Raw genomic sequence first — 72089 nt, 5'->3', positions numbered from 1 at the left:
CTGTTGCACAATAAGACATAGCACAAAATATGACAGCAAAAGCACTGCCTGATAAAAGGCAAGATATGGGAGGTAGATGAAAGAAGTGGTTCACACATGCAGGACTCAAAATCCACTTTAATCACAAATACCCAGCAAAGTACAAGGATGCCCTCAGGGTTATTTAAGACTGGTCACAATTGTTGTGAAACCATGTTTTAAATTAATTTTTTTTTTGAATTTACTGGCTACAAACCCTTAACTTTTTTTTTTATAAAAAGACTAAAGCCACATTCCAGTGACCTGGGATCATAGGCAAAGGTGGCTGCACATTTGCATCGCTGTACCTTCTGCATTCCAAAATGACTAAAATGTCAACAACCTGTCCACAAAGCTGCACCAGAAACAATTGCCTTGAAAGAGATGAATGGGGGGTCACAAAGCATCCAGGCAATTGCTTTATTAGGCATAATTACTTGGAGAATGGGACTCTGGTTTATAGAGGAACTCACAGCCATGATCTAATCAAGGTGACTGGAATATACTGGCCATGACCATATTTGGGTCACTAGACCATTGGACAGAGAAGTCATGTGACAAGCAACTGAGACGCTGAAGGAACAAGACCCTGGGTGGATTCCTTTTCTCTCCCTCACTCTCTCTCCATCCAACCTGCAAGTTGAACCGTGACTGCTGATTTTGACTATCCAGCTGCTGCAGACACGAGATTAAAAAAAAAACACTCAATCTAGCACTGCTGTCCCCAGAAGAACAGACAAATTGTCTGTCTACAGCTTTAAACCGCTTTGACTGGCAAAAGTAGCAGGACCAAATACAGCCTGAAGCCAGCTGAATCACCAACCTTGAAGAGCCTTATACCCCTTTAATTTTACTGGACTCAAAACTACTTTATTTGTCCTCACCACTTTGTGATCTATTTGTGTGCATGTGAACTTCAAGTGTGTGTGTGAAAGTCGGAAAGCTTAACTACATTAAAACACTATCCTGTTTTATTTGTTTTTAAATCTCCAGAGAACTTGTCTGATAGTGTCTTTTATGGTCATAGCACATAAACATTTAAACACTCATGGAATTGGCAAATATATATTTTCAAACAAACACCTGTTGCAGTCAAACGAGGAGAAAGAAAAGAGGGGAGCCGTTTGACCCGTCCTCACCTGATTATAACATAATCTAGAGAAGAGGGAAAGAAACACCTTAAACAATATATCTTTAATTGGAAACAGAAATAAATGTGTTGGAAAGGCAAGGATTCTGTTCACCACCAACAGCTAGAAATCATTCTTAGAATTGGAAAAAGCTCCCTCGCCCAATCCAAATCATCTGAAAAATTCAGTGTAAAGCATTGTATGGGAATTTAAAACAAAGACAAAATCCCTGATGGAAACAGATACAATAAGCATAAACATTGATCAAAAACAAGAGACACCCAGTGACTAACAAAATGACAATGGTTAGTACTAATCCCAGATTGCACTGTATAAAAGAATTGTTTAGGCCCCATTTAAAAGCAGCAACCATAGGTATTAATCCCAGGTGGTCCTGTACAAAAGGAGCTGTCAAGTCCTCACAATGAAATGGTTACCTGCAGCACATCCACAATGAAACCACTTCCATTCATCAACAAAGAATTCTAACACTCAGTGGAAAGTTAATAAAATATATGTGAATCAGGCAGTAAATGTAAACCCCATAAGAAGCCAAGTACTTGAAGTCATGAGCCAAAAGGCACCTTTAAATTGCATGAGTAATGCCAGGTTCTTGGGTCACAGCTAAAACTAGGCCTCCCTGGTTGCCAACCATACCAAGTTCTGGCAGCATTGGCGTGCAGTCAGTGTTGGGGCAAATACTATGGGCTGGATTTTGCCGTTAGCGAGAAGGGGACAGGGCCTGCTCGCCGACGTGAAAATGACGCGGGATGATGTCGGGCGGAACCCCCAACGTCATCCCGCCCCATTTAAATATTCAGGAAGGTGGGGGGACAGCGCGAACGGCTGTCCGCCCGCCAACCTGTCAATGGCCAATTGAGACCATTGACAGGGTAGTTAAAACAATTAAAGGCCCTGACCATCCAACCTTAAGGTTGGCGGGCAGGCCAGGAGCCCCGGCAGGCTTCTAAAAAAACATGCAACCTCATCCACCGGCGGGATGAGATTTCATGTAGGGTTTTAAAAAGTTTATTAAAGTTTCAGTGAACTTTATTAACATGTCCCATCTTGTGTGACATTGTCACATGAGGGGGACATGTTAAGGTTTTTATTATTTTTCTATTTTTAAAGTTTATACAACTGTCAGCGATCTCCCTGAGGCAGCACTTCGCCTCAGGGAGATGTGCGCTCTTTTGTGCGCATGCGCGAAGCATTCTCACATTTGGGGAATCCCACCCCCCGCTCGCACAGGGAGCGCACAGTGCTTCCTGGCGGACGTCACGCTGGGTGGGCCTTAATTGGCCTGCCCACTTAAAATGGCGGCGGGGCCCGCTTCTCCGGCGGGGATCAGCTCCCCACCCACCGGAGCTTGGGTCGGGCCCACCCACCCGACAGGCAGAAAATCCTACCCTATGACCTGTTCAATAGAAGAATGACTAAACTGTCCTGAAACATCCCTACTCTGTAGCCAAAAGCACAAACAACAACCAATATTTATATAGTGATTTTGACATAATCAAAACATCCAAAGGTGCTACACAGCGGCATCATAAAAGAAAAGTGAATACTGAGCCACATAAGGAGGAATTAGGGCAGATGGCCAAAAGCTTGATAAAATGGGTCGGTTTCAAGGGGTGCCTTAAAGGAGGAAATAGAGGTAGAGAGGTGGAAGGTGTAGGGAGGGAGCTCCAGTGCTTAGGGCCTTGAAAATTGAAGGCACAGCCAACCAATGGCAGGGTGATTAAAATCAAGGATGGTCAAGAGACCAGAATTAGATGAGGATAGTTACCTATGGGGCTGGATGAGATTACAGAGACAGGGTGGGACAAACCCATGGAGGGATTTGAAAACAGGGATGAGAGTTTTAAAAGCAATGCGTTACTTAACTGGGAGCCAATGTAAGTCAGCGAGCGCAGGAGTGATGGGTGAATGGCATTTGGTGCAAGTTAAAACATGAGCTGCAGAGTTTTCGATGATGTTAAGTTTTAAGACGGTAGAATGTGTAGGCTGGCCTGACTGATCAGAGGCAGGGGCGAAGATGCACAACGTTGTGGAGGTGGAATAGGTGGTTTTAGTGACAACACAGATATGTGTTTGAAAGCTTATCTCAAGGCCAAATGTGACACTAAGCATGCAAACAGCCTCTAAGTCTCAGATAGATGCCAAGGAGATGGATGGAATCGGTGGCAAGGGAAGAGAGTTTGTGGCAGAGATCGAAGACAAATCTTTGTTTCGTTCAATGCTCAATTAGAAGAAATTTCTGCTTATCCAATACTGGATGTCTCACAAGCAGCCTAACAATTTAGAGACAGTGAAGGGGTTGAGCGAGGCGACGGTGAGACACAGCTGGGTGTCATCAGCAGACATGTGGAAACTGATGGTGCATTTTCCATTCATATCCCCAGGGGGCAGGATATAGATCATAAATAGGAGATGACCAAAGTTAATACCTGGGGACTCCAGAGGTAACTGTGCAGGAATGGGAAAAGAAGCCATGAATTGTGATTCTCTAGCTATAATTAGACAGGTAAGATTGGAAGTAGTCAAGTGCAGTCTCACCCAGCTGGGCAACGGTAGAGAGGTGTAGGAGAAGGATGGTGTGTTCAATGATATAAAATGTGGCAGACAGGTCGAACAAATTGAAATTGATCTGAATTGTACAAAGTTGCTGTAATCCTAGCTCAAATGTTTGTGGCTAACCTGAGACATTAGCTGCCAGGCGAAAGAACGAAAACCTTGCATCTACAGAGCAACTTTCACAACAGGATATTCCAAAGGGTTTGTTACAGCCATTGAAATACTTTTGAAGTCTAGTCATTGTTTTAATTGTTGCATTACCGTCCTCTAACACAAACTTAGCAATCACACATTGATGAATAGTAACAAATGCTTGGGTTCTCCATTGATGAACAGCAGACTATATATAGGGTAACAGAAGAGCTTTACATACACATGCTATCAGGTATCAACACTGCTCCAATTGCCTTTCATCACTCCCTGTGGTGATGATGTATTCGGATAAAATACATAATCAGTGATATGCTAATCAGAGCACTGCACTGCATACATTAAAGCAATATCACAGGGCTAATGTCGGAAACACAGCAGTCCATTTGTGCACAGCAAGTTGCCAGAAACAGCAATGTTATAATGACTAGATAATCTTTTTGGTGATGCTAACTGGGAGATAAATATTGGCCAAAACACAAGGGATAACTTGCTTTCACTTCTTCAAAATGGATATTTTACATTTGTCTGCGAAAGTAGATGGGCCTCAGTTTAACATCTCATCCAAAATACAGCACCTCCAACAGATCAGGGCTACCTCAGTACTGCACTAGAGTATTAGGCTAGATTTTTGTGCTTAGGCCTCTCAGTAGGACATGAATCCACAACTTCTGTCCTCAGAGGGGAGAATGCTACCAGCTGATTCAGGGCTAAAGTGTTTTTTTAGAACTGAGGACTCAAGAGACAATCATTAAATGATTACAGAAGAACTTCCCTGATCCGTATGGTTACAGCCCAGTGAGGAATAAAATGGTGCTGGATCTCGTTCTGTGGAATGAAACTCGCCAAGTGGAGCCTGTTTCAGGAGAATATTTCGGAAATGCTGACGATAATATCATCAGGTTTCGGACAGTTATGGAAATGAACAAGGAATAATAAAAAAGGTGAAGAAACTCAATTGGAAGAAAGCTAATTTCCGTAAACTGAAAAGGAATCTGGACCAGGTGGATTGGAAAAAGAGGTTGGCAGGTAAAATAGTAAATGAGAATTGGGAGGCTTTCAAGTACGAGATAGTTCAGTTACTGACTAGACACATTTCTCTGATGGGTAAAAAAGGGCATCCAAAGCTAGAACTCACTGAATGACAAAAGTTAAAGGGAGCTAAATTTGATAGTGCTTGAAAATAGGTGCATGGATTGTAATGTGCGATTAACTCGTGTCTGATGATTGCAACATGGGCAATGCAGCAACCTCCTGCTGCCTGCTCATTTCATTGAATTCAGCATCCAGCCAATGCTGACTGCTCTGTTGATCGGCTGGATGCCTGAGCATGGGGCAAATATTGTGAGTGGCTAACAGCACTTAAAACTAACTGGCACCCCTTAAAGGCAAAGGTGCATTGTGGCTGCAGCAGGTGCTGGGAGCTGTGCAAGAATTGAATCTTGACCTGGGAAACCTTGAAGAATGGCACAACATGGGCAAGAGTGGCAAAAGGTTTGGACACTGTGTTCTCTTCAGGTGTATTTCAGATGGGAACGAGTGAGAGAATATAATACAGAACCAAAGGATTCTTGTACAGGTTAGTTGATGAGACCATTTTTGAAATCATTTTAAAGTAAGAACTTCATCAGTGCTTGAAAGTGGCCATGCGGAATTTTCCGTGTCTGCTGGTTTAAGGCATCATGGCGGGCGTGAACGGACAATATGGCGAGAAGGCCAAAAATCGGCTTCACAACGTTGGAAAAACAGTTTGCAATCATCCGCTCCGCCCCTAAATGGTGGGCGGTGTTTCCTGCTGCCGCATGTCGGGAACCTCATTGACAGACATCTGCATATAAATCAACCCCCCTCGCTGGATCATCCGAGCACGGCGGCTTGATTGCACGCTGACACGTTTCCCAACTGAACATAAGTGACATGCACTTGGCGAGCTGCACTTCACTTGGGACTTTGAGGTTTGTTTACCTACCTTGCTTCAGGCAGCACTCGCGGTCATCAGCACCAGGCTTCACGGGCAGCACCACATCACATTTAGGGGGGTCACAGGCAGGTCCCTACCTACCAGACCAGTAGTAAGTCGGGGGTGGCTTTTCTTTGTTTTTTATTCATTCATGGGATGTGGGCATCACTGACTAGGCCAGCATTGCCCTTAATTGCCCTTGTTCAGGGGTCAATCATTTTGGGTCTGAGGTCACATGTAGACCAAACCAGATAAGACCAGCAGGTTTCCTTCCCTAAAGGATGTTAGTGAACCCGATGGGTGTTTACAACAATTGGCCATGGTTCTGGGGGTCACCATTCAATTAATGGCTGTCTAAGGACAGCTTCGCATATGCCCACAACTTTTAGGCTGGCAGGGGAGGTCAAGGGTGAGGGAAGCCCAGCAGGTTAGCCTTGGCAGAAAATGGGGGTGCCGCCCTCATGGGTCCCCTTTCTCAATTGGGCCCCATCTCCAAGGCTTCACCCCAGATCTCCTTTTCCCCCCTCCCAGGCCTTTGCACCTTTGCAACCTGATCCCAACACCCACTTGCCTCCCAACCCGCAACCACCTCTCCTGACCCTACCTAGAAACCCCCAGACTTATCTGCATCCTGGGTTCCCAGCGCTTTGTTCTGTGAAATTCAGTGTAGTCCCAGCAATGGCCACCACTCCTGGTGGCGCAGCTAAAATTAGAGAGCTGCCAGCCAATAATATTTGTGAACAGTTCTCTGAGGTGGAACCTTCACCTCAGATTGGGGCAGGAGGCCGACCTCCAGTCAATTGGTGCTCCACAGAGTGTTAAACAGCTGTGGGGCAGCCATCAGGAGCTGGGGCACACTCCCTGCCAACATTTTCAGTGCCTGAGTGGGATGCCCCGCCATCCAAAAAATTCTGCCCCTGGAGCCTGTTTGTTTTTTTTATTCATTCACGAGATGTGGGCTTCGCTGGCTGGACCAGCATTTATTGCCTATCCCTAGTTGTCCTTGAGAAGGTGGTGGTGAGCTGCCTTCTTGAACCGCTGCAGTCCATGTGGCATAGGTATATCCACAATGCTGTTAGGAAGGGATTTCCAGGATTTTGACCCAACAACAGTGAAGGAACGGTGATATATTTCCAAGTCAGGATAGTGAGTGACTTGGAGGAGGACTTCCAGGTGGCGGTGTTCCCATCTATCTGCTGCCCTTCTCCTTCTAGATAGTAGTGGCCATGGGTTTGGAAGGTGCTGTCACAGGAGCTCTGGTGAATTCCTGCAGTGCATCTTGTAGATGGTACACACTGCTGCCGGTGTGCGTCGGTGGTGGAGGGAGTGAATGTTTGTGGATGTGGTGCCAATCAAGTGGGCTGCTTTGTCCTGGATGTTGTTGGAGCTGCACTCATCCAGGCAAGTGAAGAGTATTCCATCACACTCCTGGCTTGTGCCTTGTGGATGGTGGAATGGGTTTGGGGAGTCAGGAGGTGAGTTACTTGCTGCAGGATTCCTAGTCTCTGACCTGCTCTTGTAGTCACATTTATATGGCTAGTCCAGTTCAGTTTCTGGTCAATGGTAACCCTCAGGGTGTTGATAGTGGGGAATTCAGTGATGATAATGCCATTGAACATCAAGGGGTGATGGTTGAATTCTCTCTTGTTGGAGATGGTCATTGCCTGACACTTGTGTGGCGTTACTTGCCACTTGTCAGCCCAAGCCTGGATATTGCCCAGGCCTTGTGCATTTGGACATGGACTGCTTCAGTATCTGAGGAGTCGCGGATGGTGCTGGACATTGTGCAATCATCAGCAAACATCCCCACTCCTGACTTACTGATGGGAGGAAGGTCATTGATGAAGCAGCTGAAGCTGGTTGGGCTGAGGACACTATCCTGAGGAACTCCTGCAGTGAAGTCCTAGAGCTGAGATGAATGACCTCCAACAGCCACAACCATCTTCCTTTATGCTAGGTATGTCTCCAACCAGCTGAGAGTTTCCCCCCTGATTCCCATTGACTCCAGTTTTGATAGGGCTCCTTGATGCCACACTCGGTCAACCGCTGCCTTGATGTCAAGGGCAGTCACTCTCACCTCACCTCAGGAATTCAGCTCTTTTGTCCATGTTTTAACCAAGGCTGTAATGAGGTCAGGAGCTGAGTGGCCCTGGCAGAACCCAAATTGGGCGTTTCCCCCAATGGAGAAAAAATTACCCCAGGCAACATCTCCACTGCCAGTCGAAAGCTAGGGATCGCAGAGCATCTCGAGTTTGCTCATCACGGCCATCTGAATTGTCCCTTTATGAAAGCTTAGCAGCCTTGCCACAACTGAATTGAATGCATAAGTGTTAGTTTCAAATGAGACTGACATTGAAGGTGTTACCAATAGGAAGGAGTTTGTAATCGTCCATGATGGAGTGTGTCAGGAGATTCTGCAGTCCTAAGAAGCTGTGATCATCTTATAATTCGTGAGCAGTGTCACTTGACCCAGAAGGAGGGTTGCCTCTAAGTTAGGCCACGCATGTCTTTCGTTACAATGGTGCTTTACAACCTCTGGTTACAAATAAATCCACTGTCATTTTTCATATTATTCACTGATGATCAGCATGAAAATACATCAAAAATATGGGGCAGATGTAATTTAACAGATGAAAAGTTTGACATCAACTACTTGAAGTCAATGGAACAATTATGTCTGAATGCAAAGAATTTCTGATTTTATCTTTCATTCAACTGCTCAAATTACTTTATAATTGAAGCACTGAAGGTCTGTTTGGTTATTTCCAATATGTCTTCAAAGAGTCGGTGTCATTCTGACTGGTCTGTGCAGAATGGATGTCACAACCCCTTGACAAAAATTTTTTTTTAAAGAACATCTCAAAGCCTCGCTTATGAATGAAATCAAAGAACAGGAATTCAACAGCGAAAACTTTATTGAACATTTGTATTGTCACAAATATCAAGCTAGAATTCAGTGAAACAATTGAGTAAAACCTGCACATGTTTAATGCTAGCTCTGTAGCTACAGTAAGAGCCTCTGAATGGATATGGAGATGGCATTTCATTGAAAGAAATATTGATTTCCAAATATTTTGTTGGATAAACACACAAGTGATACGTGACTTAACCATACAGATCAGGAATTGTGGTTCCAGTTTTAATCCCTGGTTATGCAGAGTGGTGTGATCTTATGAACGGTAGCAATTGGTCTTTGTGAAACCGGTCTGAGATTAATTGTGGGAGGGGAGAGATAGGTGTGGTTTCCTTTTCCTATCTTAATCCATTAAAGCTGACCATACTTAAGAACGAGCAGCCTCTCTAGGATTTGTGGACATTAATGATGTCGGATTCAACTTGTTTGAGTGTCACGCTTGCACACATTTTGTGGGCCTACACATGAAAAATGAGCATTTGACTGAAGTACTGCAAGTGTCCAAGAGCACTGGAATGATACATAGCATGACTCATTTCCCCCTTTCATAGGAAAGGGGAGAAAGTTAAATAGGGAGCAAACCACACCCAAATTAAATATTTACCCTGAAAGTTCGACTCTGACCTCTTTTAGAATGTTGCCAACATACTTATCAAATTGCAAAGTTAAAGACACGGGTGGAATTTCCCCCTCCCGCCAGCGGTGAGTTTCGTGGTCAGCGGGAGCGGAAAATTCAGAGAGAGGCCAAAAGTTGGATTTCCGCCGGCGGGAAATCAGTTTGGAATCTTCCCCTCACCACTTTCCTGGCAGCCTGATGGCTGGCCAGGTTCCCCACCGATCCATGTCAGGAACGCCATTTGCATGCATTGCCATGTCGTGAATGCTCATTGAAAATGCTACTCACCGGAATCATGTTTCCCCTTCCCAATTTTGTGCCACACGAGCAGGAAATTAAGCTGGTCTTAATCACGGCCTAATACAAGCGCCATGCAGCCGCCCGCCCTCACTTCGCTAGTGAGTTCGAGGTGAGTGCAACATACAAAGCCTACCTGCAACAGCACTGCCCTGTTTTCAGGGAAATGCCAGTGATATGCCACACTGGTGGGGCTATAGGGTTCATCTGCTCACGATGGGTGACCCCATACTCTGGGAGTACAGCACTCAGCGTGTGCAGTGGGTCTCAGGCAGGGCTGCACCCGGAAACAGAGGCAGACATTGCAATCAGTGGGGGGTGGAGGGGCAGGTGGTGGGGTTTGAGAGGGAAGGATGACAGAGACATGAGGGTCAGTGGGGTATGGTGAGGTTGGAGGGGGTGGGGAAGGATGATGGAGACGTGGGGGTCAATGGGATATGGTGGCGCTAGAGAGGAGGAAGCTGGAGCCCAATATGGAAGACTGGAACCAAGACATAGAAGGGGGGTGGATGGGAATCAAAACGTATGAATGGGAAGGGATGCACGCAGACTCCAGAATAGGAGGGGGGTTGTGTTAGTGCGGCGCAAGCGGTTGGGTTGCACAGAGACTCTGGAGGGGGCAGGAAAGGAGGCAGTGTTGTGATCAATAATGAAGGAATGAGAGAGCTCATTGAAAGATAGTCATAGTCCCTGGTCTGGGGCCAAGAGGTCAGAGTGAGAGATTAAAGGCAGTCTTGGGGTTTTGTGTACCTCACAATCAGGGTGAGGGATTAAAGGCAGTCCTGGGGCTTTTGCAGGCTATGCTACAGGGCTATGCATGGCACGCAAATCGTAGTGCTGCTCCGGGGAGGGCCTGTGTGCCCTAATGGCACAGCTTGGTGTGCAGGGCATGTTCATTGTCTTACAGTCGGTGGCAAAGGCGTTGTCTGGCTCGGTAGTGGACTGGGGAAGCATCTGCAGCCTGTAACCAGGGAAAAGGTAATAAAGTGGTGGGGGGGGGCAGTGGGGTGGGGTGGGGGGGGTGCAGTGGTGTGGTACCCGATGGTCTCTGGGCAGGAGGGTGGGTGTTCTCCTCTGTATGTAGCTGCGCACACAGCCTCAGGGTGGGGAAGGGTGAGGTCCACATGGGGCATGGGGACATCAATCATGACAATGGGATCCATTGATACTGGGGGAGGCTGGAGAATAACCAAAAGGAGATCTACCTGCACATTGTGAGGTTCCAGGAAGATTGGAGGGACACAAACACTGATGGGGGAGGGTAGAAGCTGGTCTCAAAATAAAAATGTAGCACAACCATCTTGAAGGTCCAAAGTTCCTGCACAGTTTAAAATCAAAGCTGGAAAAGAATCGGCACGGGAGGGTTGTGAGGCAGTGTGGGAGGAGTGCTCAGCTCGACTGAGGGGACCTTTCAGGGGGCACCCTCAAACTGCCTCGAGTCACAACATTGGAAGAGAGTCAAAGCTGAGAGAAAAGAGGAGGACTTCCTTGAGAACGCATGAATGGAACCACTGCCTTTTGTTGCACTTTAACAAGAGACTACAGGAGTCATTGGCTTCACAATACAGTCACTCCATTTGAGCTTTAACAGAGTCAAATCAGAGGTATGTGACAATGGAAAATGCAGGCAACCATTGAGGAAGCACAGCTGCTGCATATTTGCGAGATCATCAATGAAAGCCTCTAAAGTGCTTTCTCCAATTGGCCTGGATAATTGGCCAAAGGGCATCCAGTCATTGCTGAAGCACAAGTTGAACTTAATCAGTATACCAGATCAGAAATCGCAGGAGCGCCTTTGGTAAGGTGGCACATTTCATGAATGCGTCCAAACCTCTTCCAACCTCTGTGGGATTGAGATGTCAAGTATCAAGGTTGGCATCTTGGTCACCTAACTCTGTGATTTTGCGCCTCAGCTACAAGACTGTATCAGTGAAAAGCTCATAGCGCAGACGCAGCTCTAGGGCATGACAGAGACTTTCTGTTTGTGAGTGGGAGATCAGCTATATTTGCCCCGTATTCATTAAGCTGTTGCATCTATCCATCCATGGGGAGAAGGAGGTTTGAATAATGGTGCCTGCTCTCAATGCAGCCTTTTTGGTGGCAGTGACCTGATTGAGAAGGAGCAGAATGGCCCCGTGCTGCCTAGTGCAGCTTCAAGAGGAGGCCTATCCCATGGAGGTGATTCGCATGACCAAGGGTCTATCGAAGGAGGCTTTCCTATCTCGAGGCAAGAGAAAGGCAATGCGTGCACGTCTGCACTTGTCAAGAGATGTAGTGGATCATATCTGCCACATTCTGCATGAGGATCTAACACCCCATGGACTGGGAGGACATCCTCTGCCAATACCCCTGAGGGTCACCACTGCGCTCAATTGTTTTTGTCTGCAGATTGTTCCAGGGATCCACAGGGGACCTATGCGGTATCTCACAGTCCTCAGCACGTACATGTATCAAAGAGGTGACAGATGCCCTCTAAATAAGGCTCATCATTATATGAAGTTCACACTCGATGAAGCTAGCCAGGCTGCTAGATTACTGAGGTTTGCAGCTATTTCAGGTTTCTATAGAGTGCAGGGTGCAATTGATTGCACACAAGGAGCTTTGAGGGCTCCATGGTGGCAGCCCCTGATGTTGGTTAACAAGAAACAGCTCCATGGTGTGCCATGCACGTTTGTGCCAGGTACCCTGGGATTTCCCAAGACCCATACATCCTGAGTCGCTCCCAGGTGCCTCACATTTTCTTCTTCAAAGCTGAAAAAGAGTCATACGGACTCGAAACATTAACTCTGTCTTTCTCTCTGCAGATGCTGTTAGACCCGCTGAGTTTTTCCAGTATTTTCTGTTTTTGATACCAATTGAAAATATAAGTTATGACAATTGTTTAAAGTTTCCCTCTGGCATTTTAAATAATTCAGCCTTTACAAACTGCTTTGTCATAACAACTATGTTATTATGAGAGTGTGAGATTGGAGTAAGCTGAAGATTGGCTTACCCTGGCGGATCGGATGAGATGATTCATCCTCTTCCTGCTTTGGATGGCATTTCTCAGTTGGGTGTCCAAAGAGCTGACCTCCCTTGCAACCGCGTCCCAGGCCAGCGAGGTGAGGCTGGTGGGCCTCCTGGAGCCATTCCTCAGGTAGAGGACACCCCGGTGCTGGTGAACTCTGGGGATGAAGGCCTCAAGGGTTTAATTGCTGAACCTGGGAGCAGTGTTTTTCTTCGGTGGTGCCATATCAAGCAGATCCCTGCGCAGAGCTGGCCTGCTGAGAGTAATGTGTGGGCTCAGGTGGTGTTTAAGGATGGCGCGCGGACCTTTGACCCCATTAGGTGATGGTGTGGTGGACGAATCAGTGCCCGCCCTGCCATGTGGTTCGGCGAGCTACTCGCCAATGCATAATTAATGAGCTTCTGAGCGTGAAATCGGGCATGATTTTCCATCCCCGCTGCCCAGCAGGGAAAGTACCAAGAAACCCACCCACCACTGCACTTAGTCTCCAAAATGGAATATCCCACCAAATATCTCATAAAATGTCAGCTTTCACTCTTGAGCTTATTCGTATTCATAACACATCACCAGTGTAATTTTTCTGGTATAAAATGGTAAAGCGAGTAAAATTGCTCAGTCACTGAAGATGGCTTTCGACAGAACCTGCATCTTCAAGCAGGACACCAAGAATCTTCCAAATCAAGTGGAACAGTCGTTCATATATTAAATATTGCATATGTTAATGACAGCACATTTTAAAAGCCTGTGGTTTGGAAAAGGAATTACTCCCCGATGCTCAGTGCATTCACAATTATTTTACAGAAGTTTGATTTCAGCTATTATCCACAAGACAATATGCTGACATTTATTAAATAAAACTTTTGACGCAGGAAGACTTTTTTTTCATCCAAAGAAAACTTTAATAATATATTATTTTCAATGTTGAAGCCGTGGGCATTTAACAATCTAAACCCTGTAAATGAAAGTTAAAGGACTTTACAACAGAGACCAAACCATTCATTAACTTAGAATAGTCTTGAGCAGAGAGGAACTAACTGGCTTGTGCATTTATCAGAAAGCTCTTATTAAATAGGAAAAAATATATAAACTTGGATAGACGTTTTTATTTGAGCTAACAATGGACAAGCTATTCATTAATCAGTGGTGCAGGCCAGCAACATTCACAAGTATCACTACACTCGTCTTGATATGTTAATATTGACGTACATTCTTTGAAGCAGTTAATAGAATTCTGATAATTTGACCAAAGACCAAAAGTAATGTTCCTTTCAATAAGTTTTACATTTTAACCTCCCAACAGGTGTGCAATAAAGGTGTCCAAATCATGTGCTCATTGACTTCACTTACAAATGGACTAAATTTGAAGTAAAGTTGTTTGACTGCCTTTGCAGTGCTTAATATCAGCCTTTTTGCTTTACCCCATAAAAAAGACCTTCATCAAAAATCATACACAAACAAAAATCTATTACTGTAAGGTGGTGAAACAAATCTGTCTTCCAGGTTTCATCTGTTGATTTTTTTTTTAAATCCAACACCAGTTGGTGTTTGCTTACATGAAGGGTTTTCAGATTTGAGCCAACACATCAATGTGATGAAAATACCATACTGCACTCATGGGTTTTACGGATTAAAGAGAACAATAAAATGGGAAATGCTAGACTGGTCAAGCAGCATCAAAACCTGGCACATACTGCAGATGATAAGGCCCAGAGATTAATTCCCTTGCCTTTTCCTTGACTCACACTCCATTTTAAGCTGTTCACCTTTGGCTCCTAGTAGCTTGGTCAGTCCCATTGGAAATAATTGCCAAAAGCCCGCCCTTAGTGGGTGGTTTTATTCACCATTAAGGTTGTCCATGATGATAAATAATTGTACAATTCCAGCCTAATTGGACCATGTCCAAATTTCTTCCTTTAGCGCAATGTAATTCAAAAGGTTTGGCTACCCTTAAAATTTTTTAGTATTGTAGCATGAGTACATTTCACTGAGAGAGATAAGCAATTGTCCCCATGAATGTTTTACTCGTAATAAGAGTTTACTCTGATACTGATATAGTGCAGGGCCTGCAATTGTACTCTATGAGCTAGAAATTCTTAGTAAGCCAAAGCCTTGTATTGAATAAATTTTCACCCATGTGAACAATTTCAGTGCAGCTTTATTTACAAGCATCTGGAGCACAATTTTTTAATGCACATGACTGATTTTTATGATCCCAGCTGTTGTTACTACTGGACAGTCCAGATCCCTGAGTGGTCCTGGCTTGATAGATCCTAACTTTTATATTTTGTTTAGAAACGTGGAGGGCAGCTACTTAACAGAGTACGCAGGTGTACTTCTAACAAAAGAATAAAACATTTATTAAACAAGAAAAAGAGAATTATATTACACTACTCCTTCATCTACAACCATACCTTTACAGATATATACAGATTCGTAAGAATAAAACAAGTCACAAGAAATCTATCTTATACTCTAATGTTCACAGTAATTGCACAGTCCATGTAAACCAATAGGTGACCTGTGGTCAGACACACCACACTCCAAGGTCAAGTGACAGATGCCACCCAAAGCAGATGCTATGGATCTCTCATCAATTCCCCCAGATACTCATCACACAGTGAGCCAATTGGTCTCACGGAAGCTCTGTCTTTCACACGGGGGTTTCCAATCTCCACTCTTGACAAACTCGCTTTGGAATCTTTTCCCAAGCAACACTTTCTCTTGGACATCTTCAACAAGGATCCACCTCCAGGCTTCAATCTCTCCCTCTGATGTTCCTATCCCCTGGATTTCCACGTGCATTCAAGCTTCGCCATCCACGCACTCTCAGAGACTCAGCCATGCTAATGGAACAACACAGCTTCACAGGCCTATAGAAAGGAGTCACCAACCTTTGACTGTCTCCTCAGATCTTCTGGCTTCTTGCAAGCCCATTCTGCCTTAATTCTGCTCCCTGCCGCTTTCTTTCTTTAATTCAGAGCCTTTCCTCTGCTCCTTAATTTAACTTCACTGAACAGGACCTTGTTCAGATTCCTGTTTTTTCCCTTTACTTAACTACCTTCCTGGGACTTTCTTTTGTTCCCACTCCCTGGTTCCTGGGACTTTCTTCTGTTCTTTTGGGAAATCTGCTCTCTGCAGTTCCCTCTCCTGTCCAGCTTCCTCACCCTGTGGTATCCACAGAGTAACTGAACTCAAACCGCTTTTCTGTTTTTCTCTGTCTCTTTGTATATATCCTGTTGCTAGGCAACAGCACAGTTTTTCCAGCTTCATTTTAACTTCCCTAGACCAGTAACACCATTTGAAACACAGATCTCCACTTCAAGGGTTGTAAAACCTCATTAAAATGCAGGTATACAAACACAACTTCTGATTTGCTGACTCCATTTCACAGAGAAAAACTCTAAATGAAACTAGACCCACATTTCACCTTTATAATTCACAAATAAAACATATAAATTAAACGTAAACTTAAAGCTAAAACTTAAACTTAAAGCTATGGCTTATTCCTAACACCCACCAGTACAATTATAACTTGCTTAAACTAACTCTAGTTCCTAACATGATGTTAATCCCATCCTCCTTAGGATGGCACTACAAGGAACCATTTAGGAATCCTGGCTACTGACATATTATCACTGGATTTTGTATTGAAAGGCAAAATAACTTTAGTAAAGCCTGTAAAACTGGTAACTATGACTTGTGAAAGGTTATTCTAACTGTATATAATAATCACCACAAATAACCAGAAGATGGTGTAAAATGAAAGGAAGTGGTTCTCTGCTGGAATGTCTTTTGTTAGATTTAGGAGCATGGCAAATTTCATTCACATTTTTGCAGAAAATGTCAAGGAAAACTGTAAGGAAGCTGCTACATATTTATAGTACAAACCCAGGATTCAGGTTTTCATTTCTATGAATAGAAAGAAATATATTGGTCTGAATTTTGCGGTCAACAGGGACAAAACAACACCTTATGTTCACTTTAATGACAACTGATCATGAAGTTTTCATGGACTTTTGAGCAGACACTTGCTATGATAGGGTATTTGGTGCCAAAATGGTGCCCTATATAGGACATGTGCAATCTTTGTGAACAGGGCAAGCAACAGCGAGGCTCTTTAACCAGTAGATTCAGATTGAAGAATCCTCACCAAGACACACAGTCTAAACCACGAAGTATAAATTAAATTCAAATTGCATACAGTAAGTGAAACAAAGATTGGAAAAGGCAATTGAAATTAAGAGAGAAAGATAAAAAAAGGACAGACAAGAAAGTATTTTAAAAATCTCCAACACTAATTAATTCTTGAAGGAATGAGACTGTACAAAGTTTTCAAGGCTATTTGGCAGTACTATCACATATCATACCTGTAAAAGCTTACTTACTCCTGAATGTCCTAGATGTTCCTGGTGTTTTTAGTGTGTCTCCAGTGTGTAAGCACCTCAACTTCACACCATTGTATATCTTTCAATATTAAGTTTATCAGCAAGGTGCTGCTACAGCACAGGATGTGGAACAACAGAGTAACTCATATCACAACTTAGAGACTTCCAGGTTTAATTGCACATCTGTGTACTCTGGAAAATGCTGTCCAATTTGCTCTGTAATGATCATTGCTGACAACCTTAACCTGTTATCAATAATGTAAAATCCTGGCTCTTGTGTCAGCTGCAATAATATTCTAAAAGTTGGGAAGAAATCAAAATATGCACAACGGGGAGCACTGGTACATAAACTAAACCATTAATGTGTGTCAGAACAACATTAATTATGGTTCAACACTGTAAGTCATTATTTCTTTAATTGTAGGAACTTCATGTACTAGACACATATTTTATTTACTTAGGAATCATTTGGGGAACATTTTGAAGAGGAAAATATCTACAATTAAATGATGACTCAAGGCCAGTTAGAAGCTGAAACTCAGCTTCAGCTTCTGCGATGTGGTGCTGAAACTGAAGTGAAATGATCTGCTTGCAGTATATGGTAGTGATATCAAGGCCTCTTTGTTCCAGCAGTACAGTGCATTAATCACAAAACAGCAGTCATAAACTTGCAGTCTAAGTACCCACACAATTTTGTACATTATGCACTGAAAAAATATTTATCAGCCAGCATCACTTTTCTGAAAGATCAACCTGATTTAAATTAAAATAGTGTGGGTTTTCTAACCCACTGTACTCAGATGTATTTCATTTTGAATGTGGGTGTTGGAAACTGTATGAAGTCTAATAATTTTTTGGGGGGGAAATTAGACCAATGCCATTGTAGGTGGGAGCTTTATGCAGGAAACCACTTCCTGATCCAGAGATCACACATGTTAAAGTGGTTGCACACACCATTCAGTTCGAAACCTTTTTTATTTCCCTCCAATTTTATACCCTTTCCCCTTCATAGTTCTACAAGAACTAGTAGTTTTCTGGACCTTAAGCAAGTGCCCATTTGTCATATTGTAGCCAGCCCTTCAGTAAGAACGTATTCAATTTAAAGGAAACTGATAGTTCAAGACATGGTACGGCAAAAGAAAGGACTGTTTTAAATGGACAATTTTCATAAATTGGCCAAATTTTGCCTCGCAGCATCCCACAGGACTTTGGAACTGGCTTAAAAAGAAATCCTTGAAATGAAACACAGACACATTGAACTGACATCTTGAATATACTAGTCAAGAGATGGCAGACACCATCAGACCTCACAATGATGTGCGTCTATCCAAGTTTTAAACAATTTGTTTCAATCATTTAACTTTTTGTGGCTAAACTTTAGGACTGTAAATAGTACTTACAAGCTAACGAGCTGTGGCTTTCAGTATAACTGAGTGTGCACCCTCCTTCCTTGGAAATGCTAATTGCAAAAACTGTTCTATTAGAGTAAAACTCAGTCACCAATCTGATGATGCTGATAAGCTAGAATCTTACCCATTGAAATACCTTCACATGTTAATGAACTATTCACAAACCCAGGATTCAAAATTGTTGCAATTGTATATTGGCTAGTCTAGCCACAAAATGATTACTAAGACGTTGGTATGTCCAAGCAATAACTGGTTTATTATTTACAACTGAACTTTGTGCAGCTACCCATGACTAGGTGTTACACTGCTGAAGCCATGAACATGTCCCTCTGGACTCCTGGTTATGTGTTCTCTTACATCATTATTATGGGAGGTGCTATTTACACAGTCCCACAAATTAACCCTTACAAAGCCTAACACTACATCTTCCCCAAATCTTTGTCCTTTCTGTTTTATATTCATATTTACATGCTACCCCATCTGCCCCCCAAGTCTTTGACATCACAGATTTAGTATGTCTGGAGGCTTCAAAACTCTCCTTGATCGTGTTTTTGTCATACTTGGAAGATCAGTAGTCTCTCTTTGAACTCCCTTTTCTTGAGAATTGTAGGATCTGGTTCTGTGTTAATTTCTGACTCAATGGGCTGAATTGTCCCAGATTTGCGCTAAGTACGGTAGTGGGCAGGAAAAAGAATGTTTTTCCCACTGTCCGCATTGGCGGCTTTTCACACTGTATTGTCCAAATCCCGCCTCATTAATCATGCATTCCTGAGGAGCACGCCATTTCAGGCTCTCATTCGCCCGCCACGCCATCACCTTGCTGCTTCCTCACGGCGGGTGCCATATTTAAAGTGCAGCCACACACACACCTCTCAGTGCGTCCAGCCCAGGACTGCTGCAAATAAGACATAGCCCTGAAAGGCAAGAAGACTGCAGCCCCCTGATTCAGTGTCGCTTCCCTGGAACATCTTTTGGATGCTGTGAAGGCCCGCTGTGATGTCATCTACCCACCCTGTGGCCACAGGAGGTCCAGTAATCTCACCACTCTGGCTTGGTAGGTGATAGCAGTGGTGGTCAGTGCCAATGCTGCACAGAAGAGGTTGGCCATCCGTGCCGCCAAGATAAGGCAACCATCTCATCACCCTAAACTCACACACTCAAGTCCATCACTCATCCACTGGCATCTCACTGCTAGCTCAAGGGACATCACCACTCATTCTCTCAAACACACCCTCACATCACCATCTGGCCTCACCTCCTCTGGAGACTGCCTCCTCAGCCCTCACCATTTTGAGGCCAGTCGCACAGATCAACATGTGCCCCCCACACACATCCTGGGATAACCCCCTTTACCCAGTACAGCTCTAGCCCTGCAGCCATTGAAAAGTCACCCTCCCCACTATGGCTGGCCTGGTAAGTAGAGACTTGCCCGCTGAAGTCGCAGCCCAGATCTTCATTGCAATTAGACAGCTTCAGGGGTTCATTTCTGAAGTCACCCTTGGATTTTTGCTGATTGACGTATTCCACTTTCCTGATAAGCTTTGCTACTTAAAAGAGAGGATACCTGATTCTGTAGAACATGCAATGTTTCCAATAACTGCTTTCCCTTATGCTGGAGTGCTGCCTATAACTTTCCCTTGGCTTTTAGTTTGATCCATCGCAGAAGGAAGAAACAGTTCGGACCAGTACTCTTATTTCCCAGTTTTTAAACTGGTGTTCCATTTTAAGGCCTACAAGACCAGTATCCTTATTTTCCAGTTTTTCCTATTTTTTTCGTTCTGGGCTCCTGGACCGTATAGCTGGTTTTCCATTGGCCGCAGGCAATGTGTTGGCAACCGTGGCATGTCTGATAAAAGTTATACTCGCTCCAGTATCCAGTTTAAAGTTGGTGATATCTCACCCAGGAAAAATTCCTTTCCTCTTCTGGCAGAAATACTTCAACTTCATTAATGGCCTTACACATAAAGGCTTTTCCTTTGAAACTTGTCAAGTTAGAGATTTTACTTCAGCACATCTTCCTGAAATGGCCAATTCACCTGCAGAGAAATCAATGTTGCAGGAGAGTGTTCGTGTGTGTTGGAGCTTTTGGCGCCACAACACTGGCAGAATTTTATGACGCCTTATATTTTCCCTCCAAATGGTACCTTAAGAATCCATGGTTTCTCTAGGATTCTAAGTGGCTTACCCAAAGTTTTAAATCTTCCTTCCTGTATTTGAAGCTTTCCTGCACTGTTCAGCCTCTCACCGAGACCTGCTGTGGTCACTGTCTTTCCCTGGGGGATATCTGAGCTAGACTTGCTATTTATTTCTTGAACTCTGCAAATCTGTTTAAAAACTTCTTTGCTTTAAGTTATTTCAATAAAATCTTCATTCCCTTCCTCTGGAGCATTGAGTATTTGCAGCCGCTATTTTCTTCATTTTGTGCTGCCTCGCAGTCGCCAGGTGTAATGGCGCCAACCCCGGACCCAGACTGTAGGGTTTACCGAAACCCGTCTTTGCTAGGGATCTGTATTTACCAGTAATGCCTGCCCAGTGCACCATTAAAATTGATTTCTTTTTTTACCCTTTTTAAGGGTTGCTTACCAGTTCCACGATCGTTGATTGGTTCTTCAACTCAAAGCCTATGATCGCTGGATTGGGATTTCCCTCACGGCCTACCATGTGCTACGGTGCAAGGCTGAATGACTTTAGAAGTTGATTTTTTGACTCCTCCTGCTGGAGGCTTTGTCTATGGAGCAGCATTGGAGTTCTTCAACTGTGCCTTACAGAGTTCTACAAATTTGGCATCGCCTTTACAGGTCTGACATTCAATCTTCTTTAAAGTTGAACTTTCAGTGTTTTGGGGTCCATCACTGCTGCCACCATGTTGTATGTGGGTTATATAGCTGCAGAATGATTACAAATATGTTGGTATGTTTTAACAATAACTAGTTGATTATATACAGTTAACCTGTGTACAGGTACCCGTAACTAGGTGTTATACTGCTGAAGCCACAAACATTCTCCCTCTGGACTCCCCGTCATGTGTTCTCTTACATCATCATTATGGGAGGTGCTATTCACACAGTCCCATGCATTAAGCCTTACAAACCCTAATACTACAGTTGCAAGATGTAAGAGTAAGTTACAATCAAATGTGGTATGGGCTTGTGGCAATCATTGTCTTGGGTGTGATTTTTGCAATATAAGAATCATGGGCTTAGGGATAGGAGCAGCAACTTGTAAGATTAACTGTAGGTGGATTTGTTCATCCCCACATATGGGAATGTACTCTTCTGAGTGATCAACAGAGTGAGTGCAGTTTGGAAGTTATGGGAACAGCCTTTGTATGTATTGATGTAACTTGAAGGGAGTTTGTAAGTTTTTGAGGATACTGATGTTTGTAAGTTACAAGTGGTGCAATAAACCGTTAAACTAAGCTGAAGGTGTTCTGAGTTGTGAGCTTTGACCATTTTCTCTACCCCAATGGGTTGAGGTCGGACTTTAGAGTTAAGAGTAGAACAGGGGAGGTGTGGGCTCACCTACCTACAATATGGGAGCTGGATGGTGAGTGTTGGCAGACTATTCATACATGGAGTTCATCCTGTCTACATATACACACTTCCAACAATGGAGATCTGTACTGTTGCTCTCTGGCCCAGGACAATGATTGACTTACAGGATCAACATAAAACACAATTCAAATACTATACCATTTGGATGATAATTCCTTTCTGCCAGCAGAGGAGATCTTAACAGGCACACATAAAAATTGTGATGACCTAATCCTACAAACCATAGCTCATTACAGGTCTCGTTTTTGCCCAAACCTTCTAAAGATCCATAAACGTGTTTTGCTTCCAAATGTTCTTATTTCCCCATCTCATCTGTCCATTGACTCCTTACTTAAGTATAGTTTTATCAACAATAGGCAAAGTCAATTTTGTTTTCAACATGGATATATCTTGTGAGATAATGTTGTAGAAATTCCTTCAGATATTTGTTACAAAAATGTCCAGTACAATTTTCCATAAGAAAACAATTAAATGCAACACTATAATGAAACAGTGGGCGGAATTTTCCATTTCTGAGACTAAGTGCGATGGCGGGAGATTTTGGCAGCACCCACCTCGCTGGCAGGAATGGCAGGAATTCATGCCCAATTCCACACTTGAAGCTCATTAATTATGCACAGGCAAGTATTGGATCAAATCACTTGGCGGGTCGGGAGCTGATTCATCTGCCCGCCATCAGCTGGCAGGGTCGAAGGTCAGGACGGCATATTTAAACGCCAGTTAAACATATAGTCTCACTTTCTCCAGCCCACCTGTCTCCAGGAGAGCATTACAGATGTCTTCCATGCACTAGAAGAAGGCCGTAAGCCTCAAGAAGAAGGCAAATGCCTTCACCCACCAGGCCCTCGAGGCCTTGATCAGAGGAGTGCAGGCCCACAGGCATGTCCTGTATCCCAGGGATGGACCCAGGAAGCACAGCAGCCTCACCTCTCCAGCCTGGGAGGTCATCACACAGGAGATCAGCATGGCTGGAAACCATGCCTGAAACACCATCCATTGCAGGAAGAGGATGAACGATTTCATCTGCTCCACCAGGGTAAGTCATCCTTCAACTCCCTCCAATAACAAACTCTCATCATGGCATCATGCACTCAAACAACTACTCTCTTCAGGGATCCCACACAATCATTAGTGGGGGACACATATCAACACTCATCCTCTCACGGAAACTTTGGCATCACCACCATCCCGTCTGTCATGTTGTTCACACTCCACCGACTGGTCCTTCTGGGGAGGGCTCACCACACACAGGAACATGTATCTCACCCAACCCCTGCTCCATCCCTTCTCATCACATGTCTTTCTCTTGTCTCCATACAGGACAAGCTGGCACACAACAGAAGGGAAAGAACACAGACTGGGGGAGGGACACTAACGTTATTGCCCTCACTGAGTTTGAGGAGGCTGCAGCCAAACTGGCTGGGAAGGACAGGAATCGCTCCTGTGGCAAAGGGGAGATCGGTTTGTCCCACCAACCTTGTATGGATCACAGCTCTATCACTTCATCACATCCTGACAATCACAGTGAGTCACATGCAGTCTTATATTGTTCATGCTCAACAACTGAAACTCTATTCTCTATTTTCTAGGCAGCAGCAAATCGAGGCCCACAAGGCAGCCCAGCCTAATTCCGAGTCCTCAGAACATGTCCGAAGAGTAAGCTCTGAAAGAACCATCACTGCGCTCACCCGCTCCCTCCACCATCTCAGGGGCACACGCCTCTGTGGGGCACAGCTATAGATTAGGCTCGGGGTCACTTTCTGGGGAACACCTCACTGGCACGTCCCCACAGCATTCGGAGGGAGGGATATTCCAGGCCTCCAGCACTCAGAGGGCTGCTGGAGAGCAGCCACCTGCTCACTCCAAGTCAGATGATGAGCCTCTGGAAGTGGCCACCTACTCAATGCTGGAAATGCAACAACTGGCAGCAGAACATCAGGCAGTGATTCAACAGTCACTCAGCAGACTAGAGTGAACGATGCAGGAGTCTGTCCGCGTTCTGTATGAGGTTATGGCTACAACATGCAAGCACCTCGAGGTCACCGTGGGAAGGTAGGCGACCACCATAGAGACCTTGGTCCAGCAGGTCTTGCCAGGTTTGCGTTCGGCCCTGCACTCCATGGTCACACACCCTGGTGGGCACAATAAAGGTGTAGGCAACAAGAGAACGAGGCACCTTGACCTCTCTCCAGGTGCTCCATCTCCTCAAGGTGTCAGGGCGGGGCCCTTGAGCACCCACTGGGAGGATGAGCATCAGCCGGACACCCCGGGAGTCTCGTCTCAGGACACATCTTGTGTGTGCAACCACTCACAGCCCCCTCTGCCTGTGACCCCATCAACTCCAGTTGCTCAGGCCACCAATGGCGCTTCTGTTCCCGAGCAGGTGACTCTTATCAGACCAGGGCCCTCCAGGCCTCAGGCCACCAGACAATGTCTGCCACCATCATTACAGACATTAGGTAGTAGCAGTCAGCAGGCTGCCTCCAACTCTGCTGCGTATGTCGGTGCTTCACCCAAGCATAGTAGTGGAGTTAAGAAAGTTAAGAAACGCTAATGTCACTTTTGTGAATACAATTGATGGTTATGAGATTGTTTTGGTCAACTGAAGGTGTTGTGAATTTGGACATTGGAATCCTCTTATGTCAAGGTTTAGCCATCCTTCCACTCAGTGATAGTGTTCCACTGTGAGATTAAGATTCATGAGATGTCAACCTCACTTGAAGTAATCTCTGCACCCTTGTATGATGTCAGGGAAATGTGCTTAAATCTTTATTTAAAGTGTGTGATGTAAGCATTTCTAACCCTTCTTCCTTAAGGAACACCATTGAGCGAGGGCAGCTCATCCGCATTGATAATCTAGCGGCATTTGTGTCTCCTCAGTAGTAGTGGCAGAAGAAAAGACATGCACAGGAGGAGGAGATCCCTAGGCATGTCCACATCTCAGTTGTAGCAGGATTTGCATCATTACATGGCAGAGAAAACTTCAAGACTTCTCTTGCAACGCTCTTGTTCCTCAGTGGACTCTCAGTTCCCAGAATGAGCGCATTCAATGCAGAGATCATGGCCTGACAACTTATGAGGTCAGAACGTACAAGTATGAATGCTGGATTTGTTCTCACTGTGAGTGGTTGGACATCCCCTGAGATGAAAGGGAATGGCACTGAGGGCTAGGAGAGACGTGGCCATATGCGCTCCCTTAACTTTACTCTTCCTGTAACCTGTCAGCAATTAAAGTACAGCGGGCATGTCTCCCAAGTCTTCCTTCCTCCATGGCGTGATTGCATTCATATTGATCCTCAGCAGCCTCCTGAAGTTCCTGGGCCTCCGGATCTTCATCCTCCGATGAACTCTCATCTTTCTCCATTTCATCCTCTGGAATGGGGTCACCTCTTTGCATTGCCAAATTGTGAAGAGCTCAACACACTGCGATGATTTGGGAAACCTTATCGGGAGTGTTGTAGTGAGCCATCTGAGAGGTCCAAGCACCTGAAGCGCATCTTCAGAAGCCCTATGGTCTTCTCTATAAGGGAGCGTGTCGAGCTATGAGCAGCGCTGTACCTTTCCCCAGAACAACTCTGACGCCGATGCACTGGTGTCATCAGCCAGAGTTTCAGTGGGTATTCCTTAGCCCCAAGCAGCCATCTCTGCAGACATAATGGTCCCTTGTGGCATATGTGATTGAGAGAAGCACAGACGTACATGTCATTGCCTCCCACTCTCCTACGGTATACCCTATGTCTGGCGATTCACCTCCAATGTATGAGTCTCTCCCCCGACCCTCCTTCTCATGCTCTGGTTCCCCTTGGCCATATGCCTCAGGCTTGACCTCCTGCTGGAACTGAGCTTAGTGTCGCCTCTCCCTCCTTCACCTCCTCCATTGCATTGGGACCCTGACAACGGCAGCATTGAACCCTGGATCTGTTCATGCTTTTGCCTGCTCTCTGAAATGAAACACTGAAAACATTAATGATTAAAGGATCAAGAAAGTGAAGTTCAAAATATGAAATGCATGGCAACTGTAAGAGTCTCTGGTTTTTCCTGCCCTACTTGCATGGTGGCTGATAAATCCTTGTCCCTGGGACACTTGCACACACATAGACGTGAACAAGATGGCATCCCGGATACGTAACATCTGGAGCCCTTCGTGGGATGATAAGGCGTAAATGAGATGAGTGAACCAACCTAGCTCTTAGCTCCAATCTTTGATGTGGCACATTAATGACCAATCGGTTGCTCATGGTCAATGAGTGGATGCCATTTAGCCCGTTACAAATGTCAATTCTGGTGAACAGATGACAGGCCTTCATTGATGGAATTCCATATGTGATGCAGCTGTGCGTCCTTCACTATTGCCTGCATTCCAAAATTCTACATTCCTATGTGTTATTCTTGAGATGCAGCGACTGTGATCTGAAGCCACTGAGTTCTGAGTAGCCCTTTAACAGCATTAATGAAGGCTTTGGCTTTTGGTAGCTTTCTTCCCAACGAGGTCTTCCTCCTTTCTCACTAAGCAGACTCATGTTCACTCTTGCGGCACAAACAAGTTAGAGGGCAACCTCAGAAAGGGCCGCTTAGCCAGCAGTGCGCACCTCTTATACTGCCTTAAACCCTTGCAATCAGATTTGCTGGTACTTTCGATTTGAGACAGCGCCATTACTGTGATACAACAAGATGGTGGTTCTCCATTATTACTTTGAAACACAATTCGACACTCCCTCTCTCATACACATATACATACATACGAATTAGGGCAGGAATAGGCCATTTGACCCCTCAAGCCTGCTCCGCCATGCAATAAGATTGTGGCTGATCTGATTGTAACCTCAACCCCACATTTCCTGCCTACCCCTGATAACCTTTCACCCCCTTGCTAATCAAGAATCTATCTAGCTCTGCCTTAAAAATATTCAAAAACTCTGCTTCCACTGCCTTTTGAGGAAGGGAGTTCCAAAGACTCACTACCCTCTGAGGGAAAAAAAATTCTCCTCACCTCTATCTTAAATTGGTGACCCCTTATTTTTAAACAGTGACCCTTAGTTCTAGATTCTCCCATAAGAGGAAACATCCTCTCCATATCCACTCTGTCAAGGCCCCTCAGGATCTTAAAAGTTTCAATCAAGTCACCTCTTATTCTTCTAAACTCCAGTGAATACAAGCCTAACCTGTCCAACCTTTCTTCACAAGACAACACTCCCATTCCTGGTATTAGTTTAGTAAACCTTCTCTGAGCTGCCTTCAATGAATTTACACCTTTCCTTAAATAAGGAGACCAGTACTGTACACAATACTCTAGATGTGGTCTCACCAATGCCCTGTACAACTGAAGCATAACCTCCCTACATTTGTAATCAATTCTCCCCACAATAAATGATAACATTCTATTAGCTTTCCTAATTACCTGCTGTACCTGCATACTAACCTTTTGTGATTTATGCAGTAGGACACCCAGATCCCTCTGAATCTCAGGACTCTGCAATCTCTCACCGTTTAGATAATAAGCTTTTTTAAAAATTCTTCCTGCTAAAATGAACAATTTCACATTTTCCCATCTTATGCTCCATTTGCCAGATCTTTGCCCATTCAATTAACCTATCTATGCCCTGTTGTAGACTTCTTAGCCCTCTTCACAATTTACTTTCCTACCAATCTTTGTGTTGTCAGCAAATTTAGCAACCATACCATCAGTCCCTTCATCCAAGTCATTTATATAAATTGCAAACAGTTGAGGCCCCAGCACTGATCCCTGTGACACACCACTCATTACATCCTACCAACTCTCTGCTTCCTGTTAGCTAGCCAATCTTCTATCCATGCCAATATGTTACCCCCTACACCAGGAGCAATAATCGCAATTAAAGCATAAAGCAATGTCTGCAATAACCTTTGATGTGGCACTTTATTAAATGCCTCCTGGAAATTTAATTACACTACATCCATCGATCCCCCTTTAGTCACAGCATGTGACTCCTTCAAAGAACTCCAATAAATTGGTTAAACATGATTTCCCTTTCACAAAACCATGCTGACTCTGCCTGATTGCCTTGATTTTTTCTAAGTGCCCTGCTATAACATCTTTATTAATAGCATCTAACAGTTTCCCTATGACAGATGTTAAGCTAATGGGCCTCTGGTTTCCTGCTTTCTGTCTCCCTCCCTTTTTGAATAAAAGAGTTACATTTGCTATTTTCCAATCTCTCACTGTCTGTGTGCCTGGCATCTACCTGGAACGTCATGATGTGACGCTAGAGCTCTCTCCTTTTGTTCCCAGCCTCCCGCAATAATACTGGATCCCACTGTTGCTGTGGAGGAATTCCTCTCCTCCCCCACTTCGCATCACTTATGAAGTACCCATGTCCCATGTGGACCTCTGCCCACCCCATCTAGAGGCTCTGCAGATGGCCACCCACCGAGGTGAGCCCCGCAGGAGAGCTTCACACACACCCCTCCCCCACACCTTTATCATGTGTTTCCAATCTACAAGCTGCAGATGCCTCCAGTCGCCACCACCATTCCATCTGCAGCCCAGTACAGAGACAGCCAAGCCCAAGGACAGTGACTGTGAGACAGGCCTGGATACCAGCTGTGCTTTTTACCTCTGGTGCACACAGCTCCTGTCCCTGCCAGCAGCTGGAGTACACCGTGCTCCCAATTATTAGACCTGCTGCATGCACGCAGCACCCCTGGACTGCCTCCAATCTCTGACTTCTGATTATGAGGTCCACATGGCCCCTGGGATGCCTGTACTTTGTGACTCTTCCCCACATAGTCCCTGAACTGCCTGTACTCTGTGACTCCTTTCCACATCACCACAGGAGAATCTGTACTCTGTGACTCCTTTCCACATCACCACAGGAGAATCTGTACTCTGTGACTCCTTTCCACATCGCCACAGGAGAATCTGTACTCTGTGACTCCTTTCCACATCGCCACAGGAGAATCTGTACTCTGTGGCTCCTTTCCACATCGCCACAGGAAAATCTGTACTCTGTGACTCCTTTCCACATCACCACAGGAGAATCTGTACTCTGTGACTCCTTTCCACATCACCACAGGAGAATCTGTACTCTGTGGCTCCTTTCCACATCACCACAGGAGAATCTGTACTCTGTGACTCCTTTCCACATCACCACAGGAGAATCTGTACTCTGTGACTCCTTTCCACATCACCACAGGAGAATCTGTACTCTGTGGCTCCTTTCCACATCACCACAGGAGAATCTGTACTCTGTGGCTCCTTTCCACATCACCACAGGAGAATCTGTACTCTGTGACTCCTTTCCACATCACCACAGGAGAATCTGTACTCTGTGGCTCCTTTCCACATCACCACAGGAGAATCTGTACTCTGTGTCTCCTTTCCACATCACCACAGGAGAATCTGTACTCTGTGACTCCTTTCCACATCACCACAGGAGAATCTGTACTCTGTGACCCTTGACTGCAAGACCCAGACCAAGGACTTGGACTTTCCCAGAGTTCCCCATTGCCCTAATGACTGAGGGCAACAATGTCCCCTCTCAACCACCCCCCAAACTTCTGAATCTCCATGTGACCCATCCCTATTGTGCCACATGGGCAACTCCCCCTTCCTATTCCAGAGTCTGTGTGCATCCCCTTCCAGTCAAAAATGTGTTATTCCTCTGAACCCCTTGGATGTCATGTGTCCAGCTTCCCGCCCCTTGGTCTCCCCCTGCCTTTCATTGTTCCCTTCCTCCTCCATCTCCTTGCCCCTCTGCCTTCCATCGTGTACCCTTTCCCCCGTACAGCCCTTGCACAGCCTTCCTTCCCCATTGCCCCCTTGTGTTCATCATCCCTACCCTCCCCTCACACCTCACCCCTGGTCAAAATGCTCGTTACTGAAAGGGGAGTACTGCCTACGTGCCACTGCTTAGTGGTGCCCTTGTGGGCAACAGTGCCAGCCACTGGGAGTAGAAGACCCTACACTCCCCAACCCCGGATACAGTACTGGTCTGGGTCTGAAAATGGAGGCTTGCATGAGTGCCACAGCGCAGTGGTGTCCTTCTGGACAATGTAGGCAAAGAGCAGGAGCAGACCAACTGTACAGCCCCAGCAATGTGTGTTATGACACAGCAGTTTGTAAAGCTGATTTAATTTAAAAACTCCACAGGGAAACTTTAAACAACAGTCATAACCTATATTTTAATTTGGTTTGTTTGAGATGCAGCTCTGAATTCAGGTCTAAATACACCAGTTCTCGAGAGGTTTTTATATCAAATGACATGAGACATTAATTAATTTACAAAAGTTAACCATAGACGCATGGTTACAAATTACTACTATCGTAACTTTCAACAAATTCCCAACCTAATCTCCACTAAGGCAGTAGCAACCCATAGGCTTTAAGCAGATACCAGGGAAAGCATTTTTACCTTACAAATTCAAAATGAGGTTCTTTCACTTTGGTTGTTTTGCAGACAGTGGTAGGCTTACAGAGTTTGATGTTATATGCCTCTGCTCTGCACGTACAAAACTGCTGCCTGTTATATCCAGCACATTTCTTTGAATGTAAATTCTCATCATATCACCAGCCCCTTTGAACTCCACCTCTTCTAACAATAAAACCCCTCTCATAGTCCCAATTTTATTAGTAATATAAACATTGCTTGGTCTCTGCTAGCTAGGTGTCAGATTTCACTCCCCTTCTTGAATGCTCTATTCGACAAAATACAAATGCACTCTACCTCTCTTACATCTCAAAACTAATATACATCGAAGCACCCAGGCTACCTGGCTTTAATCGAATTAAGACGCACCCATAGACTGAACCTCTATTTTTTTAAAAATAATTTCCAACAATATTATATACATTAATAGCACCCAGGCTAGCTGGCTTTAATCCAATTAAGACACACTCATAGACTGAACCTCTATTTTTTTAAAAATAATTTCCAACAATATTATATACATTAATAGCTTCATGACCGTGTGGCATTCATTGCAACAAGACTGGAGCAGTGCTATGACTGGTAGGCTATGTAGGTTGCACTCACCTCGAAGTCACAAGCAAACTGAGGTCCGACTTGTCCACGCCATCCCTTTCAAATAGTTTTCAGGCCAACGTAATTCCCCACTGGCAAGATTGGAAGGCGTGACAAGATTCAGGTGTGCAGCTGTTTTAATGAGCATTCATGATATGGTAATGATGTAAATGGCGCTCACACCACTAGGCAACAGCATAACCGACCCGCCTTTAACCCGCCATCGGCAGAAACACTAAACACTTTTATGCCAGCGGGTTTATGACTTTTCGACTGCCACTGGGACTCTCCGCTCCCGCCTGCCACGAAACCCGTGGTGAGAAGGATGGGAAAATTCCACCCTGTGAATTTATAACACATAATGCTTTGTAAAATACCCATGCTTTCTACATCTTAACTCTGGTACCCAAGTTCCTAATGTTCGCCATGCTGTTGTGAGGAAGTGAAAAACTGTGCACGTCTCTAGGGGTTGGAAATGCCACGTGTGTCTATGTATATCCAACAGTTTCCAGATTGAGAAGTAACAGCAATCACTTGTAGTTAGGATGTCCAGCTGCTACCTTGGATACATATGGCAAGGAAACCAAGAGAAAGGGAAGAAAAATGTGTTCAAACCTCTTCAAAACTTGGGTGACAACAAGTAATCAATAAATGAAAACAAAACTGAAGAAAATACCTGCAGAGAAATATTATAAATCTAGAATGTTGAGCCAACTCTGTTATAGCAAGACTGAGAAGGATCACTTATAATAGTTGAGATTTGTAAGACTATATCATAAGGCAACCAGATACTGGATGAATAAAAAGCATTAAACATCAGAGCAGAAAAGTGTTAAACAATGATTTAGCTCTGAAATAATGATTTTCTTTTTTTTCCTTCTCACCTTTTGGTATTGGCATGCTCCCCAATGTGGTCACTCCTGGGTCATGCAGCAATAACAGAGAGAGAAAAAAAAACAAATGTCCTAAGAGAAAAAGCAAAATACTGCAGAAGCTGGAAATCTGAAATAAAAGCAGAAAATGCTAGAAACGCTCAACATGTCTGATAGCATCCGTGGGGGAGAAACAGTGTTAACTTTTAATTTATTCTTTCATGGGATATGGATGTTGCTGGCAAGGCCTTATTAGACCATTTCGGAGGGCAGTCAAGAGTCAACCACATTGCAGTGGGTCTGGAGTCACATGTAGGCCAGGCCAAGCAAGGACAACAGATTTCCTTCCCTAAAGAACATTAGTCAACCAAAGGGGTTTTTATGACAATCGATGATAGCTTCATGGTCACCATTACTAAGACTAGCTGTTACTTCCATATTTCTGAATTGAATTCTTAAATTTCACCTGCTGCCATGGTGGGATTCGACTCCCTGTCTCCGGACCATTAGCGTGGTCCTCTGCATTAGTCGGCCAGCGACATTATCATCACACCTCCAGTAGAACTCCTAACCAACCTGAAATCTTACCTCTATTTCTCTCTCCACAGATGCTGCTGAATTGCTGAGTATTTCCAACATTTTCTGTTGTTATGTCCAAAGAGCAATTTTGATTTTACAATGAGAAAATCCTACTTCTCCATAGGAAGATTTGACTGTGCATTAATTGCGGGACAAATAAATGATCATGCTTACTATTAATAGCTCTGAGATTATATATATACATTTCATCTATAACTTAGATTTTATCCATTAATAAACATACTCATTTTAGCTGACCTATGTTATCCATTTGTCTTTTCTACTCTTCTGTATTTGCAATTTTTTTTTAAAACGGTTAAAAATGTCCACATTTAAAATGGGCAGTTGCTCAAATGGCAGCAAGGAATATAGGGCAAAGGAGTTAAGTCACAGATCAACCATACTCTTATTGAAAGGCGAAAGCAAACTCAAGGGGCTAAATGGCCTATTCCTGTTCTTATGTTCCTCACATCCACCAAAGATTGACAACCATTATCCATTTGTAATAATGTAGATTTCAAAGCTGCCAGTGAGACCGTCTTCAGTGCTTTGCTAATTTTGGGCAGAAACAGCTCTAGTAATTCAACAAGTTGCACCCATACCAAAACAAGCATAAATAAATAAGTAGTATCTCATTATTAATTCAACTACTTTTTGTGTACTTAAACCCTTCTAATCCCCTCCGAGTGGTCTGGGGTGGCAGTTTATTCTAAGCAGTAAATAAAGCTGCAGAGTAAAATAGTGTGGGAAGCAGCTTGGCAAAAGGTTACTATACAGAAGGAACATTCTTGTTATAAAGTAGAACGCTGTAATAATGCTACAGTACCAAGTTTTACTAGCGTGTAAAAAGATCAAATTGCATTCGCATGAAAGTGCCCGCTGTAAACAGTGGGGATTGCAATGGTAGAGTAAATCCCAAAGTGTATGGGAGTGAAACTTGTAGGTCCTGCAAAAACAGGTGATAGCAAATTGGAAACCCACTTTATACTCAGCCCAATTTTATTTTCCATTGACTTCAATGGAAAGTTGGCCAGGATGGAAGATTGAATAGTGATTCATTATCACCCATTTTGTGTTATCTCCCAAAACCAATTTCATGCCCTCGGATCCTTCCAGTATTGAAAGACCGATGCAGTTCTAGGGAGGAGATTGTTATAAAGTCAGAAAGGATTAAACTGCCACGGAAGAGGATTTTGTTTCCTCTCCCGGGAGGGTCTTGAGATGCAGCTTTAAAGTTCATAAAATCTAGATATTGCCTAAGCTGTCATGAGTATCACGATCTGATCCCCAATCTTGCGAACAAATCTCACTATACAATGTAAAGTCATAAATTATAACAGGAATGGTAGCACAGTGGTTATGTTACTGGACTAGAAATCCAGATGCCTGGGATGAATGCTCTGAAGACATGAGTTCAAATCCTGCCACAGCACTGGGGGAATTTAAATTCATCAGTTAAATCAATCTGGATTTACAAAGCTAAACTCAGTAAAGAAGACTATGAAACTATCAGTTTGTCAAAAAAATGTCCACCAATGCCCTTTAGGTAAGGAAATCTGCCATCATGAGATCGACATGTGGCTTCAGACCAACAACAGTGCGGTTGACTCTTAACTGTCCTCTGAAATGGCCTAGCAAAGCAACTCAGCTGTTTCAAACTGCTGTAGAAAAGTTGAATAAGAACAGAACTGATGAACCAACAGGTGGAAACCTAGGCACCGGATACAACAAAGATACATCCTGCAAAGCTTCTCTAATATCTAACGAATGGTCCCAAATTAGGAACGCTGTCACACAGACTAGTCAAGCCTCAACTGGATATAGTCAGACTCATGGAATCAAATCTTACAGACAATATCCCAAACTCCTCAATTACCAGGCATATACCAGCAGGATAGACTCACCAGAGGTGGCGGTATAGTGGTAGTGTTGTTGGGAGGGAGTTGCCCTGGGAGTCCTCAGCATTGACTCTGGACCCAATGAAGTCTCACAGCATCAGGTCAAATATGAGCAAGGTAGCCTCTGCTGATCACCACCTAGCACTCTCCCTCAGATGATGAATCAGTGCTACTCCAGAAAGAGGCATTCAAAGCCTATTCTGGGTGTGGAACTTCAATGTCCATCACCAGTGTCTATTGGTGGAACCACTGCTGACTGAGCTGCAAAGTCCTGAAGAACATACCTGCCAGGCTGGGTTTGTGACCAGTGGTGAGGGAACCAACACGGCAGAAAAATCTACTTGAACTTGTCCTCACCAATCTACATGTCACAGATGCATCTGTCCATGATAGTATTGCTTGGAGTGACCACCACCCTGTCCTTGTGGGAATGAAGGCCTATCTTCATGCTGAGGATATCCGCCATCATATTGTGTGCACTGCAACCATACTAAATAGGATAAACTTGAAACAGATATAGCAGATGGACATCATTGAGGTGCTGAGGATCATCAGCAGCAGGAGAATTGTATTTAACCACAATCTATAAACTCATGGCCCTGAATATCCCTCACTCTACCATAACTATCAAGCCAGGGGACTAATCCTGTTCAACGAGGAGTGCAGACAGCATATCAGAAGCAGCACCAGGCATACCTAAAAATGAGGTGTCAACCTGATGAACCTACAACAGAAGACAACATGCAAGCTAACAGCAGAAGGAGCATGCTTTAGACAGAGATTAGCTATACCAAAACCAATGGATCGTATCAAGTCTCTGTGGTTCTGCCACATTCAGTTGTGAATGATGGTGGACAATAAAACAACTAACTGGAGGAGGAGGCTGCACAAATGTCACATCCTCAATAATAGGACAAAAGGCAAGGCTTTAATTTTTGCCACCATCTTAAGCCACAAGAACCGAGTGGATGGTCCATCTCAGTCTCCACTTGAGTTTCCCATCATCACACATGTTGGTCTTCAGTCAATTCGATTTGTTCCATGAGATATCAAAAAATGGCTGAAGACTCTGGACACAGCAAAGACTATGGACCATGACAACATCCCAGCTGTAGTGCTGAATACTTATGCTCCAGAACTAGCCACGCCCCTAGCCAAGATTTTTGACTATAGTTACAACACTGATATCTACCCGACAATGCGGAAAATTGCCCAGGTAAATCTATCCACAAAATGCAAGATAAATCCAATCCTGTTAGTTACTGCCTCATCAGTCTACTCTCAATTATCAGCAAAGTAATGGAAGGTATCATTAACAGTGCTGTCAAGCGACACTTACACAGCAATAATTTACTCAGTCTGGGCTCCAGTTTCATAACAGCCTTAGTCCAAACAAGAACAAAGAAACTGAACTCCAGGCTGAGGTCAAAGTGACTGCCCTTGACATCGAGGCAGCATTTGACCAAGTGTGGCATCAAGGAACTCGAGTAAAATTGAAGTCAATGGAAATAAGGAGGGATTTCTCTATTGCCTGGAGTCATACTAGCACAAAGGAAGATGGTTGTAATTGTTGGAGGCCAATCATCTCAGCCCCAGGACATCACTGCAGGAATTGCTCAGGGCAGTGTACTAGGCCCAACCATCTTTAGCTGCTTTGTCAATGACATTCCCTCCTTCAGAAAGTCAGAAGCAGTGATGTTCACTGATGATTGCAGTGTTCATTTCCATTTATCACTGCTCAAATAATTAAGTCCGTGCCTGCATGCAGCAACACCTGGGCAACACTCAGGCTCGGGCTAACAAGTAGCAAGTAACACGCATGCTTCAGAAGTGCCAGGTGATGACCATCTATTCACAAGAGTGAATCTAACCATCTCCACATGATATTCAATGACATTACCATTGCTGACTCCCTTACAATCAACATCTTGGGGATCATCACTGACCAGAGACTACTGGATCAGCCACTTAAATACTGTGATGATAACAGTAGGCCAGAAATTATAAATTCTATGACAAGTATCTCACCTCCTGACTCCCCAAAGACTGTCTGCCATTTATAAGGCGCAAGTCAGGAGTGTGGTGGAATACTCTCCACTTGCCTGAATGAGTACAGATCCAATAGCACTCAAGAAGCTTGACACCATCCAGGACAATGCAGGCCGCTTGATTGGTGCCACATTTACCACATTAAACATTCATTCCTTCCACCACGGACGCACTGTGGCAGCAGTGCGTACCATCTGCAAGACAGACTGCAGCAACTTGCCAACCTTTTTCGCCAGCACTTTCAAATCTGTAACCTCTACCACCTCCAAGAATAAGGATAGCAGGTGCATAGAAAAGCCATCATCTGCAATTACCCCTCAAAGTCATACGTCATATGTTCCATATTGACATGGAACTAGATCGCTGTTCCTTCACTGTTAAAATCCTGGAACTCTATCCCTAACAGCACAGTGGGTGTACTTACAACACATGTACTACAACAATTCAAGAAGATGATTTGCCATAACTTTCTCAAGAGCAATTAAAGATGAGCAACAAGTGTTGGTCAGCAACACTCCCATTCCAAGAATGAATTTTTAAAAACTTCAAGATCCTTAAGAACAAATTGGAATGACCAAATATTGATGACTTCAAATCCTGACTTCACTACATCTCTCATACTTCCTTAGATGATTATCCAATTGGAACATAAACGAGGGTCCAAATTCCAATTAACCTTAAATGCGGAACATGAATCAGTCTTCTATAATATTCTGTGGGATTACTTGTATGAGCCAGCGCAAATGGTCTTGTGCATCTATTGATTAAATACAAGGTTAACACATGTAAATGGGAAAATTAGATTTAAAAGTATCTGGGTAAACTGTGCTGTGCTTATCCATGGGGGTAGAATCAATTCAGCCGTTTAAGGATACAAATTAAATGACAAGTGACAGATCAACAACAGCATCAGCAACTTTCCAGCAGAAGGAAAAACTATATTAACAAGAAGATAACATTCTGAATGATAAAGAGAAACTATTTGGCTTCTGTGTGACACCTCTGCCTCTATTGAAATCAAGAAATGAACAGGTTTGGTGTTTGAACCTGCATTCCACCACTGAGACAGCATTTTTTAATGCCAGTCACTCAGATTTCCCATTTCAATCAGCGAGTAAAATTGTCAACGGCACTGGAAGGATCGTGGATTTAATGCAAATCTTCTGGCGTTGGCACTCTCCTCATTTCGATGTATGTGCAGTAAAGAAGTTATTGCCGGACAGGAGTATGCAGAGACACATTCGTAATTTATTAGTGTCAATTTATGTAGATTGCTTTGTAATTTACTTTCAACAAAATGCTTTCCCTAGTTGCTGACCTATGATGAATGTACAGCAGCCGCAACTGGACTCAACAACGAAAGGCAAAGCTTTACTCACATCTACTGAATATTGGTGATTTCCTTTCACTGAAATATAGATTATGTCAATAACACATTTTCATTTGGAGCCATCAACTAACAAATTAATAGAATGAGTTAGAGAGCTATAATCTAACAATGAATTCCCTTATGGGTTACAGCCTTTATGCATTCAACATAATAGTATTACGTAGAATAATTTATTTTTTTCAAGTGTTCATCTTTTCACCACATATTCATGAACACCTGACGTATAATTGTGTGAGGTTGGCACAATTTCAAGCTAACTTGCACTATATAAAGCAAGCCTGCACCTCTTGAAGGGGAGCAGGTGCTGGAATACATTGCATAAATGACTTTGCCCTGGGAAAGACAGTAATGATGCAACATGATAGACAGAGCCTCCAAGGTTCTTTGATCTACTTCTGGAGGCCTTAGTGCAGGAGGTAGACAGAAGTAAAGAAGTTCTCTATCCTCAAGGGTCCTAGAGATACAGACAAACTCTGAGCAGGTACCCATACAGATCAATGCTAGCTGAGTAGCCCCGAGGACCTGAATGCAGTGCCACAAAAAAATTCAATGATCTCACACAAGTGGTCGAGGTCAGTGAATGCATTTTCAAACGCCATACCCCACCAATTGCACCACCAAGCTCACATACTTTTTAAAGCACCACATGCCATCATACACCTACCAATAATCTATACCAAATACTACTCATACATAACATTCATAGTTTTACCTCACCTCAAACACCCAGCAGTGCTGCAAGCCTCACTCCCACATCTCATAGCTTTCACACTCTGCCAGCTATTCAAAATGACAGCCACATCACCCAAACACATTGCACCACACTCGTTGACATACTTCCCTCTCTCTTACAAAACAAGGTGGTGCACAGGAAACCAGCAGCAACTAAGTGGCAGGGGACAGACACAGCTACATGTCCTTATCTCACTAGAAGAGACAGTGCTTGCCATCATTGGAGTGGCTGTGACTGAAGCTGTGGCCAGCAACAGTGCTAAAAGGATCAAAGATGATGATATCCCCCTACCTAATCCTGCTTCTCACATCCAACTTCCCCTTAATTGCATTGCACAATACCTTCTGATTTCCAAGCTGCAACTTCCATAAGCATACACCCCTTGTTTCCCATCCTCCCCTTACCATAACCCACCCTTTGTATCTTTTTCCTTTCAGATATCCAAGAACTGGTCAGGTAATTAGGCACACTCCTCCTAATGTGCAGGAGTGCGAAGTGGAAGAGGAAAAAGAGACTGATGATGAAACGCCATCAGTCGACATTTGCAGCTACCAGCTCAGATACTGGTACTGCCTATACTTTAGAGGGCAGCATAAAGAATATGGTGAGTCAATGAACATGAGTGGTCAGGAGCAAATGCAGGGGGAAAGGGCAGCGCACTTGTTAGCTTAGCTGGGAGCGAGATCATTAACAAGTTCTACAGCAGGGAACTCGGATGGTGAATTCAATAGGGTGGCATCCAAGATAATGTTGATGTATGTATGCATGGAAATGCCTGGTGCATTGGCAGGCCATCCAGACAGCCTATTGGTCACTATTAAAGGGCATGAAGGAGTCTGGCACTAAACGTATTACAAAAATTTGCACCGGCCATGGAGCCCACTCTGCCTAGAGTGTAAGTGGTGGCAAACACCATGAGAACAATTGTGGGCCTAACTATGATGCAGCGTCTGATGGCCAATGTCTCGGCTTCCTTTACATCACAAGCAGAAGCCATCCGATGTGCTATGATGGAAGTTCAGGCTGAAGTCATGGAAGTTCAATTTGATATCAGGCAAGTGCTGCCATCAGGGCTGCGGATACTAGTGCTCAGAGTGGCTTGCAGGGTGTCACAGCGTGTCCAGCAATCTGCCCTCCAACAGGGCAGGGGTGGCTGAGGCTCTGCCCCAGAGGAGTGGCAGTGGCTGTGTGGGGCATGATTCTGCTGTCCTCCCTCAGGGTGACAGCATTTGTCTTCCCATGACTACTGCCCCTTGCCACCAGTGCCTTGCTGTTTCCTGTCAACCAACCCAGACTGCTGCTGCCCATGCCAAAATGCTGCAGTCCAAAACTGGACCTTCTAGGGCCAGTGTTGCACAAATTCAACCTGCAAGGTATCCGCAGTCTCTCCACTGAAAGTCAGTCGCATTCCCTCAGCCATGGTGCAAGCACTGGGCTAGCACTATGTAGGAGCAGAAGGTTAGGCAAAGTTACATGGAAAGCAGGCACTAAGGGAATGTACAAAGGTAACTAGTTGACTTTTATATGCAATATTGGATAGTTTGATAAAGTTGGTTTGGAATGTTGGTTTTGTTGTGACTTTTATTTCAGAATTGTGACAAAGAGGACACTGTGATGGTTAGTAAGAGGGAAGGTAAGGGAAGGCTGAAGCTAAATGGGGAATTGGAGTTGCATTCACCAGTGCCATAGTTGGATGAGCTGATCATGGAAGAACTGACAGGAAAGGAGATATGTTGATTGCCTCTTGCCTTACTCCTAATCATCTTCCTCTTCCTCCTCCTCAATCTACTCCTCAGCTGCTCACCGTATAACCAATGGCAAGGGCACTGCCCTCATGGTGGCAAGGTTGAGCAGTATCATGACACATTTCTGATGGCTACTGCAGGACCCCTCTCAAGTGGTCGAGGTAGCCAAAGCATTGCTTAAGCACTCCAGTGGTCTGATTAATGATATTCCTGCAGGCAGCATTGCTCTCGTTATATGTCTGCTGCCCAAGTGTTCTTGAATTTTGCATCTGAGTCATGAGCCAGGTGGTCAGTGGATAGCCCTTGTTGACCAGCAGCCACCCTAAGGTTTGCTGTGGTGGCTCAAATACTGAGGGAACAGTTGACTAGGATGTGAGAAATAGATACCGCATTACACCCAAACAGTAGCAGCAGTGTGTACCATCTACAAGATACACTGCAGGAACTCACCAAGGCTCCTTAGACAGCACCTTCCAAACCCATGACCAGTACCATCTAAAAGGCCAAGGGCAGCAGATACATGGGAACACTACCACCTGGAATTTCCCCTCCAAGTCACTCACTACCCCGCCTTGGAAATATATCACTGTTCCTTCACTGTCACTGGGTCAAAATCCTGGAACCCCTTCCTTAACAACATTGTGGATGCACCTACACCACGTGGACTGCAGCGGTTCAAGAAGGCAGCTCACCACCACCTTCTCAAGGGCAATTAGGGATGGGCAATAAATGCTGGCCTAGCCAGCGATGCCCACAACCCATGAATGAATAAACAAAAACCTATACCTGTAGTGCCATACAAGTGGGCAGATGGAGCTGAAGCTTGTGGCCCATAAGACGCAAAGTGGTTATTACATCAACGCTTTTCACATTGTCATTTATTAACCATACTTCTCCACTGAGGTTATTTCATAGATTCACGGAATCATAGAATAGTAGAACACAGATGGCACTGATACTAATAGGCCTTCCCCAAAGGAAGCAAAGCGGGACTCTCAACAGCTCTCCAGTCAGTGGGCAAGACCCCCTTTGCTTCCATCATATACCACCATCGTGTCTGCACTGATTCCTTCAAAGACAAATCCAGATAGTGTCCCTCCTCCCATTTTCCCGGTATCTCTGCAATTTGTTCTGCTTTATGTATTTAGCCAATTCCCCTTTAAAAACTATTGTGCATCCAAAGCCTAACTACTTGTGTAAAAAAGTTTTCCTCATGTCATCTCTGGTTCTTTTGCAGTCACCTTAAACCTGTGCCCTTTGATTATTGACCCTCCAGCCACCGGGACAATTATTCTTTACTTACACTACTAAAAGCCTTCATGAATTTAAACACCTCTATCAAATCTCCACTTAACCTTCTTTATTTTAAGTAGAGCAACCCCAACTTCTGTAGTAAGAAAAGCAGAAAATGCTGGAAAAACTCAGCATGTCTGGCAGCGTATATGGAGAGAGAAACAGAGTTAATGTTTCAAGTTCAATATGACTCTTCTTTGGAACTGGAGAGAGGTAGAAATGTGATGGGTTTTATGCTGTTGAAAGAGGGTGGTGGGGCAGGTGAAGTAAAATAGAAGGTCATGGATAGATTAGAGGGTAGGAGAGATTAAATGACAAATATATGGAACAGAAGACAAGGGGTGTGATAATAATAGTATTAAAGACTAAAGCTTTGGTTCAGAGTAGGTGTTAATTGCAGGATAAATGTCAGCACTGTCTGAAAGTGAAACAGCAGAATGTGTTAATAGCAGAAAAAGGGTCAGAGCTGTCAGAAAGCAAAAAAATAAGAACAAGATACAGATTGGTACTTGGAGGAAAAAAATTCAAAATGAAAGACAGAAACAATAGTCTGAAGTTGTTGAATTCAATGTTAAGCCCAGGAGGCTGTAAAATGCCTAATTGGAAGGTAAGGTGCTGTTCCTCCAGCTTATGTTGAGCTTCACTAGAACATCGTAGGAGGCCGAGGATGGAAATGGGAGCATGAAAGCAAGATGGTGAATTGAAATGGCAAGCAACTGGAAGGCCAGTGTCGTGCTTGCGAACTGAGCGAAGGTGTTCCACAAAGCGGTCATCCAGACTGTGTTTGCTCTCCCCAATGTAGAGGTGACCGCATTGTGAGCAGCGAATACTGTACACTAAATTGAAAGAAGTGCAAGTATATTGCTGCTTCACCTGGAAGCAGTGTTTGGGCCTTGGATGGTGAGGAGGGTGGAGGTAAAGGGGCGGGCGTTACATCTGCTCTGACTGCATGGGAAGCTGCCATGGGAATAGGACGAGGTGTTGGGGGTGAAAGGAGTAGACCAGAGTGTCGTGGAAGGAACAGTTCCATCAGAATGCTGACGGTGGAGGGGAGAAGAAGATGTGTTTGGTGGTGGCATCATGCTGGAGGTGGCAGAAATGGCGGAGGATGGTCCTTTGAATATGGAGGCTGGTGGAGTGGAAAGTGAGAACAAGGGCAACCCTATTATGGTTCTTGGAGGGAGGGAAAGGGGTGAGTGCAGAAGTGTGGGAAATGAGTTGAACATGGTTGAGGGCCCTGTCAACCACAGTGAGGGAGAATCCTCAACTGAGGAAAAAGGAAGATGTATCAGGGGCGCCGTTTTGGAAGATAGCACCATTGGAACCGATGTGATGGAGATGGAGAAACTGGGAGAATGGATGGAATGCTTACAAGAAGCAGAGTGTAAGGAGCTATAGTTGAGGTAACTGTGGGAGTCTGTGAGCTTGTAATGAATATTGGTCGACAGTCTATCACCAGAACTGGAGACAACGAGGTCAAGGAAGGGAAGGGAAATGTTGAGATGGACCATGTGAAAGCGAGAAGAGGTGGAAATTGGAGGGAAAATTGATCAATTTTTCCAGGTCCAGATGAGAGCATGAGGTGGCACCAATACTATCAGTGACGTACCGAAGAAAGAGTTGTGGGAGGGGGCCTAGGTAAAACTGGAACAAGGAATGTTCCACATACCCAATAAAATACAGGCATAACTCAGGCCCTTGTGGGTGCCCATAGCCACACCTTTTATTTGGAGGAAGTGAGACAAGTTAAAAGAGAAACTGTTCAATGAGAGAACAAGTTCAGCCAGATGGAGGAGGGGTGGTCATGGATGAGGATTGTTCATGCCTCCATTCAAGGAAGAAGTAGAGAGCCCTCAGATCATCCTGATGGGGGACGGAGGTGTAGAGGATTTGAATCCAATAGAGAAGAGGAGGCAGTTAGGGCCAGGGAACAAAAATTGTTGAAATGACGTAGGGCATCAGAAGAATCATGAATGCAGGTGGGAAGAGACTGGACAAGGGGAGAGAAAATAGAAACAAGGTAGGAAGAAATAAATTCAATGGGGCAGGAACAGGCTGATCTACCAGGACAGTCCTGTTTGTGGATTTTGGAAAGGAGGTAGAAGCGGGCTGTGCGGAGTTGGGTGTCTCTGCATGTCCAGCTTCTCCAGTCTATCCATGTGTGGAATCATCCCAGTAAAACTCTCCTGTGCCCTCTGCAAAGTTTTCATCTCCTCCCTGAAGTGTGGCATCCAGAATTGGACTCAATACTCCAGCTGGGGCTGAACAAGTGTTTTATGCTGTGACATTGCTGCAAATGCCCTGATTCCCTCCAACTGAGCCAGTTTGGATGACAGTTACTTTTTCCCCAACCACTATCTGCCCTGTTGTGGCTTTCTGCTCCCCTGTAGGCATCTGTTTGTCATTTGGCCCTTTCCTCTCTCATTCCCAGGTCAGTTTATCTTCCCTTTTTGCTGATCTGGTTTTATTTGACAATGGGAACTGCACAGCTAATGATCAGCCTCCGTCCTCAATGGCAGAAAACTTCAAGAGACTATTGCAGAAACAGTACCTGCATCCATAATATCTCATCACTAGTACTCAAGCTAATGGACTGGACAGTCTGGTTTTCGAATGACCTGGCTGGAATTGTCTAAAATGTAAATCAACCGCAGAAATTCAGCTTTTGAAACAGACACATGCGTTCCCAACTCAGTTCTGTATCTTATGATGTAAAGATATTAGCTATTAATGTTTTCAATGAATTTTCCCCTACGACACCAACAACATCTCGCAAATAGAAATGAGATGGATGACCAGCTAATCTCTTTTAGGTGAGGAATGTTGGCTGAACATCGACAGAACGCCCTGCTTTCCTTTAAATAGTGTTGTGGGGTCTTGAACATTACCTGAACCTTCAGTACTGGGCAGATTGGTCTCTTGATTTAACATTTCATTTGAAATGTTCTCCCTGGGTGCTGTACTGGAAGCTATCAGCCTGATTATGCTCTGTATCCTGTTGGAGTTGAAACCAACAACCTTCTAAGCCAAGGATATAAGTCCTATGAACTGGGTTATATTGGCTTGCATGGCCACATGGTATGTGGAGTGTTCAATTGTTCTGTGTTTAATACTGTGAGTCTGTTTACTATTTTCCCACTGTGCTTAATTAGTTAAACTCGGGCGTGGATTCAGAACAAAGTAGACAAATCTGTAGAAAGATAGGGAAGCCAGAGCTGAAGCATGGCGTAGACATTTTAAAGCACTGCAAATAAAATGTATTACACTCATAGAGCGGAATCTTCCAGTCTGCAATGTAAGTTGGGAGGCGGGAGTGGAAGTGAGAGTGAATCCTGCTTGGGGGTAGGACAGCTGGCTACGCACAATCTCATGTTGGTCGTCTCGTTAGATTGCATGTGCGAGGGTGACGGCAAATCTTGCAGCAGAGACAGGCAGGATGTTGATTCTCCCATTGCTTCCTCCTTAGCTGGATCATAGCTCCAGCTGGTTGCCTGGAGTCAGCATCATGTATGCCTGAGGTGATCTGTGAACAAATTACAGTGATCCTTCTAGTCAGCATACTCTTTGAGGATGTCCCTCCGGCCCTGAGCATTTCAGCCAATTGGAATACCTAGCATCAGTCTATCTCTGGCCTCCACCCATCCCACTATGGTGAAACCCATCCTGGAGAACCACAGATGACTCCTCCTTGTGTTCAGATATCTATGTGCATGGAAACTGCAGCACTGGCCAGGGAAATGAAAGCCAGTTCTGTGCACCCTTCATCAAACAGTATTCAGGTTTGTTCCATCACTCGTAAGACATATTCGAGAGGTCCTTACTTTGCCATCATAGGTGTACCACCCACCCCATTATCAGCCATGAACATCTACCCAGGACCCTTGAGGTTTTAAACCAGCATATTGTTGTTAACACCCCCCACCCACTCCTGGAGCCCCGTAGGCCTAAACCCTTGATCTTTAACATCATCCATGCGAAAAGACCCTCCCCCAATTCAAGGGTTCACATGTACAAAGCAACTGCTTCCAATAGTTTCCCCACCACTGAGGTTAGACTGACTGGCCTGTATTCCCCTGGTTTATCCTTTCCTCCCTTCTTGAATAACGGTACCACATTGGCTGTCCTCCAGTCCTCTGGCACCTCTCCTGTGGCCAGAGAGGTATTGAAAATTATTGCCAGCGCCCCTGCTATCTCCTCGCTTGCCTCACTCAACAACCTGAGATACATTTCATCCGGGCCGGGAAATTTATGTACTTTTAAGACTGCCAGACCACTTAGAACCCCCTCCCTTTCTATGCTAATTTCTTTAATCATATCACAGTCCTTCTGCCTGATTTCCATACCCACGTTGTCCCTCTCACTTGCAAACACCGACACAAAATATTCATTTAGAACCCTACCTACGTCTTCCGGCTCCACACACAAATTACCACTTCGGTCCTTAATGGGCCCTACTCTTTCCCTAGTTATCCTCTTACTCTTAATGTGCTTGTAAAATAACTTTGGGTTTTCCTTTATTTTACCTGCCAATGTTTCTTCATGCCCCCTTTTTGGTCTCCTAATTTCCTTTTTAAGCTCCCCCCTACATATTCTATACTCTTCCAGGGCTTCTGCTGTTTTGAGCCACCAGTATCTGCCATAAGCCTCCCATTTTCTCTTTATCCAATCCTGTACATCCCTCGACATCCAAGGTTCCCTGCATTTGTTTGTCCCACCCTTAGGCCAGGATTTTCCCCTCGGTGATTTGGGGGTGGAGCCCACTCGCCAAGGGGAAAATGACACTGGATGACGTCGGGAGGGATCCCTGACATCATCCCGGTCCCTTTAAATATTCACGAAGGCGAGCGGACAGCGAAATCAGCTGTCCGCCTGCTGACCTGTCAATGGCCGATTAAGGCCATTGACTGGCTAATTAACCTTATTAAACACCCTGCCTGGCCAACCTTAAGGTTGGTGGGCAGATCAGGAGCCCCAGCGGGCTTTTGAAGAAACATGAAACCTCATCCACCGGCGGAATGAGGTTTCATGTCTGTTTTAAAAAATCTTTAATAAAGTTTATGTGATATTTATTAACATGTCCCATCTTGTGTGACATTGTCACATGAGGGGGACATGTTAATAATTTTAATATTTATCTATTTTTAGAGTTTACTTACCTCTCACGAATCTCCCTGAGGCAGGACTTTGCCTCTGGGAGCAGTGCGCTCTTTCGCGCACGTGCACGATAGAGCGCATTTTGACAGGTGGGGGTTCCCTCCACCCCCTGCACAGGAAGCCCATAGCACTTCCTGTCGGACAGGCTGCTGGGTGGGCCTTAATTGGCCCGCCCACTCAAAATGGCTGCGGGCCCCGTTTTGGCGGCGGGGTTCGGTGGGGTTCGGCTGCCCGCCCGCCCGCCAAGGGCTAAATTCTGCCCAGAGTTATGATCATTACCTGCAAAATGCTCCCCCACTGATACGTCTACCAATTGCCCGGCTTCATACCTTAAAATTAAGTCCAGGACAGCCCCCTCTCTAGTAGGACCTTCTACGTATTGGCTTAAAAAGCTGTCCTGGTGCATTTTAAGAATTCCACTCCCTCTAAACCTATCAAACTATGACTAACCTAGTTAATGTTGGGGAAGTTGAAATCCCCCATTATTACTACCCTATTATTTTTACACTTCTCTGAAATCTGCCTACATATCTGCTCTTCTATTTCTCTCTGACTGTTTGGGGGCCTACAGTACTCTCCCAACAATGTGATTGTTCCTTTTTTGTTTTTAAGTTCTACCCATATGGTTTCATTTGAGGAGCCTTCTAAGATGTCACCGCTCCTTACTGCTGTAATTGGTTCCTTGATCAATATTGTGATACCCAGTTCTCTTTTACCCTCCTTCCCTGTCTTGCCTGAAGACCCTATATCCTGGAATATTGAGCTGCCAATCCTGCCCCTCTCTCAACCATGTCTCTGTGACAGCAATGACATCGTACTTCCATGTGTTCATTTGTGCCCTCAACTCATCTGCCATATTCGTCAGACTCCTTGCATTAAAATAAATACCATCCAACCTTGCCAAATTCCCTCGTACCTTAACTGGCCTATAATTTCTATGCCTTCCAGACTCACTTGCTCTCTCTTCTAATTTTGGCTGTGCATATCAACCTGCTGAAACTCCTCTTAGGATCCCATCCCCCTGCCAAGTTAGTTTAAACCCTCTCCAAGAGCACTAGCAAACCTCCCCACAAGGATGTTGGTCCCATTCCGGTTCAGGTGCAACCTGTCCGCCTTGTCCAGGTCCCATTGCCCTCAGACACAGTCCCAATATCCCAGAAATCTAAAGCCCTCCCTCCTGCACCATCTCTCCAGCCATGCATTCATCTGGACTAACCTCCTATACTCACTAGCGTGTGGCACCGGAAGTAATCCGGAGATTACTACCTTTGAGGTCCTGTTTTTTAATCTGCTTCCTAGCTCCCTAAATTCTGCTTGCAGAATCTTATCCCTCTTTCTAGTTATGTTGTTGGTACCAATATATACCACAGTCTCTGTCTGTTTGCCCTCCCCATTTAGAATGCCCTGCAGCTATTCAGTGACATCCTTGGCCCTGGCACCAGGGAGGCAATATATCATCCTGGAGTCATGTATACAGCCGCAGGAACACCTGTCTGTTCCCCTTATTATCGAGTCTCCTACCACTATTGTTCTTCCCCTCTTTTTCCTCCCCACCTGTGCAGCTGAGCCACTCACAGTGCCATGAATGTGGCTGCACTCCCCAGAGAAACTGTCACTCTCACAGTTTTCCAACACAGAAAAACTGTTCTCGAGCAAGATGCACCCTGGGGATTTCCTGACTACCTGCCTGACACCTTTCTTCTGACTGATGGTCACCCATTCCCTCTCTGTCTGCACTTCCATAAGCTGTGGGGTTCTCTACCTTCTCCTCTACGTTTGCAAACACCAGACTTAACCTTGTAATTCAGACAGTGTTAAACCCGTAGTTGTATGAGGAGTCATACGATAATTGAAAAGAAAATGTGAAATTCGAATTTTTACCATTCCTTCAGGTAACTTCTCCATTCCTGAATTGAAAGTTTGTACTGCTCTTTCTGTTAACCCATTGGATCAGGGATGATATGGTGCTGTTCTAATATGTTTAATTCCATTTAAACTCATGAATCTCTGAAACCCTGTACTAGTGAAAGCAGTACCGTTATCTGAAAAAATGACGTCTAGTAGGCCATGTTTACTAAAACATTGGCGCAGCTTTTCAATAGTTGCACACGATGTTGGTGATCTAACTTCATACACACCCATCCACTTAGAATGTGCATTGATGCTCAATAAACATGATAACTAAAAATGGACCTACATAGTCTATACGTAGTGTAACCCAGGGTCGACCAGGCCACTCCCACAATGCAGTGGAGCTGAAACAGGCAACCTTTGCTGTTGCTGACACCACAGACAGTGTTTAACCATTTTTTCCATATCACTGTCTATACCTGGCCACCAGACATAGCTTCGCACAAGCATTTTCATCTACAAAATGCCTGGATGTGCACTGTGAAGCTCTGTCAAGAGTGGTTCTCTTCCTTGTGAAGGGATAACGACTCTTGATCCCCAAAACGAGATTCCATCTTGACAACTTAACTCAGTTTTGCAGGCATGGAATGGTGCATTCAACCATTCTGGCAATACCTGGTCTTGGGCTTTTCACAAACCTTGGTTTTCTTAATTCCTTACTTGCTTTGCACAGACCAGTGAAGAGTCCAAGAAATTCTGCACAAGCACAACTTCTTGTGGCACTGGAGCATGTACAATGCTATCTGGCAACGGAAGACAACTGAGTGCATCTGCATTTGCAATATGCACACCAGGACAGTACATAAAGATGTACTCATACGCCGATAAAATCAAAGCCCTACATTGGATTCTGGCTGAAGCTATCGGCAAAATTGCTTTATCTTCACTGAATAAACCCATTAGTGGCTTATGATCAGGTACTATGGTGAAATGTCGACCATGCAGATATTGATGGAATTTTTTTACTCCAAATATTATGGATAAGTCTTATTTTTCAAGTTGTGAATAACCCTCTTGGCTGCAAAGAGGGTTCTAGAGACATAGGGCAGAATTTAGCCCACGATGGGCGGGCAGGCAGCGGACCCCCGCCGCCAAAACGGGCCCCGCCGCCATTTTGAGTGGGCACGCCAATTAAGGCCCACCCAGCAGGCTGCCCGACGGGAAGCCCTATGATTCCCCAACTGTCAAAGTGCGCTCTTTCGCTAAGTGCTGTCTCAGGGAGAGCGCTGAAAGGTTTGTAAACTTAAAAAATAGAAAAATAAAAAAATTATTAACATGCCCCCCTCATCTGACAATGTCACACGAGATGGGACATGTTAATAAATATTAAATAAACTTTATTAAAGATTTTTTTAAACAGACATGAAACCTCATGAGGTGGATGAGGTTTCATGTTTTTTCCACTTCCCGCTGGGGCTCCTGGCCTGCCTGCCAACCTTAAGGTTGGACGGGCAGGTCCTTTAATTACTTTAAGTACCTTGTCAATGGCCTCAATTGGCCATTGATAGGTCGGCGGGTGGACAGCTGATTTCGCTGTCCACCCACCTTCCTGAATATTTAAATGGGGCGGGATGACGTCCGGGGTTCCTCCCGACATCAACCCGCGTCATTTTCCCGTCGGCGAGTGGGCCCCGCCCCCAAATTGCTGACGGGAAAATTCTGGCTATAGCCTATTGGCGTCTTGGAACCATCTTCCATCCTGTGTGGCAATGCCACTCCCACACCATAAGGAGATGCATCACAGGTTAATATTAATTCTTTTGATGGGTCACAATGTACTAATAGACATGATGTGTGTAATAACTTATTGACTTTTACAAAGGCTTCTTGTTGTGCATTCCATGACCAACAATGGTTTTTTTCCAAAAGTAAGTGTAAAGGTGTTAACGCTTTTGACAAGTTTGGCGAGAAGCGACTGGAATAATTTATCATGCCCAAAAAAGACTTGAGTTTATTGGCAGGACAGATGCCTCCTTGATTGCCCTGGCTTTCTCCTCTACTGAATGGGACCCCTGGGCATCTTTTTGATGATCCAAGTAAGTGATTTTGGTTGCTTGGAAAGTACGCTTCTCTTTCTGCAATCATACACCAGCTTCCAAAATATTCTTAAAACCTCTTCTATGTTGGCCTAATCTTTGGCTTCTGTTGATCCTGTGATCAGGATGTCATCCAGGTACACTGCTGCTTGGGAAAATCCTTGCAATAGGCTTTCCATGGTCCTTTGGAAGATTGCACAAGCAGATGATACACCAAAGGGCTGGGGTGTATCTTGGTACAGGCTCTTGTGTTTGTTAATTGTTACATACCCTCTAGACTTTCTGTCCAGCTCTAGATGTTGGTGTTCATGACTCATGTCCAGTTTGGTGTAGGATTTTCCTCCAGCTAGCTTAGCATACAAATCTGCATTCCTTGTGATAGGATATTTATCTAATTTAGCAGCCTTGTTCACAGTTCATTTGTAGTCTCCGCAAATGTGAATAGTTTGATCTGGTTTCATCACAGGGACGAAGGGTGCTGGCCATTTGGAAAATTGGACTGGCTGGATGATGCCTAGCTTCTCTGAGTGGCAAAATTCTGCATCCACCTTTGCTTTAGGGTATAAGGCACAGGTCTAGCCTTAAAGAAACGGGGAGTCACCTCTGAATCTACATAAATTTTTGCTTGTAGGCCCTTTATCTTTCCCAATTCATCACAAAATATGCTGGTATACTTCCTTAACATTCAGGAATTCCCCCTGTCCTCACTTGAAATATTTCTGACCAGTTAAGCTTAATTTCTTTTAACTAATCACGGCCCAGAAGACTAGGTCTTTCACCTGTTACAATGATTGCTGAAAGCTGGGTTGTCTGTTGCCTATAGGATACAGGTACTGTGGCGATGGCTTTTACCTGTACTAATTATCCAGTGTACATCTCTAGCTGAGCAGTGGCTTGTATCAGCAGCTTCTTGTTCAGTTATATTGTGCACTTCAACCATCTTGATCTGCTATCTGATTGGCGGTCTCAATTTTGCCCTGCGTTGCTTTATTTCACGCCCTTTTTTGTTGCAGTCGTGGCATTCTGCCTCTTTAAATCTGCAGGTTTCTGGTACATGGTTACCCAAACATTTGTAACAGATTAATTTCTGAATCGCTGGTGAGATGCTCCCACTATGCCTTTTCATTTTTTCAGCAGCAGAGACTGTCTCCCGCTTTATGGCTGTCTCTCTGGTTTTCGCACCACGCCCGGCAGTAGGTTCCCGCCCCAACTGAAGAACGGAGCCATGTTGCACACTCTGCAAAGCCTGTGAGTCCCTCTCGGCACTCTCCATTGCTAGCGCTATTTCATGGCACGCTTCAAATCAATGTTAGCTTCTGCAAGTAAACGGCGCGGAATAGCGTTATCATGTACGCCACAAACTAAACAATCCCACAGCATGTCATTGAGTGTATCCACAAAGACGCAGTGCTCAGTCAACTGTTTTAACTTCACAATATAAGTTGCAATTGACTCACCTGGGGCCCTTACTCTGGAGTTGAACTTCAATCTCTGCATAATTACCGATGGCTTCAGCTGAAAACGTGTCTTCACGAGGTCTACAAGCTTGTAAAAGGTTTAGAATTGGGCGCGTTCAGGGCTGTCAGTCAATGGGGTAGGTTATGTGTATTGCTCCCACAAACACTTAAAAGAATTGTTTTCTGCTTCTCCACTTTTATTTCATTCACCACGAAATAAAAACCCAGGCGCTCTATGTACTGGCTCCAGTCTTCCATGGATGACTCATAAGGGTCGATTCTGCTGAAGAGTGGCATGACTGGTGAGTATACTTTCCTATCTTTCCTTAAAAACTAATTTACTCACATTCATAGGGGCAAGGCGCAGCGTCAGAGATATTTATCCTCCTTGCCAATTGTAATAAACTTGATGTACCGGACAGGTTTCTTACTTGAAACAGATAACTTTATTACAGAGCTCATGTAGGAGCTACATGCTTGAACCAGGTCCATGACTAGAAAGCTCCGCCCCTAAGATCACCTGCGCTTAGGGCTGATGCGTCAGTGCAATCACGTGACCCATAAAAGCAGTAGGAAAGGCTTTACCCACAATCACTACACTGCCCATAGCAATGAGTGTCATCTCTGCGTGGATCTGAGGTGTGGGATACATACCAATAAGTGGATCATTCAAGATACATGGGATGGTGATGGGCTGCAGAAAATAAATCACTTTTTGTTTACAACTGTGGGTCACTCAGTATTATTTTCTATACATCCCTCCTCTCTCTGCCATGATCCCTCCAGATTTTATACAGTGCAGACCAGTGCAGGTGCCACTCAGTAATATAATTTCTAGGAGCCTTCTGTAAAAAGCCAGATAAATAGTAAACTTAAAAGAAGATACATTTATAGTAGAAGCGTATTAAATGTATTTGAGACCTAGTTATGGTTTTTAAATTATGCTGACACCCCCTTAGATCTGTTTATCTGATTTTCTTCCAAGGACTCCATGTACTGAGTTAATGTCAAAATTGTTCTAGATATTAATATATCATTCTCTACTGTATACGACAGAATTTTATTAGGTTTTTCTTTCAGAGCCTATTTCATTTTAATATCCAAAATGAAAGCATGACCTAGCCCACGGTATGATTGTAAATAAGCGGAAGGCTCAGGCACTTTTAGAGATCAGTAAATCAACAAGTACAGCAACTTGTAGTTTAATTCTCCTTAAGGGTTGTGATAATTTTGAACTGTTTACTGGACTTTGAGCCATTTCATTGTTCCATGGGTACTGCATATTTCCCATGTGTTCCTTGTGAGCTCTTATGCCATACGTTGCTAGGAGACCGATTGTACGGCCTCACATCCGCCTAATGATAATGATGTGTGGGCAGGGTTAGGGTGCGTGGCGGGGAGAGGAGGGATATGTGGAAAATAATACTGCATGCACCATTGTCTAAGTCATGATCAACAAAAAGTGATTTATTTTCTGGAGGCCGTCACTATCCCACCTCTCTTGAATAATCCACATGTTGTTGCATGTTTTAAATGTCAGATCTATGCAGAGAGCAGATTGAGTCCAGGTACTGACCTGAGACCTCACTGTTCCATCCCAGCAACAACTTATTTTCTCCTGTCTTTGAAGTTGACCAAGATTCCTGGGCAAGGTAAAAGTTGAGCCCAACAAGAAATCCAATGCTTTGATGTGATTTTCATGAAGGCTTTGATTAGCTTGCTCGGGCGTCAAATCTGTCAAACAAAGCTGGCAGAATGCAACAGAACCGGAAGAGGACAAGGTAAGTAATATTTTTGATTATGCAGGGCGGGGGAGAAATCTTTGAGTTTCCCTCTCCATCCTTGCACCAGCATCTGCTTGGCTCCCCACCCTTCACACGCACCAGCACTTACCTCATACCAGGGCCTATACCCATAGGCTCCAGGCTGCTTCCGTCTCAATTGTAGCTCCAGCAGGGCTGGCCAGGTAGTGGATCTGACCACGTTCAGTGGCTTTGAGGAAATTTATTCAAACAAGGCCCAGCCATTATGATTGGTCTAGCCTTCCTGTCCTTGGACTCATGCATGCGCCGTCCACTTGCATTACCCCCTGCGCATCCCCACCCCCTTTATATTCAGAGCCCACAAATTCATCCACAAATAAAATGGTTTAAAAATGTTAGCCTTTCCTCTGCACAAAACAAATGATGAGCCAGAAGAGTAAATGGCTTTTACTTATCAATTTTTTGGTGATTTCAAAATGGATGCCAGTTATCCATAGTGGAAATGCAGTAGGATGCTGGAAGGGAGCACTGCTGAGGATTCCCAGATATTATATCAGTTTTGCTGATTCATATAGCTTTAAGTAAACTCACAGATTTAGATTTATGATGGAGTTTAAATAGCCAGCATGATGGCTTGGAATGCCTGGGCTAGCAGCAGTCATGGAGATTAGAAGATTTTTTTTTCTCTCAGGGGGTTGTGAGCCTTTGGAATTCTCTCCCCCCGGAGAGTGGCGAATACTTTTAAGGCAGAGATAGATAGATTCTTGAATAATAAGGGAGTCAAAGGTTACTGGGGGTCAGTGGAATGTGGAGATGAGGCCACAATCAGATCAGCCATGACCTTATTGAATGGCAGGGCAGGCTTAAGGGGCTGAATAGCCAACTCTTGCTCCTAATTCATATGTTTGTATGTATGTTCATATGGCCTGTCAGACTGCTGTGCTCTAAGTACTACACTCTCTTTTCTCTTCCTTTCTAGAGCTGCTGTGTGTATCAGTTTGCCTGAACTGACTTAAGCTGTTTCTGCAGTCACGGCTTCGCTGAAGTGAATGGGGCAAATGCTCAACTTCCCGACTTGGGTGATAATATGAGCAGATCACCCGCTTGCTAAAGGATCCACCCTGCTTTCATGAGATTGATTTTATGTCTGGCCATGTATTTCCAATCGACTCTGCCCAAGCAACAACAATTTATCCTGATATATTTTTACATCAGCCTCTCAATACCCCGAAAGCAGCAAGAAAAATCATAGAATTCATTCATTGTTAATGCTGACTTCCCTAATGCCTTGGGTGGATTTGAAGTCAGTGATAATAAAAATGAGAAGAGATGTGAAGCAGCCTGCTCATTCTTTATTAGCCATTGTACTCTACCGCACAATGCCAAAATTTACCCCCTGACTGCATTCGTATTGTTATCTGTGTGCTTCTTAAGGATTTATGCATCTGCATTCATATGAAAAGACTCCATTCCATGAATACATCAAGAACATGCATGCACATGCCAACTACCCTAACTATATTCATGACACAGTTATATCCCTGACTGATGAGAGCATTCACAAATGATACATTACCTGAGGGATATCAATAGGTGCTCGTGGTCTGTACCTCTACACGTGGCTGGTGATTTGGCTTTTTCTGATGGGTTACTGTGGACTGCATACCTGATAGCTGCTAAAAGAAAAATATTCTGCTTGCTTCAGCTGTCACTTTGTGCTGTTGCGATTAGCACCTCAGTAATCTCTCAAATTACATAAAATGCATTCTCTCTTTAGGAAATGGCCCTCGAGTTCAAAATCACGACCATCATGGTGAGCCACTTTATGACTAAAGGCTGGAATTCCTCTTACCGCTCCGAGAACACATTAAAGGTGCATTAATTATCTTGCTTCCTCCTGATCCAATTTACTGGCTGCAACACACAACTTGGAACGTGTGACCACTGTGAGATATGGGAATTGTTGAGGGCCTTGTTCCATTCTTCTATGCCAAACATATACATAAATGTGTGCGTTGCTGAGAGCTCAATAAAAACATGCTTGAAACAATGTTGCTGAGTCACTTCTTGAGCAGTTAAACAGGTACTCAATGAGCTGGAATCTATAAAACCTTGCTAAAGCTGTTGTTCATTGTGTTTTTTGCCTCAATTGGGTTTTGCTTTGGTCGACTTAGCTGAAACGGTGGGAAATCTGATATATTCAGAACACGTTGTATTTGTTCAGCCACTTAAAGGCCCTCTTCAAGAAATGTATTATGTTTCAATTAATATTTGCGGGAATGCTTCTCTTCTTCCATTTATCTAAGCACCAGCTCCAAGATACATATCAGTTGAGACCTGGAATAGGCCGGTGTGAGTTATGAAGGGTTTCGATAGGATAGGTAAAAAGAAAGGGCCTGTAACCAGAGGACACAGATTTAGCATAACTGGCAAAAGAACCAGAGGGGAGGTGAGAATTTGTTCCACTAATTTTCTTGGCAACTTGCCCGAATCCAACAGATCCACTACCTGGCCAGTGAGCAGGATTAGCGATTCAGCAACAGGAGGCCATCAGTCCCCCTGGCAGTCAGTAAACTGCTGGGAAAGGCTCTCAACGTAACTGAGGGTGGGGTGGAGAAAGAGCAGGGGTGGTCCATGGCAAAACAGGCTGCAGGCTTTCTTTTGGGGCCTGGAGGAATGCTCCTGCTCCACCTGGTCCACAAGAACACCTAGGAGAAAATTTAAGGACTTGCCCGCCTGGTCCTAGTTCCTCTGGCCCACTCTTGCCCCCCTCCCCACAGCAGGTCTGGCCTGATGGGGAAGCCATCGCTGCTCCCACTCTCAGGCCTCCTACTAGAGTTGCAGATCAGGTCCCAATGACACCGTATATAAAGAAGATCCTGCCACCTGAGATAGGTGGCTGCTCAAAAGAGCAGATTAACATGAGACACAGCGAGAAGCCAGTGGGATCAGAGGAGATCTCTCATCCATTTTAACTGGCCCCTTCCCTGTTTTCTGCCAGAATAGAGAAAATTAAAATGGAGCTTTAGTCTAAGGCTTTTTGCTCTCAGTTCAATAATACGCCGACAGAGGTTGGTAAGAATCCATTTGAATTCTAATATCAAAAAAACCCCATGATGTGTTGAATTAAACCGTTCGACTCCATTTGGAAATAACAAGAAGTGATTTATTAGAATTCATATCCTCTCCAAAATCAACATTTTCATTGCCTGCAGGTCCTCTTGCTCAGAATTGTATTACCTGAGCGGCAAAGTGTGCTACAAACATGATAAATATAAAACTGCGCAGGAATTGCCACTGCATGTCGAATCGACCAAATTACTTGTCCTAGGAATGTCTTCATTGTTAACATGAGGTTAGGAATCATCTGTTCAAAATATCTCTGTTGCAGTAACAGAAATATCATATGAATTTTTCTGTACTCAACCAAAATTGACACCTTTAATTGGTGTCGGCTGTGGATCTGTTGGAGCAGTTTCGCCTCTAAGTCAGAAGAATGTGGATTCAGAAACTGCCTCCAGAGCACAAAATGCAGGTGGACACTTCGGCCTGGATTTTCATCACCGAGGCAGATAGTCGGGGGTCAGGAAATCTCCTCTCTTGGCTCGTCCACCTCAGGAGAATAAGTCCACAAAGGTGGGATCTTCATTTCTGGGGTGGGTTGGGGGGAGTGGGGAACGGAGGGAGGGGGTTGTTGTGGGTGCAGGTGGGCTAACCGACTTGGAAAGAGGTTAGAGGCAGCCACAGGGTGCTGGGTGCTGAGGTGGGCTGTTTAAAAGGCTTGTCTCAGTGCTGTGGGGCTTTGCCCTGGTTAAAATATAAACAGAAAGGCCCTGTAGTCCTCACCCCTTCAACCACCCGTGCACTCCCCATGCCCCCTCCATGCTACCTCATGCCCCCTATGCCAAGCTAAGCCCCCACCCATCTCCCTGGTGTCTCATGCCCCCATGCTAAGCTATGGCACTTCTCTGCCCATTCACCCACAATGCACTCTGTATAGAACCAATGAACCCTATAGTGATAATAAGCTGTGTAGAAAATAACCTGGGGCAGGATTTTGCCCTTGGTGGGGGTGCTCAGTGGAGGTGGGTGGGGGCAGTCGGGACGCCAAACGCCGCCTGCGATCGGCACCGCACCACGATTTTACACGGGCGGGCCAATTAAGGCCCGCCCAGCGTGGAACGCGAGCGGCAGTGCTGAGCGCTGCCTGTGCCGACGGGGGAAGGAGGGCGAGCGGGCCTAGCGTGAAAGAGCGCTTCAATCTCACTGAGGCACGGAGCTGCCTCAGGGAGATGAAGAGCTCTTTGAAGAAACTTAATGAACAAAATAAAAATGTCATAAAACATGTCCCCTCATGTGGCTCTGTCACATGAGCAGGGACGTGTTTTTAATTCAAGTGTGAAATTTTTATTTGCTTTAGGAAACCTCATCCCTTCCGTGGATGTTCTGACTTAATGTTTTGACTTATGCTGCCTGTTGTGAGACCCACTAGCCAGAACCAAATATCGGAAATTTAGGAGTGTTAACTGGCCTAGATTTTAGATTTTATTTTGGTTGGATTTAGGCTGCCTGCTTAACCTGGCCATTTTTAGAGGCCGTATTCTGCAACATCAGCAAGGTCAAGCTGCCATTTTGTGCAAACACCTCAGATAAAAGAAACCATTTTGCGATTTGATAACCTGCTGCAAACTATGCAATATTTTAATACATTAACCAGTAGTGTTATAAAGTAGCAACCAACCAGCTTGTAACTGATGCTTGTATTAGAAGTACCTCAATTACTCTCCATAACTAATTAATAACCAGATAGTGAACGAAAGTTGGCTTATGTCTATTTCTGTATTTTTCTACTCACATTCTTATGTTAGAGTTGAAGTCTGAGACTTAAATATGCTATAAAAACATGTTGTGAAAAAGGAAGCCGCAATATCCAGTAGAGACCCTATCAAAACAAAATGCCCTTGACTCGTGTATTACTGGGCCGCATGAATAAGGCACTTGTGCCGTATTAAGAGAGAGAAAACATCTTGAAATAATCCATTGTCTTCATATATAAAGTGCTATGTGCAGATGGACAAATCCAATGAATTTAAACCTTTACAACGTTATTGACCAATTAGCTATTAACAACAACTGTGCGCTAAGGTGAGATGATGCCAGAAATAGATATAAAAGAGAGTTTTGGGGACCATTTTGTTTGTGTACACCAAGTAAAGGGACCCTGTATTGTGCTTTCTCAGGGACAGAGGCAGAATTCTTGTCGAGGGAGAATAGTTAGTGTAGCACTGGGCCCAGGGACAGAGGCAGAGTTCCTGGTGGCATGGAACCCGGATATTGCAGTTTCCTTCCAAGACGGAGACGGAATTCCTGTCAGCGAGAACGATTGAAGTTGTTTTCCGCTTCTTCTGGATTGGCCATCCATGTGAAGACGTGAAGTCTGTCATGTACTATTGATAAGCATACCTTTTCTGTTGGAAGAGATAGATACTTTTTTTGTTCTTTTGCTCCTTTACTTAATTGAAAAGTGTATTGTGGTTTTATTTTATCCTTTATTCAATAAACTTTGGCATTATTTTCTAATTCAGTGTCTGAGTCTTTGCCTGATGGTCATATCTCTGTCGAACGAAAACAGTTTCAAGAGTTAATTTGCAATCCAGTAATTAGGCTGCATGCAACCAAATTAAGTCAGTCTAAATTTATCAAAATACCCTCCTTTGAAACATACACAAGGAGACAACTTTTTTTATACAGTGAGTTGTTATGATCTGCACTATTTGAAAGGATGGCAGAAGGAGGTTCAATAGGAACTTTCAAAAGGGATCTGGATGTACGCTTGAAAAGGAAACATTTATAGGTCTAGCAGGAGAGATTATGGGAATAGAACTAATTGGATAGCTCTTTAAAAATGCTAGCACAGGCGTGATGGCTGAATGGCCTCTTCATTTACTCTGTGATTCTATACTGATGTCAGATCAGATGCTTAGGCAGAAATTGTTCGGTGTGAATTTTAAAACTGCACTAAATCATACAAAAAATTGAGTTAAGATATTCCTTTGAGATTAAGCATCTCTTAAAAGTTAAAATGCATATTCATGATATTTGTACAGTTACTGTTTAGCAGCATAAGCAATAAAATGACAAAGGATGAAAGTATTACAGTAATAGAATGGAATATCCTAGATAAAATAAGTAATTAGTTTTGGCTTCCTTTTTCCCAATATCTTATGCAGTCATGTACAATCATTATCAAAAATATAGAAAAATAAAACATAAGTTCTAATACTTACAACTTGACATTGCAAACTGCAAGGCATTATTCTGGATTACCTTTTCACTGACATGTGCTTCAGTGTCCCTATATGGCTAGCATGTGGAAAAAAAGCATGAAGTCAAGAATATTCTTAAAAATGGTCATGCACACGTTTTATTAAATGTAACCATGCAACTAAAGTTCAATACACGAATCTATACATTAGCCAGAAAAAGTTGCCGGTCCAGCAGAACAAAGCAATCGCAAACAATCTGCTTTGGAGATGTGCTGTTATAGAGTGGAAGAGAGAGAACTGCTGAAATCCCCCATCCCCTTTCGCTGCTGTTTGTAATCAGTGAATTTCTGAGAGGAAGATGTGTGTGTGTGCTTTTTAACCCCTGAGTGTGGGGACTGTTTGACCAACAGCAGGCTTTTTGTAGGTTTAGGGAAGAAAGATGATTGTTTATTTAAGCACTCAGTCCAAATTCTAACACTACGGTCCCCACTAACACAACCACATACATACACACAAACACACACAAGGAAAGTACAGTTGGAGGGAATAGTGCACTTTTATAGGTCATAAAGAAAATGAATAGTTCATAATGCATATTATCTTGTCCAGTAAAGGCATGTGACATTCATAAATTTAAACATGGCCTGTATTCTGTACAGAAATTTTTGGAACTGCCTTTTCTTTTTTAAAAAAACGGACATTAAGATGCCGCTTAGATGGTTGCTGATAGTCAGGCGGCTTTTGCAATTTCTGCATAAACTCCGAACTACCTTAATGTAGCTGGGAACTCCAGAAAGTTCCAATTCGAATGACCGTGGATGGGCTGCCTCCCTTCAATGGACACACCAAGACAAAACCATTTGTGTAATTAATAACTCCTACTGTTTGTGGGCCTTGCCGAAACTCAAAATCTAGGGGCATCTAGACGCAATGGCCAGAATTTTCAGGCCCCTCCCACCAGCGGGATCTTCCGGTCCAGCCGACGTCAACGGGCTTTTGAATGGCTTGCCGCATTTCCCGGCTCTGCCCCCACTGCAAAAGGGCCGGAAAATTCTCTGCCCATTATATCTGAGCTCAAAGATTAACAAAGACGGCTGTTGGGAAGCCACTTCATCAGAAGTAGATGTGAATGATCATCATACATCCCCCATTGTCTAGCAATGGCTTCTAACTTCAAATGATTCTGGGTGGACAATAGAAGTATTTTTCTTGTGGTCACATGGCTGAAACTGACCACAGATAACAAATCTTATTACCCCAAGAACCAGGCAGAAACCAGTCAGTCTGCAAACAACATAGCAAGAAACAGCAACAAAGATAGCAACACTTATGCCTTAAAACTGGAGACTGCAACATCGTAAGGGTCTCCAAGTCTGTTTCTTTTACAGAAAACCGACCTCCCAGTAATAAGACTACAAGCAGCTAACTTTGTGACCTGCTGAAAATCCACCTCTTTGAGGGAATCTGCAATGATTTTGATATATGGCTTTGGCTACTGAATTCACCTAGCTGCACTTCAAGGCTGGAAAATAACCTTTTCTTCACCAGGCCTGCACCAAGGTGCATCAATCATGTGACTTACAAACTATTCCTTTGTTTGTAACTTGTAAAATTGCACTAGCCTCTTTAACTGCATTTTCTTAAAGTGTGTGTGTGTGTGTGGTGAGACAGCATATAAGATTAAAAGGAACAAACATGGCTGCCCTCCCATGTGACTCCTCCCAATTGCAATTTCTTTACCAGAAATGGCGGTGGTCTTAAATTGATGTGCTGCATTCTGCTTTATTGTTCCTGGGTTACTAGTCCATTGATTTGAGACATTCTTCTTGATGAGTTAAAACAAGTACTTTCTCTCTTTCCAAGGCCTAATCAATTCCGGAATGTCTTTTGATGGTTTTTAGGATATCTGTAATTAATGCCTTTGAGTCTGGAACATGCCTTTTTGGCCATGGTGAGTCAAAGAGTTAGTTCTTGAATACACAGATCGGGTCAGCTGAGTTTTGGCAGCCACCTTTGCAGCACATTGTCCATTTTAAAAGAAAAGTTAATTCAAAAGATTCCACAATTAGTAAAGTTCATATTTTAAAAGTTATTAATGTGACTTGCCTTTAATGGGTACAACAGGTGCTAAGCCAGTTATAGAAACAGTAGCCATCCTCAGCTTTGAAGAAGAGTCATACAGACTCAAAACGTTAACTCTGTTTCTCTCTCCATAAGTGCTGCCAGACCTGCTGAGCTCTTCCAGCATTTTCTGTTTTTATTTCAGGCAACCTCACTTCAGAAAGAGTCAAGGGGTAGAGTTTCTACTGTGCATGTAGTCATGAAATTGCACACCCAAAACGAGTTTGAAATTATGCTGGTTAGGTTCCAGTTCAAGTTTGTGCTAAAATTTGTTTTTATAATAACAAAGGTAAAATCTTTGCGAACCAGAATAATCGGACAGCACAATAGAACATTGTTGTTTCTTTCCTTCAAAGATATATTTAAGAGTGGTAACTTGGCGCAGTTGTATTAATACAGTTAAAAGTGGGTTTATCAGCAAAATTAAGTGTTTTTTTTAATAAGTTGAGCAAGAAATATAGGAAAGGGGGAGGAGTGGCAGGAAACAAAGAGTAGTGATGAACAGTTATTTTTCAGAAGCGGAACGTTTACAGCGGAGTTCCCCAGGGATCAGTGTTAGGATCCCTACTCGTCATGATATATATATTAATGACCTAAACTTTAGTGTACAGGGCACAATTTCAAATCTGTGGATGATACAGAGCTTGGAAGCATTGTGAACCATGAAGAGGAGTGTAAAACTTCAAAAGGACATAAACAATGGGCAATGGTGGAATGGGTAAACAAAAGGCAGGTAAAATGCAGAGACATGTGAAGTGATACATTTTGCTAGGAAGAATGCAGAGAGACAATATAAAACAAATGGTACAATTTTAACGGGAGTGCAGGAGCAGAGAAACCTGGGTGTATATGCTGGCAAATCATTGAAGGTGGCAGGACAGGTTGAGAGCATGGTTAATAAAGTTTATGGTATCTTGGGCTTTAGCAATGGGGGCATAGAGTACAAAAGCAAAGAATTTATGTTAAACCTCTATGAAATGTTGGCTGGGTCTCAGTGGGAGTACTACGTCCAGTTTTGGGCATCACACTTTAGGGAGGATGTGAAGATATTAGATGAGATGCAGGAAAGATTCATGGGAATGGTTCCAGGGATAAGGAATTTCAGTTATGGAGAAGGTGGGACTGTTGGAGAAGAGAAGGTTGAGAGGAGATTTGGTAGCTAATCAAAATATCATGAGGGGCCTGGACAGGGTAGATAAATAGAAACTGTTCCCATTAGTGGAAAGATGGAGAACCAGAGGGCACAGGTTTAAGGTAATTGGCAAAAGAGGCAATGGCAAAAAAGAAAAATTGGTTTTATGCAGCGGGTGGTTAGAGTCTGGAAAGCACTGCCTGAGGTTGTGGTGGAGGCAGACTCACTCAAGGCATTCAAGAGGGAATTGGATTATTATATGAAAAGGAAGAATGTGCAGGGCTAAAGGGAGAAGGCTGGGCAGTAGCACTAAGTGAATTGCTCCTTCAGAGAGCCAGTATAGGCCTAATGGGCTGAATAGCCTCTTCCTGTGCTGTAGCCATGACCCAATGGGTGCCTAGTCCTCCACCTGTGAATGACCCGATTTAAAATCACCGAAAATAACTTTAAAAAATGGTATTAAACCATTAAATAGTTCCATTGGGGTACATCGGTCAGTTTCTTAGGAAACAAAATACTTTTTGATGTGAAAATCTTTTAAATCATGCCTACCAGTGACTGCACCCGAGAAAATGAGCACGACTTGAAGTGTCTTCCTGAAACAGCGCAATAGTCAAAATCCAATGTTGATTGGTCTATTCAGCCATCAGCAGAAGTTTGAAGCTACCCCATCCCCAATGGGTTGGTTTGCTGCATGGCCATCATCTTACGTGGATGGAAAGATGCCAACGATCAACAGCGTTGACCAGGATATGTGGGCAGTTTTGCGGTTAGGGCCTGATCCAGACGAATTGAAACTTGAACCAGGGTAAAAAGATTGCAGAAAGCACAAGTGTAAATGAGTTTGGGTGCAACTCTCATATTTAAAAGCCCCTATCTTTTGCATTGACCTGGCTCATTCCACCCAGGATCTCAAGGGAAATTAGGGATGGGTAGAATATGTTGGCCTAGCCAGTGCCACCCAAATCCTGTGAATGAATTTTTAAAAAAGCACACTGATGTTATGCTAGCAAATGGAATCTTAACCCTCAAGTTCTTTGAATGTATCGGGTAAGAAATTTGTTCAAACTCGATCACTCATGCAAAACAGCCTATGCCTGAAAAAGTTGACTCGAGGATGACCTGAAATTGGTCCTTTGGGCTCATTACTAAGAAACAGGCAGGGATTAATATAGCAGTACAGTGTTCACTTCTCCATCTGCATGGTGCTTCAGCCTGCTGTCATACTGGGTCTCAGGTTTCAGGAGGCATTGGAGGTGATTGGCGCAGGCAGGCAAGAGGCTCATGGCTGCGCAAATGTAGGATGTTTTGAAGCACTTAGGACCACAAGGCTATTTTAAACCTTGATCACCTGTGTCTGAACAATTGTTGGATCTGTCAGTGAAAAATGGTGGCGGTGTATCAGGCTTAATGGAGGCCCAGGTAAGTTGGAATTTTTTTATTTGTTAAGGTTTCCTCTTAGACCAGGATATGCAGAAACATTCCCCTGCACCCCACGAGGAAATTTTGGGCCTCCTCCACTCTCGATAGTGATCATCTCCAGTCTTCCTCCCTAACCACTAACCTCATGACAGGGGAACATTTCCTTTAAATTCCGCCATTGGCTTTCTCACGCATGAAATCCCACTTCTGCCAAATGGCTACATTGTCATTGCCATTCAGATTACTGCCTTTATGGGACTGAGGAGGCCTAGAAGTTAAACTTCTACAAGCCTTACACTGGCAGAGCTAGAGGTATGCAAGCTTAACACAGGCGTGCCTCTCCAACACCCTCCCCACATAACATTTTACTCATGCCCCAAGTTAACATCATTTTTTATTCTTGCTTTCCAGAGTTAGGCCTTGACTTATGGCACATTGAAGATTTTGCATTAGCCATTTTTCCATTTGATGATCAAAATTTTAATAGAATCATGGAATCTTAGAATGATTACAGCACCAAAGGAGGCCATTCAGCACATTGTGTCCATGCCAGGTCTTTAAGACTACCTCAGCTCGTCCAACTCCCCTGCTCTTTCCCTTTGGCCATTCATTTTTTTCCCCTTTAGCTGTTTATCCAACTCCCTATGGAAAACCACATTGTATCTGCCTCCATGACACACTCAGGCTGTGTATTCATGATCCTAACCACTTGCTGCGTGTCAGGAAGAGATATTAATGTATACAATGTTAGTGGAAATTATATTTTTAAAATAGCGGTTTAGTTTTTATGTGTGTTAATGGGATTAAAGCCAACTAGTTTGGGTGCTTTGATGTATAGTAGTTTTGAGATGTAAACAGTAGGTAGAGGAGACATTTGCATTTTGTTGAATAGAGTATTCAAGAGTGGAGGTGAAATCTTGCACCTAGCTAAGAGACACCAAGCAATGTTTACATTACTAATAAAATTGGTACTATGAAAGGGGTTTTATTGTTAGAAGAGATGGAGTTCAAAGGGCCTGGTGATACAATAAAAAGTTGCATTCAAAAGAGATGGCTAGGTATGACCTGAAAGGAGTTTCTGTGTGAAGTCAGAGGTATATAAGATTGAAGCCTGTAGGCCTACAACTGTCTGCAAAGGAACAAATTGAAAGGAACCTCATTTTGAATTTGTAAGGTGAAAATGCCTGATGCCTGTTTAAGTCTTTTGGTTATTGTTGCCATAGTGGAGATTAGTTTGGGAATTTGTTAAAAGTTATGACAGTAGTAATATGTAGTCATGTGTATGTGTTTAATTTGTTGCAAATTAATAAATGTTTCATTTAGTTTGATATAAAAACATCTCGAGAAATGATGGTCTTATTCCTGAATTTAGAGCTACAACTCAAAACATACCAATTGAAAATATAGGTTATGAAGTTGTTTAAAGTTTCCCTCTGGGATTTTAAATAACTCAGCCTTTACAAACTGCTGTGTCATAACTTCTGGGGGCTTGCCCAAGATAATATTTATGATTCTTTGATTGGTTTGGAATTGGTGAATCTTAAGGTTACAAGTATGAGGAGCATTTTGAATTGAGGAGTTGGTGAGGTATTTTAGAAATGGTGAGACTGCAAGATAGCTTTGGCAATGGCTAAGACTTGTCTGGGAGTAGAAGATATAACTCTGAATGGGTTGCAACAAATAACCAAGAGTAAGTTAACAGAGTTGGCAGATAAGTTAAATTAGGGTTACCTGAGGGTGCTAGGGACTCAGATATAATTAAAATTATAGCAATGTATCTACAGTTGGAAGTGAAACATGGCACTAGTGAGTCACAGCTGGAGGTAGTGAGTCTTCAGTTACAAATGAAGACACTTGAATTTGAACAAGCAAAGGAACTGAAAAAAACTTGAACTAGAAGCAAAGAACAGAGAAATGGCTTTTTCAAAAAAGGAACAGGTAGAAGGCAGGAGAGATAAAGAAAACAGGAAAGGGAATTATAAATTGTGAGAATAGAGAAGGAGGAAAGAGAGAAAAGAGAGATAGAATTGCAACTGAAAATGTTGGCAGTTAAAAAGAGACACCAGGAGGTGAACAGGGACTTATCTCCAGGGTAGAACCCAGTGGGGAGATGTTTAAATTTGTACAAGCTATTCCAAAGTTTGAGGGAAAGGATACTGAAGTGTTCTTTATTTCATTTGAGAAGCTAGCTAATCAGATGAAATGGGCCAGGAAAACTGGAGGTCATTGTTATCGTCTAAGTTGGTGGGTAGAGCACATGAGGTATATGCTTCGTTATCAGAAGAAATGTTGGTGAATTATGATGTGGTGAAAAAAGCTATTTTGAGTGCATATGAGTTGGTTCCTGAAGCAAACAGGCAGAAATTTAAGGATATGAGAAAACAGCCTGGGCAAACATATATCGAATTTGAAAGAGTAAAACAAAGTCATTTTGACTGGTGGATACGGACATTAAAAATAGAAACAACATATGCAGCTCTTAGGGCAGTAATTCTTTTGGAAAAATTTAAAAATTCAATCCCTTCAGTAGTGAAAACTCATCTGGAGGAACAGAGGGTTGATTCTGTAAGACAAGCAGCGCAGAGAGCTGATGATTATGAGTTAGTCACCCTTTCAAATTAGAAAAGGATAAAAAGTGGGAAGGTGAAAGGAAGGTAGGTAGTCAGGGAAGATAAGGAGTAACTAAAAGTTCCCAGGAAGTTTTTTCTCAGAATAAAAAGGTAGGTGCTGAAGTTAGAAGTGACATTCAAAAACTAAGATGTTTTTATTGTAATAAAGTGGGGTACACAAAGTCAGTGTGTTAGAAATTGCAGGAAAAACCTTTTGGAATTATTGAGGTACAGAAAAGCTCTGGAAGTAAAATTACTGTGGGTTCTGAGGTTCATGCACAGGAGAAACCAATGGTTTGTGTACAGGTAAAACAGGAAGAATCAGTGATAGGTGAAGAAGTGGGAATGTGTTCACAGTTTACTCAAGAAAATTCTGAGGAGCAGGTTGCAGAAATGTTTAAAGATTTTGTGTGTGAAGGGAAAGTCTTTCCATGTGTACAGGGTGGAGTAGGTGAAGATGTTAAAATTTTAAGAGACACAGAGGCTAGCCAATCCTTAATGTTGTGGGGCAGTGATATTTATTGTTCAAAGGGAATATTGCAGGAGCAGGTGATAATAAATGGGATTCATGGAGATGGTAAATCTATTCCATTGTGGAAGGAAAAGTTAAACAGTAAGTGGAAAACAGGTGAGGTGATTGTCAGAGTAGCGCAAAAATTGCCCATTGCAGGAGTTCAATTTATTCTGGGAAATGATATAGCGGATTGCAAATGTGGGTGATGCCTATGGTAGTTGAACAGCCTGTAGAAGTGTTTTCAACAGGAGTGTTACAGAAGGAACATCCTGGATTGTTTCCTGATTATGTTGTAATGGGATCAAAGGCTCATAAGGAAGAACAAGAAAAACAAAAAGGGTAGGCAGTTCAAAGGCAAGAAGGAGGTGTCAAAATCCAATTAGCTGGCACTGTGTTTGATAGCATTGTTCAGAAGGAAAGAATACAGGACATTTCAGCTAAAGTGTTTAACTCAAGGAGGTTAGTGGAGTTACAGAAAAATGATTTGCAATTAAAACAGTTATATTAGAAAGCTTATTCAGAAACAGAAGCAAAATGTATTCCAGTATGTTATTACCTTCAGGGAGATGCTTTGATGAGAAAATGGAGGTTGGATCATGTCTCAGCAAATGAAAGCTGGAGGGAGGTGTTTCAGATTATTATCCCATTAGGGTATAGAAATGAGATTCTGGGGATTGCTCATGAAATTCCGATGGAGGGACATTTAGGAATTAGGAAAAACAGGAAAAGATATAGAGGGCTTTCTGGCCAGGATTGCATAGGGATGTAGTCAAACTCTGTAGAAGTTGTCATGTGTGTCAAATAACAAGGAAATCACAAGCAGTTATTAAGCCGGCACCTTTAGTCCCATTACCAGCATTGGAATAACATCTTACCAGGGTCATGGTTGATTGTGTAGGACCCCTCCCTAAGATTAAAAGCGAAAATCAGTATTTACTGACAATAATGGATCTGTCTACCAGGTTTCCTGAAGCAATACCTTTAAGAAATATTACAACTAAGAGGATTATGGAGGAGTTAATTAATTTTTTTTAGAAGATATGGTTTACCTAAAGGAATACAATCAGATGAGGGGTCAAATTTCATGTCACAGCTGTTTAAGGAAGTAATGAAAAGTTTGGGATAAAACAGTTTAAGTCAACAACTTATCAACCAAAGTCACAAGGAGCTTTGGAAAGATGGCATCAAACTTTAAAAACTATGATGAGAGCATACTGTCAGGATTATCCACAGGGTCGGGATGCAGGAATTCCATTTTTTTATTACTTGTTGTTAGAGATGCTCCTAATGTGTCAACTGGTTTTAGACCTTTTGAACTAGTTTATGGTCATGCGGTAAAGGGATCACTGAAATTGATTCATGAGAAATTGGTGGGACAAAATTCAGAAACTATTCTCCAGAATTACATATCACATTTCAGGGAAAGATTGAACAGAGCATGTGAGTTGGCTAGGGAACATTTAAAGATATCACAGCAAGTGATGAAAGTGAAGGCAGAAAAGAAAGCTAAAACTCACGGTTTTGTTTCTGGAGAGAAAGTACTTGTTTTGTTACCTGTACTAGGTGATTCATTGAATGCAAGATTTAGTGGGCCTTACATGATTGAAAAGAAATTGAGTAAATTAAATGATTTAATAAATACTCCAGATAGAGGAAAGAAGCAGAGGGTGTGTCATGTAAATATTCTTAAAAAGTACTTTGACAGGGAAGAGGAACAAAAAGGTATTAGTGATGGTGGATGATGAAAAAGAGATAGAAGTGCAGGACTCTGAAATTGATTTTCCTCTAATCAATTTGGATAATGAGGAGGTACTTGAAAATTTAAATGAAATATTGAGTTACCTTCCAAGTGTCAAAGTAATTTGGAAATGCTATTGCTGTCACACAAATCCATTTGTAGAAATAAGTTGGGAAAGACACACTTGCTATACATGATGTCTCGGTACAGGTTTCAAGTCCAATAAGGCAACATCCTTATAGATTAAATCCAGAAAAGTTATCACAAGTACAAAAAGAAATTGATTTCATGTTTCAAAATGATATCATTGAGTCTAGTTGCAGTAACTGGAGTTCGCCTATTGTACTGGTACCAAAACCAGATGGAACACAAAGACTGTGTGTGGACTATCGAAAGGTGAATGTGGTGACAAAAGTGGATTCTTGTTCTAGACTATGGTTGAGAAAGTGGGACAATCGCAATTTATCACAAAGATTTACCTGCTTAAAGGATATTGGCAGATACCGTTGTTGGAGAGAGCAAGTGAGCTATCAGCTTTTTGTAACATCAAGTGGACTATATCAGTTTAAAGTCATGCCATTTTGTATGAAAAATGCATCTGCAACATTTCAAAGACTGACAAACAAAGCAATTGCAAGTCTAAGCAATTGTGCTGTTTATATTGATGATCTAATTGTTCTCAGTCAGACCTGGGACGAGCAATTACAGTATCTGGAATAATTTTATACTCAACTACAAGAAGCTAATCTGATGATGAACTTGGCTAAAAGTGAATTTGCAAAAGCGCATGTTATGTATCTAGGCCATACCATTGGACATGGTAAGATGGCTCTGAGAGATGCGAAAGTCAAGGCTATCATGGACTTCCCAGTGCCAACAACAAAATGAGAAGTTTTGAAGCTTTTGGGCATGAGTGGGTTTTACCAGAAATTTGTACAAAATTTTATCCGAGTGGTAGCTCCATTGACTGAACTATTAAAAAAGAAAAAAAAGTTTCAATGGACACTGGGGTGTCAGAAGTCATTTGATATTTTGAAAACTGTATTAACTATGACACCAGTTTTGGCAGCACCCAATTATACCAAGCAATTCAAGTTGGCAATGCAAGCGATATCAGCATTGGGGCTGTACTGTTACGAGAAGATGACACTGGAATTGAAAAAACTAATAAGGTATTTTTCACAGAAGCTGAATGTAGAACAGAGAAGACATTCAATGACCTAAAAAGAGACTTTGGCCAGGGTTTTACATTCGGTGTGTGGGGGCGGGCCTGAGACGCCGGAATGTAAAATGATGCGCGATGACATCAGGCGTGCGTCCCAACATCATCGCGCAGTCTCGCGATTTTTCATTCGGCAGGCACGCGCCGGAGTTGGCTGTGTGCCCACCGATAATCGAAAGGCCTATTAAGGCCATTAATGAAGTAATTCATTTCAAGTTTACGCTGCCCATCCAACCTTACAGTTGGCGGGCAGGCGTAAAGGACAAGCGGCCTTTATGTTTTTTAGGAAACCTCATCCACAAGCAGGATGAGGTTTCTGAAAGCTTTTATGAATTAAGTAAAAAGTTTTTCTGAAAAACAAAAACATGTCCCTGTGTCACATGAGAGGGCATGTTTCATTAAATTTTTATTGCATTTATTTATTTTTTAAAAAAGCACTTCAATCTCCCTGAGGCATTGAAGCACTTTTTCGCACACATGTGCGAAAGAGCGCTGGACCCGACTCTCCCTCCTCCCCCCGCCTGCAAAGGTAACACTACCGCTCACGTATTACGCTGGGCAGGCCTTATTTGGCTCACCTGCATAAAATGGCGGTATGGAGCCAATCGCAGACGGCGCTCGGCTCCGCGAGCGTCCCCGCCCTCTCCTGCCTAGGCCTTTTAGGCCTTTGGGCTTGGTGTTAGCATTGCAGCATTTTGAAATTTATGTTGCAAACAATTCATCAGAAACAATTGTTTATACAAGCCATAGTCCTTTGAAGTTTTTGCACGAGCTTTGAGGCAATAGTGCAAGACTTTTCAGGTGGAGTCTATTATTACAACCATTTAATCTACAGATTATACATGTTGCTGGTAGAGAGAATCTGTTCGCAGATGCGTTACCAAGAGTTTGAAGCTTAAAGGAAAATTGGACATTTTTAAAACCCTGGACACTGAGCTGGAGTGATTTCTGTTGATACAAAGAACTTGGTATATATACATAACATATATATATTATGTTGATGCATGCATCTGGTAATGTAATAGTGTAATAAGTATAGGAGATAATGTGAGATGGGTCATTAAAAATGAAGCTGTCTTTTAGAATTATGACAGTTCATTTTTTGATAGGAAGGTGGACGTCAGGATGAGATACTAATGTATATAATGTTATTGGAGATTATTTCTTTT

This window comes from Cetorhinus maximus, chromosome 1, assembly GCF_964194155.1.
Source record: "Cetorhinus maximus chromosome 1, sCetMax3.hap1.1, whole genome shotgun sequence".
Lineage (NCBI taxonomy): Eukaryota > Metazoa > Chordata > Chondrichthyes > Lamniformes > Cetorhinidae > Cetorhinus > Cetorhinus maximus.
This window is presented reverse-complemented; position numbering follows the sequence as displayed.